General features: G+C 36.7%; 3 protein-coding genes across 7 annotated transcripts; all 3 read right to left on the bottom strand.

Annotated features, from left to right (window-relative positions):
• Window positions 1-8,737: 8,737 nt before the first annotated feature.
• LOC117316644 (contactin-associated protein-like 2) lies at window positions 8,738-23,026 on the bottom strand. Its single transcript, XM_033871328.1, has 5 exons — window positions 22,945-23,026; window positions 22,483-22,649; window positions 12,717-12,863; window positions 12,185-12,344; window positions 8,738-9,187 (listed from the first exon to the last, which is right to left on the bottom strand). The coding sequence occupies exons 1-5, from the start codon at window positions 22,988-22,990 to the stop codon at window positions 8,985-8,987; spliced, it is 723 nt and encodes a 240-aa protein (XP_033727219.1). The 5' UTR covers window positions 22,991-23,026; the 3' UTR covers window positions 8,738-8,984.
• Window positions 23,027-26,652: 3,626 nt separating this feature from the next.
• On the bottom strand, window positions 26,653-36,854 carry LOC117316643. Of its 5 annotated transcripts, none has more exons than XR_004529962.1 (7): window positions 36,372-36,854; window positions 34,608-34,663; window positions 33,317-33,364; window positions 32,358-32,410; window positions 31,646-31,768; window positions 31,504-31,543; window positions 26,653-27,271 (listed from the first exon to the last, which is right to left on the bottom strand). XR_004529962.1 is itself a non-coding variant. In XM_033871327.1 (6 exons), the coding sequence occupies exons 1-6, from the start codon at window positions 34,750-34,752 to the stop codon at window positions 27,261-27,263; spliced, it is 339 nt and encodes a 112-aa protein (XP_033727218.1). In that variant the 5' UTR covers window positions 34,753-35,382; the 3' UTR covers window positions 26,653-27,260. The 5 variants fall into 5 exon arrangements, 2 of the variants coding, with proteins under 2 accessions (XP_033727218.1, XP_033727217.1); XR_004529960.1 differs by having other exon boundaries at window positions 31,727-31,768; XR_004529961.1 differs by lacking the exon at window positions 34,608-34,663 and having other exon boundaries at window positions 31,727-31,768.
• Window positions 36,855-39,830: 2,976 nt separating this feature from the next.
• On the bottom strand, window positions 39,831-55,647 carry LOC117316642 (contactin-associated protein-like 2). Its single transcript, XM_033871325.1, has 5 exons — window positions 55,547-55,647; window positions 55,100-55,266; window positions 44,330-44,476; window positions 43,798-43,957; window positions 39,831-40,389 (listed from the first exon to the last, which is right to left on the bottom strand). The coding sequence occupies exons 1-5, from the start codon at window positions 55,590-55,592 to the stop codon at window positions 40,133-40,135; spliced, it is 777 nt and encodes a 258-aa protein (XP_033727216.1). The 5' UTR covers window positions 55,593-55,647; the 3' UTR covers window positions 39,831-40,132.
• Between the last annotated feature and the right edge of the window lie 16,442 nt (window positions 55,648-72,089).

Genomic DNA, 72,089 nt, shown 5'->3' with positions numbered 1-72,089 from the left:
TCATAATTATGATCAAGACTTGCATTTAAAGAATCTGTCTCGTCAACAGTCTCATAAAACTCTTCATTGTGTAAATTAGGGAAACTTACAGTCCCAGATTCATCCATTTTGTAAATGGTTCACAGTTTCACAGGTAAAAAAACTTTTACAACAAAAATTGGTGTAAATATAACAAACAAATAAAATAATATTAGCACCAGGCGTCAGTTTACATTTGTTTATAATTACAAAGAAAATGCTTCCATCGCTGCCACCAATTGCTGCATTTTACGGGGTCTAGGAACTAGCCCTGAGGTGCTGCAGACAATAATGAGTTCGTAATCTCTAGATGTCACTGGGAGGAGGAAAGTAAACAATGAACGAAGTAAACAAAGTTTCCTCGTCCCAGGTCAATCCGAATTCATAAAGAAATAACAAACGATTTATATAAGATAATCGTGTTATGTTTATTATATATTAAAGTAATATTTATATGTATTTACAGATTACATAAATAATATGGTCGGGGCCACTGGTCGGCCTAAATATTGGGGACCGTAAGTTGGGGACTTGGGGCTTTCCCCAAGAATGTTTGGGAAAATCCTCCTAATACGTCACTCCCATTCGGGGCATCTGATTGGGGAACTATTCGGGGCAACCCCTAGCAGACGGAGTAAAATATTACTTCAAATGGTTTATAAAAATAAATCTAGTAATAATTATCAATAAATGTAACGTGCCTGGTGCCGTTTAACAATTTAAAACATTTAACAAAAAGATGGAGCTTCCAAAGGGGTAAAACATTACCTTGCTATCTGGCGAAACAATAATGCTGCCGCACAGATGACTGGAGTGGAGGAAGACTCCCCGATGCGACTGCTGAGACAACAGACATGCACATCGGAGGTCTAGCGTAAAACCGACCGACCAATGACACGACGCGATAGATACAATCAACCAATGATATCCTACGTATGTAATTCCATAGCTTAACACAGCGGCAGATAACAAAGATGTCAGCGCCCAGAAGAGGACGCATTAAATCACTTCTGACAGCATTAGAGGATACTTAGACGTAAATATGACCGAGCGATTGTTGTTATAACAAGGTTTAGATACTATCCTAGATATAATACATAGGAACAGCGTAAATACTTAATAAATAATTAGTAAAACAACAATTTAGATAGCGAGCTATCAGCTGATCTAACAGTAGGCTAACAATACACATATTTTCGTAACAATATTAATAAAATAAACGTGTAAAAATACTGAATAAGATCAAATCTTGATCATGGTTCTATTGCATACGGATCAGCCGGGAGATGTAATTTACAAATACTTCATTAAATTCATCATTAAGGACTTGGTCTGGCGTTAAGTACATTTCGCAGACCACCAGCTGCAAGCTTTTGTACTGAAGCAAACGAACCGCCGCTCTTTCAACGAAGGACACGGTTTGAGGGATATCTAGCTTAAATCGAACACGGAAAATCTAGCTTTTCAGATAGGTTTTCAACCCAAATATAGTAATAAATTAATTCCTCCTTTTGTTGATTTAGCAATTAATTAATTCCACTACCGAAACTGTTTCAATTTGGTTATACATGAAATCGATGACAACAATACGAAAGCAATAATCTGTTAAGTCTCATTGTGAATACTCTATAGTATTAAAAAGCTGTTTTTTTAGGTCACCTGAGACAAAGTCTCAAGTGACCTATTCTAATTGCCTTTTGTCCGTCGTCGTGCGTCGTGCGTCCGTAAACAATTTACATTTTCGACTTCTTCTCCAAAACCCCTAAACCAAATTCAATGAAATTTGGCAGGAAGCTTTTATGGCTAAAGGTCAACCAAAATTGTGAATTATATGGTCCCCACCCCCAAGGGGCCTGAGGGGCGGGGCTAAAAAGGGTCAAATTTACTAAAACTTCAAAAATCTTCTTCTCTACTTTCAGATATGGTGGAATCAAACACTCTTCATAGATGGAAGGGTCTTAAGGTACTTTACCAATATTGTGAATTTCATGACCCAGGGGTCTCACGTTTGCCCCTGGGGAGGGAGTAAACTTCACTATAGTTTATATAGGGAAATCACATTTTTGACTATAATTTGTTGGATTTCTATTGGAATTCATTCTACTTGGTTAACATTATCAGCATGGGAAAACAGATTGATGGTATACATATGTTGGCCTTGACTGACCCCCATGGGCTGATGGGCGGGGCTAAAAAGAGTCAAATTGACTAAAACTTCAAAGATCTTCTTCTCTTCTCTCAGATATGGTGGAATCAAACACTCTTCATATAGTGGAAGGGTCTTAAGGTGCTTTACCAAAATTGTGAATTTCGTGACCCAGGGGTTTCACATTTGCCCCTGGGGAGGGGGTAAACTTTACTATAGTTTATATAGGGAAATCACATTTTTGACTATAATTTGTAGGATTTCTATTGGAATTCATTCTAACTTGGTTAACATTATCAGCATGGGATGACAGATTGATGGTATACATATGTTGGCCCTGACTGACCCCCAGGGGCTGATGGGCGGGGCTAAAAAGGGTCAAATTGACTAAAGATTCAAAAATCTTATTCTCTACTCTCAGATATGGTGGAATCAAACACTCTTCATAGACTGAAGGGTCTTAAGGTGCTTTACCAAAATTGTGAATTTCATGACCCAGGGGTCTCACGTTTGCCCCTGAGGAGGGGGTAAACTTTACTATAGTTTATATAGGGAAATCACATATTTGACTATTGTTTGTTTGATTTCTATTGGAATTCATTCTAACTTGGTTAACATTATCAGCTTGTGATTGCAGTTTGATGGTATACACATGTTGGCACTGACTGACCCCCATGGGCTGATGGGTGGAGCTAAAAAGGGTCAAATTGACTAAAACTTCAAAAATCTTATTCTCTACTCTCAGATATGGTGGAATCAAACACTCTTCATAGATGGAAGAGTCTTGAGGTGCTTTGCCAAAATTGTGAATTTCCTGACCCTGGGGTCTCACGTTTGCCCTGGGGAGGGGGTAAACTTTACTATAGTTTATACAGGGAAATCTCATTTTTGACTATTATTTATTTGATTTCTATTGGAATTCATTCTAATTTGGTTAGCATTTTCAGCTTGGGATCGTGGATGGCAGTTTAATGGTATGCACATGTTGGCCCTGACTGACCCCCAGGGGCTGATGGGCGGGGCTAAAAGGGTCAAATTGACTGAAATTTAAAAATCTTCTTTTCAAAACCCAATTAAGATATAATCAAATACTCTTCATAGGTGGAAGGGTCTTATGGTGCTTTACTAATGTTATGAATTTCATGACCCTGGGGTCACAAGTTTGCCCCTGGGGAGTGGGTAAATTTCACTATAGTTTAAACTGTATAGGGAAATCACATTTTTGACAATTATTTGTTTGATTTCTATTGGAATTCATTCTAACTTTGTTAACATTATCAGCATTGGATGACAGCTTAATGGTATACACCTGTTGGCCCTGACTGACCCCTAGGGGCTGATGGGTGGGCTCAAAAGGGTCAATTAGATTAACTAAAATACTTCAAATCTCAGGTGACCGTTAAGGCCCATGGGCCTCTTGTTATTAAACATTCAACGATAACTCACCTAATCCTATTATGGATCTCCAGTCAAGCCGATATTGCTGCATAGAAATGAGAAAATGGTTAAGGTATCGGTGGTGGTTGCTTATATGCCTCCTGAAAATTGAGATGGCAAAATCTAAATAATCTAGTGACCAAGCATGAAGCCTCTGCCATTAACAATCCAACCTTTATCAATTAACTTTCACCTTGCACGCTGTTGACTTTCTGGGTGTCATAGGGGGAATGGCCGTGGGGTTAAAATGTCATGACACTTTATCACTAGTCCTCTCCCTCTTGTTCCTGGGTTCGGAAATCCACGTGGGGCAGTTGTAAATAACAGTAAACTGGGAAACCTCCAGCACCATTTCCATATCAATGAACGTAATGATTGCATTTAACTCTTCATCTGTACTGGGCACAGCCCATACTTGGTGTTCATATTGTTAACATATTAGGTCTTTGCGTTACAGTGAAATGCAAATGTCTTCACTGCAGATTTGAAATATCTAATTTCATCCAATCTAATTAAAATCTAGATGTTTATTCACACTACGTTCATGTAACGTAGTGAGAATAACCATCTAAATTTTAATCAGTTTGGGGCTCAGTTGAGCGTTCGCCCCTGTGAGGAAGGCTTTGGGTTATGTCCCCTGGCCGAGACATACCCATCTTTTTGGTAGTGGGACGACTGGTTTGCCCGTTGTCGGTATAATGTGAGCTGGTGGGGTGCCTTCGGAAGTATAATTCACTGAGATAGCACTATACAATCCAAAAGTTCCAGACTATCAACAGGAGACTTAACACGAACGTACCGCTGCCTCTCAAAACACATATATGCATGCATATCGCACCACGGGAGGACGTCTTTAAATGGCCTTAGCTGTTGATAGGGCGTTAAACAAATCGTACCAAACCAAATGAGCTACCTGGTAAACAGACTGAGGTTGTCGTGGAAACTGATATGGCATATAACAACAGGCTCCAAGCTTGGTTTGAGGCATCCTCAACCTCCTTTTCCCTCTAGTGGAACAGGAGACACGACAAACTGACCCTAGCAATGGAGACGGCAATACGTTGTTGTGCCTGAACCCAAGTTGTGACCACTCTGGCTCACATTGTTCAATGACACATGGAGTTGACCAGTATGTGTCCTCCAGTGAACGATGACTCGCCTTAAGATCCTGCAGTGTTCGAACTGCCGATATTGTCGGTATAAGATCTATCATGACTGATGGCAGCATTCAGTATCCCAAACTGGTGAAAGAGTATTGTCATGAAACTGAAACAATTCAACCTTGCATTCTTCACCTGTTAAGAGTCACGTAAAACAAAAACAAAGCATCGTATTTTTAATAAAGGATGTTGTGAAGCTTGCCTCCTGCGTGTGCTGTCGCCTTAAACTTGAACTTGCACGCATTAAACACGAGCCTGTGCTAGTAACGAGTGTATAGCCTGGTCCCGGAAAGCCATAAAAATATGCCATACACAACAACTGCCATGCAAACTCTGTCGTCTATGTAAGTTATTTTCCTATATTAACATTTACACTGCAGCCCCACTATAAAACTTTACCAAGCTCACTTGGAAGTTATGAGTCCATAACTTCCAAATCTTTATTATGACGTCATTATTATAGTGACGTCATAATTGTCACGTCGGCGATAACGAAAGATGGCTGTTTAAAAGGCTGTTCCGTCTTTGACGATAATAATTTGTTCATTCATTATCAGTGTAAAATTCCTGGATATAGTCTTTCAAATTCGTTGTCAAATGTAAATATAAGCATTGAACTGCTTTCATTAGGAAGTTATGGGCTGATGAATGCCAACTGGACAAAGGCACATTCATCATGAAGCGCTAGCGCGCTTCATTAAATTTGCCTTTTTCCAAGTTCCGGCCTATCACAAGGAGACTTAACACAAACATACCGCAGCCTCCCAAAAGACACATACACACTCAACACATGCATGCATGTCGCACGCACGGGAGACCGTCCTTAAATGACCTTAGCTGTTAATAGGACGTTAAACAAAATAAACCACACTTCCAAATGAAAGCAGTTCAATGCTTAACTGTACAATACTGGTTTGGTTTGGTTTATTTTGTTTAACGTCCTATTAACAGCTAATGTCATTATACAAGACACTTACCTAATGGTTAACATTTGGACTTCAGCAGAGAGAATGAGCACAAAATCTAAACAGTAATTTAACACCAACCTGTCATTTGCCACACTGAACAAAATAACAAACCTATAAAACAGAAAATTCCCACCTCCGTGTTTTTACCTATGCACCAAAGATCACCCAGTGGGAGAGAAATTTTAATGGACTGTGCAATTCAGCCGTTTTGTTGGGTACAGTAGGAACAGGCCAATCAGCACTAATCTTGAGTAAGACAATTGGCATTAAGCATCATCGACAAGATCCCTCCCGTAAAGAAGTTGCTGAAAGGGACCATACCAATATGTAACACATGGCCAGAAAACGCACCACCCAGTAAAAATACAGAAGACATTTTGGGAAAATGCGAACACAATATACACACCTGAGCAATGCAGAACACACAGCGTTTGTGTCAACTTACCAACCAAAGATCCCTCCCGTAAAGAAGTTGCTGAAAGGGACCATACCAATATGTAACACATGGCCAGAAAACGCACCACCCAGTAAAAATACAGAAGACATTTTGGGAAAATGCGAACACAATATACACACCTGAGCAATGCAGAACACACAGCGTTTGTGTCAACTTACCAACCATTAAACATGAACACTACAGTGAACATGAACACTTGTACTCACCGATATTGAAAGAAACATTTAGCAAATCCATGATGGCCTCAGCATACATTATCTGGATAACAGTACATCATATCACTGTTTACTCTGCATGGCTCCTATGACAAGTACTGGACTTTAACAAACATTTTTTATTGTGGCAAAAATAAGGCTTGGCGATCGACAGTGACACGCCGCCTGTGATTCTAAAAAGTCAGACGTATGACACCGTAGCCGTCTTTGTTTACTGTACCCACCCAGTTATCACAGCGATCATCGGAAACTGTACGCTCTTACAATTTTTGTTTAAACATATCTGCTTCTCAGTAGCAGTTAATACTGAAAAAATCAGAGGCATGTGGATTTATAAATGACCCATTACCAACAGGAAATAAAAAACAATAACAATTGCAGTAAAATGACACAAATGCATTGAGCACTACAAGAACACACTTGTAAATTGCATAACAACCTACAGTGCATGCCGAATATAACGAGAATTTACATCAGGAGTTGGCTTGGTTTGGTTTGGTTTATTTTGTTTAACGGGAGTTGGCTCTCTTTTATCAAACACATTTGTTAATTTACAATAAATACCTATATATGGTCCACAACTTGAACTATTAGAAAATGATACCAAGGCCAACAGAACGAGTACTGAGAATAATTTTAATAAAATGTCGAGTTTCACCAAGGTCTGAATAACAGAATAAGGTAGCAGTTTTCAGTAAACAGTACACAGTTCTGAAAAATAAGGCACGTGTTTATTATATATAAGCCTAATTTGCTAACCTTAAATATTACCTATACAAAAATATATATATTTGTAATATCCACTACATTAGCATCTGAAAAAAAGTTCTGAAATGTAGGTAAAATTATAATTTTTTGCATGACATTGGCTGTTGATACGACGCTAGACAAATGAAACCAAATATTCTTTTTTGCGGTTTTTCAGAAAACCATGATAACCACTATAAAAGACCTAAAGAAAATTGCAAAATATAACGATGTTTGCCCCAAAATTTCCTACGCATTTTTTTGTCTGAAATCTATTTTAAATTAGATATCTATCCCCAAGGGAAGCTTAATCTTTCTATACGCCCGTCAACGACGGGTCGTATTATGGTATACCCTGCGCTGTACGTACGTTCATGGTGTTATTTGGCAATTTAACAAACAAACAAATATTAATTACTAAATTGACTTGTAATATACGAATATACATTTTTGGGAGAGGAAGGGGTTCCCCATTTTTTCTCAAAAATTCAACTATGTGTTCAAAGCTACAAAATCATGCCCGAGTATTTAATGGCTGTAGTAAGTTTCATTAAAATAAATATAGTTTATAACAAAAAACAGGAAGAGAGAGAGAGCATAAAAATATTTTTTAAGAGATTATACAAAGTGACCATACTATCATTACATTTAAGTACATAAAAAATACACTCAGTGCCACACACATGCACATTGCACACATAGGAGGCCATAAATCAATGAAAATATATTTTGTACTGATGTTCCAGAACAAATTTATTTGAAATCCAAGTTTGTTAAAAAAAAATCTAAATTAATATGAGACAATATAATACTATATGTGTTGATATTTTTACAACAAATTAAATCCTGAATGATTTTCGTCAAAAACAGTGAAATCTCTCAGAAAACAAAACTACAGTTATGATGGGAAACGGATACTGTCGGATATAACCAGATCGTACTAGGTTACGTAGAAACATGTGAAATTACAGATAAATAATGCGAACGATTTGTTAAATAACATCGAATGGGTGGAGATTGCTACTAAGGTAGCACACTACAGTATGACAGCCTGGCCATGGGCGATTTTTTTTGTTAAGCAAATAACTCCTGTATTATGATATGCATAAAAAATGAAAAAAAATAAATGTACAATATAATTGGTATATTCAGTATGAAGTTGTACATACAGGCTTCACATTTGTTAAAACAAAAGTTAATGAATTGGTTCGAGATTTTATATTTCCGGATTTTCCGAAAGTGTGTTTACACAGGAAATTTAGTTTTGGCTACAGTGAAAAATGGAAGCCCACCGAAAGGGTAAGATAGCAGGAAAACTTAATTTACAACATATGTCAAAACAAGATTAATTCTGTCTTTGGGATAGAGATATTTAATTTCAAATAGGTTTCAGAAAAAAAAATGTGTAGAGAGTTGTGTCATCTTTTGTCAAATATCATAATATTTTGCAATTTATGAGCATTTTTAAGCTGTTACCAAGGTAATCAAAGCTCTAAAAATCACAGAAAATAAAAGTTTACTTATCCTTCAGAGCTGTATTAAAATTGCAAATGTTCAGATTACAAATATGTATACTTTATTAGAGGTAACATGTAGAGTGAACTGGCAATGTTTACATATCTAAAACATGTGCCATATTTTTTCAGAATTGGGCATTTTTAATGTACACTGCTACCTAAATAATGATGCATGTCAACAAAATAACAGCCAAATTGATGTTCTCATCGTGTGTGAAATGATACCCAAACAGAGTTGCCTCATAAGGGTATGGACATTGAACTAATTATAAAGTGGTGGCATTGTTGTTTTGCACGAAGTACCAAACTCCGTCCAGATTCACAATTTAGACCATACATCGGAAGTCGAAGTAAGTAATCTACAGCGAGCAGACCCGATTTCAAACAGAAATCGGTTACATTCTTTTTGTTTGAAACACTTCAAGCCACATAAACCTTGGTTCGATGCGTCTGTGTCCTCAATAATTGGAAAGACGTTTCCTGTAGATCCCAGCTTCGCTTCCCATCGTTGGCAATTTCTGTCTGAAAACAAATTGTATTTAACGTCACTAGATTGGTTTGGTTTGTTTAATGTCCTATCCACAGGCCATTCGAGCAATTTAGGACGTCATCCCATGTATACGAGATGCATGCGCGTAGTTTGTGCTGTTTCCAACATTCTCAAATAGACATAGATAAACGATGTTATTATGGGTAATCCCATTATTCGCACTCATCACACGCAGGCATATCGCAAACACGGGAGTCCGTCCTTAAAGAAAACAAAAAACCAAACCAAACAATTAAGGATGCGACACAAAATCTTAAATTAATTTGTCAATATATATCAGATTGTTTTCTCCATGGTATGACGGTTCTATAAATAATACAAAACTAGTATAAATAGTACCATTTCCGCTTAATAGGTATTCGGTGGAAATAAACGAGAAACGTCGTCGTCAATATCGCCCGCCCCGCCAAAGAAATGGAAACTACCAATGTATGAATTTGCTTGTTTGCATTAAATGCGGTATATAGGTTTTTCATCATTTGTTAAACATGGCAACAGGAAAAACATGAGAAATGCGAAAAACACCTTATCCCGAAATTCACCGCAATGCGTGTACTAGATAACGTTTTCAGCTTCAAGATAACGCCCCGATATACTCTGCTGAAGCCCATGCTATCTGCATCACCCTCGAACACATTTAAACTACCAATGTAACAAAAGCAATTTTGTCTCGATTCGAAAAATACTCGGGTTCCTGGACATACCGGAATACTTGGCAATGAATAAGCAGATTCCGCAGCACAAGCAGCATTATCACTTCATTAAACTGATTTTAAACTCCATTTTTACCGATTTTAAACCGTCTGTAAATACATTGTTATCATTACAGTGGCAAAATAAATGAAATCAAAATGTAGACAACAAGTACTAATTGTAATGGGAAACCTTTAAAGATGTCCCCCCAAACGCCCCGCAGTCGTACAATTATGTTCGGCATCCCTCAATATCCCTTTATACCAAATTTCATTGAAATCGAACAACATCTAAATTTCGACCAATCAGAACCCTCCGTATGGTTGATATGGCGACGAACCCCATTCAGTTGATTTTGCAGTCCCCTTATACCCCTACATATCAAATTTCATCAAAATCGGACAATATCTAAATTTAGACCAATCAGATGTCAGGAAATGGCGGCAATTTTGTTAAAAAGTGAAAGTGAGGTTACGAGAGTGACCGGTGTCCCATGATGTACCTACATACCAAATTTCATCAAAATTAGACAATGTGCGGGTCCCAGTAAGTGAAATAGAGGTGGGGGCCCAATAGGGGAAATTGAGGCAATTCCTTTTAATCGCTACTTGCCATAAAGCAATCAATGGATTTGAACACAATTTGATCAGACACATCCTTGGGGAAAGGGGAACATATTTTGCATTAATGGTGACTCTGACCCACAAGGGGCCAAAGAGGCGGGGCCCAATAGGGAAAATAAAGACAATGCCTTTAAACCGCTACTTGTCATAAAGTTATGAATGGATTTGAATCAAATTTGTTTAGACACATCCTTGGCGGAAGGGGAACAGATTTTGCATTAATGATGACTCTGACCCCCAATGCAAGGGGCCAAAGAAGCGGGGCCCAATAGAGGTAATAGAGGTAATGCCTTTAAACTGCTTCTTGTCATAAAGTTATGAATGGATTTGAACACAATTTGATCAGAAACATCCTCGGATGAAGGGGAACATATTTTGCATAAATGGTGACCCTGACCCCCAAGGCGTCAAAGGGGCTGGGCCCAGTAAGTGAAATAGAGGTTATACCTTTAAATCGCTAATAGTCATTAAGTTATGAATGGATCTGAACCCAATTTGGTCAGAAACATCCGTGGGGGGAGGAAACAGATTTTGCATTAATGATGATTCTGGACACCAAAGGGGCCAAAGGGATTGGGCCAAATAGGGAAAATAGAGGTAATTCCTTTAAATCGCTACTTTTCATAAAGTTATGCCCATTTGGTCAGAAACATCCTTGGGGGGAAGGGGAACAGATTTTGCATAAATTGTTAATCTTACCCCAAGGGGACAAAGGGGTGGGTGGGGTCCAGTAGGGGAAATTAAGGTAATTTCTTTAAATCGCTACTAGTCAAAGAGTTGTGAATGCATTTACATGTTGTAAAAACAATCCTTGAGGTCTCTCAGACCCTTAGAGTCTGGACTTCGTTATTTCTTTAAAGCAGTTGGGAACCCCACACTATAACCATATATAGCATTGTTTTAGATTGACAAATAAAGCGAATTTAATATGAACATTATTTTGACATTTGGTCAAATCAAACCAGGTGAGCGATACATGGGTCTCTTGTTTAAATTATCTATTAAACAGATGTTTTCAAAGATACAAAAACATGAAGCATATTTTCTTAATTACAGATACTTCGCGGAAACAGATAGCGTGTTGTTTTATTTTAATCATCGAAATTAATCTCAGTCAACCAAGATAGCTAGAGGTTGCTGTGCTTGGTACAGCACCTAAAAATATCGAAGCGTAACTCCAAAATCAGTTAAAATAATCTCTGGCTAGTTGGTTAATAGTTCAACACCTAAGTTGTACATTGTACATTTTAAGGGTACCCAGCCAACTCTATATATTTTTGTTCTTACTTTACTATTTTCTGAATGAATTAAGTTACTTGAAACTAGCACGCTTATCATAGGGATTAGTTGTACGCTGTCCTTGTTGGTTACGTAAGATCGACATGAGAGGATGATGTTTCAGGGTCTGCAGTGGCTTTGATTTCAAGTTGTACATGATATATCGTATTGACATGGTTATTAAAGTGTTTTTACTTAAAGATAACATATCACCTATATATACATGTATATATATAAGTGATAGTGAAGGACTTTGCTAGGGTTCTATTACACATATGTATTAATACTACTTTGAAAATGTTTTTAACAAAAATTCATTATTCAAAAAAAAAAAAAAAAAGTTAATATGCCGATATTATTTGTCTTAGTACGCACTTGATGTATATGACACTGGACATCCCTGTACCTCCAGTCTCATTGACCTCTTGTGATCTCCATATCCGGAGACCAAAATAACCCGGATGTACTTGGCGACGACTTTTCCCTCTATTTCGTTGGTAACGATTGTGTTTCTGTCGGAATTCCCTGGAAACATCTTGTTAAAGAGAAAAAGAAAATAGGAAGTGTTGACAATGTCCATACAATTATGTACAAAAGCGTGTTATAGCTCAAATTAAACTGCATTATACAGCTATTCCGTCTAGGATTCGTCAGTTATGCCAAGTTATGTCAGGATGGTTTGGTTTGTTTAAGTTTTGTTTAGCATCAACAGCTTTGGTCATTTGGGACGAATTGTGTGTGCGAGACGCATGCATGTAATGTACTTGTCGTCCTTCTCCCAAAATGCGCAAGCTATTTTCTTGGGTTGATTTGATGATTAAAATGGAATGTTAGATATTTCAAACAGGAACATTAACATTAATTGAAATCTTCCAAAATATTGCCAGTCACTGTTAATTATTCTTACCTGTACATCGCCAGTAGAGCTTAATATATAACTCCATGTGATCCCGTCCATACTGGTGTTAACACTGTATAGAGTCACCCATTGATCATAACCGTCTCGTCCACGTGTCTGTATTGTCTTCAGTTCCGAGTCCGTCTGAAACTCCACCTGTAAATGATTTAAAACAAGGAACACACATACCATTTAATCTTTTGTTCATTATTTTTATAATAGTCATTCAAAAATTTCACATGGCCGACATTTGAGGCACACACGAGGCGTGTGTGGAGAACAGGTTATAGTTGTGTGACCTGTGGCACTTATATTTGTGTGGAGTTTCTCGATGCAAGCGAATATACAGCTCATATACGACTAATCGCGATAAACAGCTCATGGTAATTCCTCAAGTTACAATATGATAAAAGATGTAAGCCGAAAACTGTCCTTTATGTAGATTATTGGTCTGAGACATATTTTACATATGCAGTTTGAGGCTTAAATCTTCTTAAAACACAACACAGGCCGTCCTTAAATGACCTGAGCTGTTAATAGGACGTTAAAAAAAATAAACCAAACCAAACCAAACTGCAGGTAGGGCGTAAGAATTGTACCTGCTGCCCCCATTGCAAGATCGTAAGAGGCGACTAAATTTGGGATCTTATCTTTTCTCTTCTTTCTGAACAACTTTCTTCTTCCTAATGTCTCCCTTGCCACTGCCTCACATTTGGCCTTTAGTTGAGCGTTCGCCGCTGTGAGGAAGACTTTGGGTTCTGTCCCCTAGCCGATACATTTTGTTTAACGTCCTATTAACAGCTAAGATCATTTAAGGACGGCCTCCCGTGCGTGCGACATGCATGCGTGTGGTGAGTGCGTATATGTGTTTTTGGAGGATGCGGTATGCTCGTGTTCAGTCTCCTTGTGATAGGCCGGAACTTTTACCGATTTATAGTGCTACCTCACTAAAGAATACTGCCGAAGACACCCAGCAGGACACCCCACTCGGTCACATTATACTGACAACGGGCTAACCAGTCGTCCCACCTCAAGTACGCTGAGCGCTAAGCAGGAGTAGCAACTACCATCTTTAAAGACTGTGGTATGTCTCGGCCAGGGGACAGAACCCAAAGACTTTCTCACAGGGGCGAACGCTCAACTAAAGGCCAAAAGTGAGAAGAAAGTTGTTAAGAAAGAAGAGAAAAGATAAGATCCCAAGTTTAGTCGCCTCTTACGATCATGCAATGGGGGCAGCAGGTACAATTCTTACGCCCTACCTGCAGGGCAGACAAGGGTAAAACATGGGAGTGGAATCACAAATGTAAGGAGGCATTTGACAAGGTCAAGCGACTAGTAACTTCACAGGAAGTACTCACTCACTATGATCCTAAGAAACCACTTAGGTTGGCCTGCGACGCCTCACCCGTAGGACTTGGTGCTGTGTTATCACATGAAACTGAAAATGGAGGGGAACGTCCTATCGCGTATGCTTCAAGAACTTTTGAGTGCTGCAGAAAAGAATTACTCTCAAATCGACAAGGAAGCTCTTGGCCTAATTTGGGGAGTAAAACATTTTTATAACTATTTTTTCGGTCGTAAATTCACATTGATTACAGACCATAAACCCCTGGTGTCTATATTTTAGTCCAGAGAAGGGAATTCCAGGAACCACGGCAGCTACAATGCAGAGATACGCGTTGTTTTTGTCAGGTTTGACATATGACATTGAGTATAAATCTACTCACAAACACGGTAATGCAGACAGCTTATCAAGATTACCCCTAGATGTTAAACACAGTGACAATGAGGAGGACAAAACTGTGAATGCTATACATATTCACCAGTTAGTGACCCAGTCTCAGGTTAGAAGGGAGACAACTCGTGATCCTGTACTTGCTATTGTACTACAGACAGTGATGAGTGGTTGGCAAGAGGAGTTGTCTGATGATACTTTGAAACCATATTTTGTGAGGAAAAAATGAGATCACAGAACATCAAGGATGCCTTCTGTGGGGAATGAGGGTTGATCATACCACCAAAATTACAAGCTCATATGTTAAATGAGATACACAATGGTCATATTGGAGTTGTACGGATGAAAGCAGTAGCTAGAAGCTATGCTTGGTGGCCAAACATAGACTGTGACATTGAACAGATGTGCAAGTCATGCACAGGATGCCAGAGTGTAAAGGGAGCACCACATGTGGCTCCACTCCATCCTTGAATTGGCCTACTAAACCCTGGCATCGTATACATATTGATTTCGCGGGTCCATTTCTAGATGCTATGTATCTCATCATTGTGGATGCATATTCAAAGTGGCCCGAGTGTGGTGAAGATGAGGACGACGACGTCGGAGAAAACCATCGACATACTCAGAACAGTATTTTCTCGTAACGGAATACCAACCGAGATTGTCAGCGACAATGGACCCTCAATTCACCTCCGAAACTTTCAAGAACTTTGTAAAGGCTAACGGAGTCCGACACATCACATCATCTCCTTACCATCTAAGTACGAATGGGTTGGCGGAACGATTTGTTCAGTCATTTTAAGTCAGCGATGAAGGCAAGCAAGAAAGATCATGGCTCACTTACCAAGAAACTAGCTAATTTCCTATTGGCGTACAGGAACTCTCCACATGCTACTACCAATGAAAGTCCTGTTAAGTTGTTTCTTGAAGACAATTACCTTCAAGGTTAGACCTCATACGTCCAAACGTCCAGGAACGAGTTGCTCATCAACAAGGAAAGATGATGGAAAAACGTAAATCTTCGACGAGGGAATTTGAATTAGGACAGTCTGTGACGATTCGTGATTATTGTCGGGGAGGAACTAACAAGTGGGTATCAGGAAAGATCACACAGAGAACAGGACCAGTATCATATCGTGTGGAAGTATTCCCAGGAAATTTTGGCGAAGACATGTTGATCAGATTAGAGATGCACACGCGCAGATTCCAGTTAACACACCAACAGTTTATCCATCTGTGCCTAGAGTGTCAAAACCTCTAAACAAGTCTCAAGATCCACCTGTGACTCCAGTTACCACATGTGGTGATTCTGATTCTACACCACCCATATCTGAGAGCAGTATACCTGAATCACCACCAGTCACCATTCGCAATTCCAGCCCGGAGCCGAGGTACCCTGTGAGACCCAATCGGACGAGTGCTCCGTCAAAGTACGAAGACTATGTTCAATTTTAGTTGTGGTCATACGTGTGGTAGGGCATAATAATCCCTGTATGAACCACGGAACCCCATCGGTTCCTTATCAAGTTTATTTCCTTTGATATTGTTTTAACCATATCATCAGTAATGATAAGTGTTATATTATCTACATATAGATAGAGACTGTTTCACAATAGACTGCTAATTGTGTATTTTGAAAAGAAATCTAGTCATTAATAACATTTCATTTTATAGTCATGGTATGTCAGAGCTAGACGGAAGGATATGTTATGTATTTGCCATTAAATGTTTATCAATGATAGCTATTCCGGATATCTAGTCCGTATCTGATTTCAGAGAGTGCGTTATTAGTCACGCCGTACATTGTAGCTCTTCATCAGTAAGGTAATAAAGTTCACTTCCAAAGTTTCTCTATCAATGGCGAGTTGGGTTATCTGTCAAGCGAACAACAAACACAACAGTATTATTAATAAGTAAATATGAAATGGTCATATTACGTTCTTCAGCGCTCGATCTACCTGTACCTGGTCTAAAACGCATTTGACTACTTATTCTTGATTTTTACTTTTATATTGTATTATGTATATGTACGTTATATACGTCTAGAACAGCCGTCAGTAATATACACTATACAATTCTTATGTTATACTTCCGGTTAAAAAATAAAATGCCACTCCTCTATATCGGTATACATAAATATGTCCGTGATGACATTATTGGGTTCCGTTTGGATCTTATTCCGGAAAACGAACTGAAAGTGGTTTCTATTTCTATCCTATCTAGACTCGCTTCTGGTACGGCTGTGTAGGCCATTTGTACACGTGTGAGCCGTGAAGATTGTCGTTACCTATGTTCCCCGTACTTTGCATGACGTTTTGGTGTTGTCTTTCTCTTAATCTGTTAATAGGACGTTAAACAAAATAAACCAGACCAAACCAAACTCTTTATCTGCTTGTGTTTTATTTCCTTACGGCCCCTTTGCCGATACACTACATGTATCCAGCACACGCACGCACGTTCCCTCTCTCTCGCACAAATGCATGCATCACAGGTTTATGCCCAATTGAAATTTAGTCTCATTCCGACAGTTAAGGTGTGTTCCTAACATAGTCCATATACAGTACATTTTGAACACCATTATCAAGTACTGAAACGGATTAAATTGAAATGTGATTACTTGAAAAAATGATTTCAGTACTTCTTTAAATGATACGTGCACCGTTAAAGAGAATATAATTAACCAAATCCCACAATGAAAGTGTGATAAAGTAAGATTTCAACAGTACATCTAAGCAATTTTCAACAAAGATATATCAAAGCTTAAATATTAAAAATGTTTATTTTAAAAAACAGTTTTTTTTCGAGTGAAATTGTTTTTCTTTTTTTTTCTGATGTTTCATTTTCACTCTTTAAGATTTGACCAATCAAAACACTGCCTACAAACGACAATTTGGAAAATTAAAAGCTTCTCCGGTATATTTTGCTTTTAAAATGTAGGCCAAATAAACAAAATATCTACCAATGTCTTCAGTAATACCAAATATATTTCACTCGTGTTTCTTATATTTTGATGTTACACTCGTGGAAATGTAAACATATATAAGCGCCACTCGAGAATATATTGGTATTACTGAGCCGGTTAGTTCCTAATTTTGGATGCCTAGGAAGACGCTAGTTTCCTCTATCCCCCATTCTCCTTATTACCATTCCCCCTTCCCCTCCCTCTTCCCACCATGCAGACAGCTTATCAAGATTACCCCTAGATGTTAAACACAGTGACAATGAGGAGGACAAAACTGTGAATGCTATACATATTCACCAGTTAGTGACCCAGTCTCAGGTTAGAAGGGAGACAACTCGTGATCCTGTACTTGCTATTGTACTACAGACAGTGATGAGTGGTTGGCAAGAGGAGTTGTCTGATGATACTTTGAAACCATATTTGTGAGGAAAAATGAGATCACAGAACATCAAGGATGCCTTCTGTGGGGAATGAGGGTGATCATACCACCAAAATTACAAGCTCATATGTTAAATGAGATACACAATGGTCATATTGGAGTTGTACGGATGAAAGCAGTAGCTAGAAGCTATGCTTGGTGGCCAAACATAGACTGTGACATTGAACAGATGTGCAAGTCATGCACAGGATGCCAGAGTGTAAAGGGAGCACCACATGTGGCTCCACTCCATCCTTGGAATTGGCCTACTAAACCCTGGCATCGTATACATATTGATTTCGCGGGTCCATTTCTAGATGCTATGTATCTCATCATTGTGGATGCATATTCAAAGTGGCCCGAGGTGGTGAAGATGAGGACGACGACGTCGGAGAAAACCATCGACATACTCAGAACAGTATTTTCTCGTAACGGAATACCAACCGAGATTGTCAGCGACAATGGACCTCAATTCACCTCCGAAACTTTCAAGAACTTTGTAAAGGCTAACGGAGTCCGACACATCACATCATCTCCTTACCATCTAAGTACGAATGGGTTGGCGGAACGATTTGTTCAGTCATTTAAGTCAGCGATGAAGGCAAGCAAGAAAGATCATGGCTCACTTACCAAGAAACTAGCTAATTTCCTATTGGCGTACAGGAACTCTCCACATGCTACTACCAATGAAAGTCCTGTTAAGTTGTTTCTTGGAAGACAATTACCTTCAAGGTTAGACCTCATACGTCCAAACGTCCAGGAACGAGTTGCTCATCAACAAGGAAAGATGATGGAAAAACGTAAATCTTCGACGAGGGAATTTGAATTAGGACAGTCTGTGACGATTCGTGATTATTGTCGGGGAGGAACTAACAAGTGGGTATCAGGAAAGATCACACAGAGAACAGGACCAGTATCATATCGTGTGGAAGTATTCCCAGGAAATTTTGGCGAAGACATGTTGATCAGATTAGAGATGCACACGCGCAGATTCCAGTTAACACACCAACAGTTTATCCATCTGTGCCTAGAGTGTCAAAACCTCTAAACAAGTCTCAAGATCCACCTGTGACTCCAGTTACCACATGTGGTGATTCTGATTCTACACCACCCATATCTGAGAGCAGTATACCTGAATCACCACCAGTCACCATTCGCAATTCCAGCCCGGAGCCGAGGTACCCTGTGAGACCCAATCGGACGAGTGCTCCGTCAAAGTACGAAGACTATGTTCAATTTTAGTTGTGGTCATACGTGTGGTAGGGCATAATAATCCCTGTATGAACCACGGAACCCCATCGGTTCCTTATCAAGTTTATTTCCTTTGATATTGTTTTAACCATATCATCAGTAATGATAAGTGTTATATTATCTACATATAGATAGAGACTGTTTCACAATAGACTGCTAATTGTGTATTTTGAAAAGAAATCTAGTCATTAATAACATTTCATTTTATAGTCATGGTATGTCAGAGCTAGACGGAAGGATATGTTATGTATTTGCCATTAAATGTTTATCAATGATAGCTATTCCGGATATCTAGTCCGTATCTGATTTCAGAGAGTGCGTTATTAGTCACGCCGTACATTGTAGCTCTTCATCAGTAAGGTAATAAAGTTCACTTCCAAAGTTTCTCTATCAATGGCGAGTTGGGTTATCTGTCAAGCGAACAACAAACACAACAGTATTATTAATAAGTAAATATGAAATGGTCATATTACGTCTTCAGCGCTCGATCTACCTGTACCTGGTCTAAAACGCATTTGACTACTTATTCTTGATTTTTACTTTTATATTGTATTATGTATATGTACGTTATATACGTCTAGAACAGCCGTCAGTAAATATACACTATACAATTCTTATGTTATACTTCCGGTTAAAAAATAAAATGCCACTCCTCTATATCGGTATACATAAATATGTCCGTGATGACATTATTGGGTTCCGTTTGGATCTTATTCCGGAAAACGAACTGAAAGTGGTTTCTATTTCTATCCTATCTAGACTCGCTTCTGGTACGGCTGTGTAGGCCATTTGTACACGTGTGAGCCGTGAAGATTGTCGTTACCTATGTTCCCCGTACTTTGCATGACGTTTTGGTGTTGTCTTTCTCTTAATCTGTTAATAGGACGTTAAACAAAATAAACCAGACCAAACCAAACTCTTTATCTGCTTGTGTTTTATTTCCTTACGGCCCCTTTGCCGATACACTACATGTATCCAGCACACGCACGCACGTTCCCTCTCTCTCGCACAAATGCATGCATCACAGGTTTATGCCCAATTGAAATTTAGTCTCATTCCGACAGTTAAGGTGTGTTCCTAACATAGTCCATATACAGTACATTTTGAACACCATTATCAAGTACTGAAACGGATTAAATTGAAATGTGATTACTTGAAAAAATGATTTCAGTACTTCTTTAAATGATACGTGCACCGTTAAAGAGAATATAATTAACCAAATCCCACAATGAAAGTGTGATAAAGTAAGATTTCAACAGTACATCTAAGCAATTTTCAACAAAGATATATCAAAGCTTAAATATTAAAAATGTTTATTTTAAAAAACAGTTTTTTTTCGAGTGAAATTGTTTTTCTTTTTTTTTCTGATGTTTCATTTTCACTCTTTAAGATTTGACCAATCAAAACACTGCCTACAAACGACAATTTGGAAAATTAAAAGCTTCTCCGGTATATTTTGCTTTTAAAATATAGGCCAAATAAACAAAATATCTACCAATGTCTTCAGTAATACCAAATATATTTCACTCGTGTTTCTTATATTTTGATGTTACACTCGTGGAAATGTAAACATATATAAGCGCCACTCGAGAAATATATTTGGTATTACTGAAGACGCGGTTAGATGTCCTCTATATATTTTGGGATGATACCAAATCTCTTAAGGGAAATGATAGGAAAGAAATTTTGTGCGCAGGAGGTGGGGGGACGTAAACATGTATATTCAGTGTTTTGTGATTCTCTGTAATTTTGGACAGCTTCAAGTCACGTATTGGACGGTTACAGGTGATGCTGTTGCATTCTGCTGGAAAGCTAGTATGTAGATAACAGTGTTAAAACTACAAACATATATATATGTACATATCTTGTGTGCATTTGTCTTTTTTACAGCAATGTGTATTCATTGGAGTAAGTTGAATGTGTCGGCGAAGTAAAAGGATTGTGTAAAGCGAAGTGTGTTAGTGGATTGTGTACAGCGGAGTGTGTAAGTGGATTGTGTACAGCTGAGTGTGTACAGCGGAGTGTGTTATTGGATTGTGTACAGCGGAGTGTGAAAGTGGATTCTGTACAGCGGAGTGTGTAAGTGGATTGTGTACATCGGAGTGTAAATGGAATGCATACAGTGGATTTTATACAGTGGAGTATGTAAGTGGATTGTGTACAGTGGAGTGTGTAAGTGGAGTGTGTACATCGGAGTATAAGTGGATTGTGTACAGCGGAGTGGGTAAGTACAGTAAGTAGCGACAGCATTACTCCACTTTGTTATCTACGTATGTCCTAAGACGTGATATCTTGTGAATGGACATTCATAGTTTGGGGATACTTGTCCTTAGAAAGGTGTTATATTATAGTACATATAGAGACATTTTAATCTATGATGGCCGGAAGATACGAAGGTTGGCGTTACTGATACGTACTGGAGATCATTCCGACCGGAGTCATCAGTAATTGAGGAGCTGTTGAGGTATATGTCTTCAGCCGGATACGGAAATATTTATTGTGTGGGGACAGGTGTACTTCGTTAGTGGATTGATTGAATAACATAAACATTGCTATTATCCAACAATTGGAAAGCCATAGAAAATAACATATTTATAGAATTACAGGTGTATAATATGTATATAAATACTGTGATAAATATAGGGAATGAAAGAGTACGCGCCTTTATGGACTTATTTGTTACTGTATTTAATATAGATAAATATAAATATTGTATTGATCATTTAAGAACGGCATCCACAGGTATGTCATGTGATTGAATGCATTGGAATTTGTTTTCGGGAGCAATTATTCAATGAAATAAATGTAGAGTAATTGAAGGGTACCTGCAAATTTAGAAATCATTTCAAAAGGTTTAAGTATTAATTGAACAAATTGAAATTTTACTGTCTCTCTTCCTTTAAAAAAGAAGGTAGTCCTTCATGTCGGGAGATTTAAATATATTTTTTCAAAATTTTCCTATCTATCAGGAAAAGGGAACAACTATGCATTACAATGTCAATGTTGCTATTTTTACATGAGAGAAAAATCACGTGAACTATGCTTTCACAATTGTAGTACAAATATTCAATGCCTCGTGAAACTACATAGTAAGTTTATTGATTTAAAACGCTAAAACTCAAACTTACTTCAGATAACTAGCAAAAATATTTCGTAGATTCACATTTCACATTAAACAAGTCTATGACTTGTAATCCAATGTAACTGATAGTTTCCCTTGATGAATGGTTAAAATGAACTTTTAACACCTATGATATATACAAGAAAACGAAACCATGTTCCCAGTACAAAATTGATAAACTGACAAAGAATGAAAAAATAGATTTGCAAATTTGTTTGCTTCATCGCCAACGCCCTTAATTGTTTGCCATTTTCGACACTGTCTAATAAACATGGTGTTTGACATTACCTGTAAATATTGCTCGTTGTCAGTATCCTTTGGACACCAGGCATTGCTACTGTTGATTCCTGCAGCATATATGTCACAGGCTCCATAAGTGGATGATGCCGAAAACGCATTGTCAGAAACACCATATGTTCCAGTCACTAGATTTACATCACAAGGACTACATTTTACTGAAATTGTAAATTTCGTTACACATTTGTTTGCCTTTGATTTGGTTTCGGCTTGTTGTAAACGAATTTTAAACAGGTTTTGTCATCTTAAACGTGTTTCTGCGAGACTTTATCCTGCTATAAATTGTTGATATATCTGTACATAATGCGTCTTTGTGTCTAGTTTGGTTTTGTTCATTAAAAAGTGCCAAGGTTAAAAAATAAAAAGCATCGATTGAAATATAATCGTAAAAACAACTACAGGCCGTAGTAATTGTACTTATCGTTATAAGAAAGCAATTTAAATAAAACTCACCACAACGCAACATCAACAGGGCGAGTATTTGTATCACCCTCTCCATTATATGTAGTCCAACACCAGTGTCCAATGCAACTCTTGTTTCTATTGCGATAGTGAATAACGTTGCCCCGGGATACTAGTAAAGGCCAATGTATTCTAATTATTCTGAGTGCTGACCATAGCGAACGCATTACCTAAGTACACAATACGCCAACAATCTGACATAACGATTATTTAAATAACGTTAACGAACTCGACCTCTTTAAATCCGTATATACTATATGTCCTCTCCCTTTTAACATTCTCGTGTCAGTTTTGTCTTTCCATGATGTGCTTACGCCGTACAATTGCTCTTATCGCTATATATACAATTTTGATTATCTAAAAGCTGTCGGTCTGTTCCACAAGCTATGAGTAACTATAGCCTTATTTGTCATTTTAATCTACAGATGTACCAATATGCTTTTACATATTGTGTTTGTTCAACGGCACATCAACACTTAATTCATTGGGACCACAATTTATATGTCGACAGCTATGTTGATTTAAGGGCGGGCTCCCCGGCGTACTGGCACATTCTCTATCAGTTCACCTTCCAAACTCCTCGCTGAATACACTTTTAATTAGTGTATATAAAACCGGCAAAGTCCCTTCTTCGTGGAAAATGGCTACAATCAAACAAATTCCTAAACCAGGAAAAGACACCATTGGTCCTTCTAAATACCACTCCATTGCTCACATAGGCTACATATGTAAACCTTTCCAACTCATGATTAACTGCAGATTTGAGAAGTATTAAAGATCAAACATTATTTCGTTAAAACTGAAAAAGTGGAAATATGGCAATATGGAAAGTCTGGCTGGCAGGGGCATCAGAGGCTATTAACCATATTTTATTTCATTTTTTTTCTCAGAGAACGTTCTTAGTATGCAACGTTTTCTGATGCAAAAAAGCAAGGAATGGGCGTACCGCAAGGACATTTGCTCTCTGTCACTCTTTTGTACTTGATTAAATAATGAAAATTTTACCCCTTCAGTACAGGGTTCTATATGTTTTGATGGTTTTCTTATATGTTTACAGCAATGCCTGAAATAACTCCCAATTTTGGTTAACGAAAACAGTTCCATTTCCGCGTTTTCAAGATACACACTCTTGCTATAGTTTGCTGTGTTCCTGGACATAACAGAGTTTCTGGTAATGAATAAGTAGATCGAGCTGCAAAAACGGCATATTCACCTACTAAATATTTGACCGAATTTGATTTTGTGTAAGGCCAAATGTATACGCATTCGCATTTGGTTGGAATCTTCACTATGTAGCGGAAATTTGGAAACAAATTATGAGAATGACCCCTTAGGTGGCTGAGGGACGGGGCCAAAAGACAGCAATTTGACTATATTTGCATTAACGACTTTTTTTCTAGAACTATGTTCGGGATATCGTTCATATTTCCCACGCTTTGTTTGATTTTAACATGGAGTAAACATTGCACTAAGAGTGAGATGGAGAGACTTTCAGATGGTGTGGTTTTGAAAGGCTCCTAGGGTAGCACACTACAGTAGGACAGCCTGGCCATGGGCGATTTTTTTTGTTAAGTAAATAACTCTCGTATTATGATATGCATAAGAAAAATGAAGAAAAAATAAATGTACACTATAATTGGTATATTCAGTGTGAAGTAGTACATACAGGCTTCACATTTGTTAAAACAAAAATTAATGAATTGGTTCCGGATTTTAAATTTCCGGATTTTCCGAAAGTGTGTTTACACAGGAAATTTAGTTTTGTCTTCATCGAAAAATGAAAGCCCACCGAAAAGGTAAGATAGCAGGAAAACTTAATTTACAACATATGTCAAAACAAGATTAATTCTGTCTATGGGATAGAGATATTTAATTTCAAATAGGTTTCAGAAAAAAAATTGTGTAGAGAATTGTCATTTTGGGTCAAATATCATAATATTTTGCAATTTTTGAACAAGCTGTTACCATGGTATTCACAGCTCTAAAAATCACAGAAAATATAAGTTTACTTTAATTGCAAATGTTGTACAGATTACAAATATAGATACTTTATTGGAGGTAATATGTAGGGTTAACTGGCAATGTTTACATATCTAAAACATGTGCCATATTTTTCAGAATTGGGCATTTTTACTGTACACTGCTACCTTAACAGTTTGCGCAACATGCGTGCAGTCAAACTGACTCATGAGACAGCTTTACGTTACATCTTTTGAAATGCTTATCTAATACAATTTCTGCGTCGCATTTCTTTGATAAAGTACGTACAGTTGCAATGTACAATAAAATATAGTGTGTTGCAACCATTGGATATAAGCGATGTTTAGATTATTTTAATCTTTTGTAGTTTGGCCCTAAATGACTGAAATTGCCAGTGGGCCGTTAAGAACAATCAATTACTATTCACCACCTCATACCTACTGTTTTCGTGTGCTAAGAGTATTTAGTTATTCTTTTTTTTTTTTTTTTTTTGCATTTTATTACTGCGTGCAGTGCATGTGTATGTACTTTAGGAGGCCGAAATAGATTCATGTATCTCGCATATAGGGGAGGCCGTCCGTGAATGACTATGGCTGATAGGACGATAAACGATACAAATTAAACCCAAACGTGAACGACCTTTGTTGTTCATATGATTTTAAAGCAATGCTAACCAAACCAAACTACTTTATCACCTTATTAGGCCGTATTTGACAGCAAAGCAATCGTTTTGACTACAATGCAACATTAACACAAATCCATCAAATTGTACCATGACTCTTAAGTCGTTCCACAGAAAAAAAAAACACTCTTAAAGAAAAAAAATGTTTAAAAAAGATATTGAAATTGAAGAATTAAGCATGGACAATTATATATATATATAATAATATACATTTTTATTTTGAAATCATATTATACAAACACATGTATAACCAATCTAATTAAAATCTAGGTGGTCATTCTCACTACGGTTCATGTAACGTAGTGAGAATGACCATCTAGATTTTAATTATATTGATGTATAACAACACACTAATACAATATTACAAATTAATGTTCGGAATTTTTACTAACTGCATTATCATTCACACATACACAGTTTTAAACTTACTTATTAGATGTGACATCGATCAGGACGTAGTTTTTAGTTGTACAAAACAATGTTCCGAAATTGTCCGGTATTAGTTTTGGTTATCAAATATCAAATATTATATACATGTAATATCATATGAGAATTGTAATACTGCAGCTGGATAGTATTGTGTTCTTCATTCTGTTCATAGATGCTTTTTTTATCTTAATACAATATAACTTAAACATAGCATAACTATAACAAGAAACTTACATTCAATATGCAGATTTTTTAAGCGGAATTATTCAAGTCAAATTAACAGAGGCCGGTATTTACAGCCGGACAAGAAAATAGTAACTTTGAACAGTAAGGGTCGCAAATTTGTAAGTTGTTTTAATTACACGAATACATATATTTGGATACAAAACATATGATTAGGAATGTATTATGATTGTATACAATCTGAATGAAAGATTGGAAGTGAAAGCCCTCATGTGTTTGATGACATTCACTATACTGGGGATTAAATACAGGACCTCTCAACCCTGTAAATCCTTAAATGGGAAATTATTTACATATATATATATATAATATATATTTGACACATATATTGACCTAAGCAGAAAAAAATAATATAATTGAACCAACAAAAAAACAATAATTTCCCTAATTATACAATTATTTTTTGAAAATTAAGAATGAAGAATTAATTACAAAATTCGCATCTGACTCGGGCAACTACTGAAAACATAGATTAAGGTTTCTGGAAAACATCTACATAACTAATATTTGATTATTTGCATGCAATATCATAAAATATACTGTGTTTTATAACAAGTTCGTTTGATGTCAGTTAGTTTTAGACTTTTTTACATTGCGGCTCGAGTTTGATGTGTTTGTTGTGAGCATTTCCTTATAATCTGGTGTTAGTTTACCATTATTACATCTGATTGTCGATGGGCTGTAAAACAATACCTTCCATGCATCCACTTATCCATACATTCATATCTACATTGAGTCTGACAAACTACATCAAATTGAAACACTGTCCTACACTGTTACACCCTCGCATAAATCGATATACATGTATATATAAGGTAAAGGACACTGTAGCTAAAGTATGTGTTACTGGAAATGTTTCCTCGACGTGCCGTCTAGCTTAAAATGCCTTTATTTGGCTATATATGAAATGCAATGTTCTTTACACTATTCAATGTGGTTTCTGTAGCTTGTACGCCATTGTCCCATGCACTCGTCACCAATACTCTGAAAGGAAATAAAACTTGTTGATTGACGTTAACTTTGAATTATACCTATGGAAGGAGGATGGTTTTACAAAAGGCAAGTATTGAATCTTTCCTCGTACCGCTTCTTAATCTGGCTACATTGAAGTCGTTAAATCAATTAGTACTTGAATAGTTGCGATAGCTTTTGGCGTCGTGGAAATGAGAACGAAAAGGACACGTCCATTGTTGAAACCTAACAAACATCATTTGTGTAATTTTATGTACGCATGTTATAATTGTCTTGGTCATTCCAAAGCTTAGTAATAATATTGATTGATTCAAGCGTTTAAGTAACTAGTTAGTTCTTTTCATAAACACTACGTCATGTTAAATCTGTATAATGTGATCGGTTGTGATGTATTGGGCAAAATGCTTCAGTAAGGTAGGACTAAATGTCAACAAACACACACTTAAAAGATACAAATATGAACACATGCACGTTCACCTTGCGCACCTACTGACGAGGTGTCTTGCCCGATGCTGCCCTGCAGGTAGGGCGTAAGAATTGTACCTGCTGCCCCCATTGCATGATCGTAAGAGGTGACTAAATTTGGGATCTTATCTTTTCTCTTCTTCTTAACAACTTCTTCCTAACGTCTCCCTTGACAATGCCTCACTTCTGGCCTTTAGTTGAGCGTTTCGCCCCCGTGAGGAAGGCTTTGGGTTCTGTCCCCTGGCCGAGACATACCAGAGTCTTTAGAAATGGTAGTTGCTGCTCCTGCTTAGCGCTCAGCATACACGGAGTGTGACGACTGGTTCGCCCGTTGTCAGTATAATGTGACCGGGTGGGGTGTACTGCTGGATGTCTTCGGCAGTATGCTTCAGTGAGGTAGCACTATAAATCGGCAAAAGTTCCGGCCTATCACAAGGAGACTTAACATGAACATACCGCAGCCTCCCAAAACACACATACGCACTCACCACAAACATGCATATTGCACGCACGGGAGGCCGTCCTTAAATGACCTTAGCTGTTAATAAGACGTTAAACAAAATAAACCAAACCAAAAATCTTGCCCGATGTCTTTGGAAGTGTGCTTCACTGATGTTGACCATCAAGTCGACATCAATTTCGAGCTATAACAAGGAGACAAACACGAACATATCACAGTCTCCAAAAACATACACACTTCACGTATACATCTTGCACACAGCGGAGGCATAGCTTTAGTACGTGAAACAATTCAAATACTGATCCTAGTGATAATGACTGCTTATGTGGCTGTCACTATCATGTGATATAATTGATCATGGATTGGTTTGATTTATTTTTGTTTAACGTCCTATTAACAGCTAGGATCATTTAAGGACGGCCTCCCGTGCGTGCGACATGCATGCGTGTGATGAGTGCGTATGTGTGTTTTGGGAGGCTGTGGTATGTTCGTGTTAAGTCTCCTTTTGTCGATTTATAGTGCTACCTCACTGAAGCATACTGCCGAAGACACCCAGCAGGACACCCCATCCGGTCACATTATCATTATACTGACAACGGGCGAACCAGTCGTCCAAATATGCTGAGCGCTAAGCAGGAGTAGCAACTACCATTTTTTAAAGACTCTGGTATGTCTTGGCCAGGGGGCAGAACTCAAAGCCTTCCTCACAGGGGCGAACGCTCAACTAAAGGCCAAAAGTGAGGCACTGTCAAGGGAGACATTAGGAAGAAAAAAGTTGTTAAGAAAGAAGAGAAAAGATAATATCCAAAAATTTAGTCGCCTCTTACGATCATGCAATGGGGGCAGCTGATACAATTATTACGTCCTACCTGCAGGGCAGAAGCAGAAGACACCTTTTATATTTCTCTATTTTTATTGTGTTAGTCTAGATCTGTTTCCTGTCCAACATACAAACTAAGTATGTGTAAATGTTAGTCGTTAAATGGAGAATCCTTATTCAGTTGAGAAACCTACGAATAAGGGGGGGGGGGGGTGTCATTAAAGAAATCATTACCTTTTTCTACAGTGATATATTGCCAAAATGCCAATCGGCCTTAACGGTCACATGAATTGTGATATATTTTAGCATATTTGACCCCTGGGTTCTTGAATGAAGGTTAAGGTTATTCGTTTGAACAAACATTATAGCCCCATGAAAGCTACATACTTAATATCAGGTCTCTTGGCCTCATGGTTATCAGAAACAAGATTTTAGCATATTTTACCCCTCTGACCTTGAATGAAGATCGATGTCAATCAGTTGAACAATCTTTGTATTCTTTACCCCTGAATGCAACAAACACAATATCAGGTCTCTGGGCCTTTTGGTTATCACGAAAAGGTCGTTTAAAGATTTGAGCATATTTTACCCCTGTGATCTTGAAGGAAGGTCACGGTCATCCATTTAAACAAACTTGAAAGCCTTCTCTTGGCCTTTTGGTTATTAACAAGAAGTCGTTTAAAGATTTTGGCATATTTGACCCCTGTTACCTTGAAGGAAGGCCAAGGTCATACATCTGAACAAACTTGGAAGCCTTTCATCCCAGCATGCTACAGACCTAATATTGGGTCTATTGGCCTTTTGGTTATCAAGGAAAAGTCGTTTAAAGATTTTAGCATATTTGACCTCTAAGATCTTGAAGGAAGGTCAAGGTCATCCTTTTCAACAAACTTGAAAGCCTTCTCTTGGCCTTTTTGTTATAAACAAGAAGTCGTTTAAATTTTTTAGCATATTTGACCCCTGTGACCTTGAATGATCAAGGTCATCTATTTAAACAAACTTGGTAGCCTTCATCCCAGCATGCTACAAACCTAATATTGGGTCTCTAAGCCTTTTGGTTATCGAGAAAAAGTCGTTCAAAGATTTTAGCATATTTGACACCTGTGACCTTGAAGGCAGATAAAGGTTATGTATTTGAACAAACTTCATCCCAGCACGTGGGGCAGTTGCCAGGTACTGACCATAGGCCGGTGGTTTTTCTCTGGGTACTCCGGCTTTCCTCCACCTCCAAAACCTGGCACGTCCTTAAATGACACTGGCTGTTAATAGGACGTTAAATAAAACAAACCAAAAACAAACCAAACATCCCAGCATGCTACAGACCTAGTATTGGGTCTATGGGCCTTTTGATTATCAAGAAGTCTTTTTAACAGATTTTAGCATATTTGGCCCCTTTTACCTTGAATGAAAGTCAAGGTCATCAATTTGAACAACGTTGGTAGTCATTCATACCAGCATGCTACATACCTAATATTTGGGTCTCTGGGCGCTTGGTTATTAAGAAGAAGTTGATTAAATGTCTTAGCATATTTGACCGCTGTGACCTTGAATGAAGGTCAATATCAATCATTTGAACAATCTTTATAGCTCTTTATCTAGATGGCTACAAACCCAATATCAGGTATCTAGGTCTCTTGGTTATCTAGAAGTCGTTTAATATTTTGGCATAGTCAACCCGTTTGATTGAATGAAGGTCAAGGTCATCCATTTGAATAAACTTGGTAGCCCGTTATCCCAGCATGCTACAGACCCAATATCAGGTCTCTGGGCATATTGGTAACTGAGAAGAAGTTGAAAATGTTAAATTGTTTACGACGGACGACACCGGACAAAAGGCGATCGAAATAGATCAACTGAGACTTAGTCTCAGGTGACCTAATAATATTAGATTATGGTTAGGTAGTTATTAGTTCTAAACGGCCAACACCATTAAGGTCATTAGGGCCAAAACGAGAAATCGACGTCAAACAAATGAAGCATATAAATACATATTAGATTGTAAACAGAAAAATACCTTACGGTGAAAATAAAAATGATACATCATTGTCGTTTTTTTTAAACACGTATTATGAAAACTTATATTATGTCGTTTTCCAAATCTAATTAAAATCTAGATGGTCATTCTCACTACGTTACAAGTTCATGTAACGAGATGAGAATGACCATCTACATTTTAATTAGATCCTATTAAATGACCGTGCATATTACCATCAAATACATACGACATAACACATCAATTCGCTTGTGTGTCATATAGTGATTAGGACTGTACCATAGTCGTTTTGTCTCAATCAAGGAAAAGCTAAGATAACCTGCTTTATACAATTTATTATTGATCGTGAAAGTCGAGATACTGACTACATATTTAAGCGAGAGGGGTAGGACATTGCAGTCCGTGGGATATTATTTTTGCCTGACGACACATAAGGTCTTGCAGCAACAAAAAAAGGATCAATATTGGTCGCTGATTACGGAACATATGGCGTCAACTTATGATACCTTCCATATATATCGCCTCTTGGTCCTCTCTGTAGACGACCTGAAATTAAAAGGAACATAATTCGTAGCTATATCAATACAAATGTATGTATGTATTTGCATCATTCGCATTACACCTGCAGTTTGAATTTTACTTCCTTACCTTAATGCTTCCTACCGTCAAGTAGGAATTTTCACCTTATATGATTCTTAACTGCAAATTATTGTTAATGCTTATACCTACATGTCGCGCTACGGGTTCATGCACGATTTCCTCTTCCAAACTCTAGAACGAAAAGGATTGGATAAGAGATTTAGAGTGACCACTGACCAGGTTAGGATAATATATGTATGTATATCTAAAGCAATAGTTGAGTAATGGTTCCCTTATTCTTCGCTTGATCTAAATTGGATCCATACCTTCTTTAAAGCTTAGACTTAAAATAATCAATAGTTTATTACAAAAATGTCATTACAATAGATACAAAGGATTATGCAAAAGACACAGGTGGAACACAGGTGCAATAAGACGATAAACGTTACTCTTCCTCACATTATACACCAGATTATAAATCGAAAATCTCAAAAAGATGCACACGTAGTTTATCACGTTTAAGTTGTCTTCAAGAAGAGTGGAATTATATAGATATATTTTCATGGAACATGCCTTTTGATTGTGTGCTTCGGTCAGTACTTACTCAAAATGTACATTCATTAAAATTTTCAGAGAACGCGGTCTGCTGAGTGTGGTATCTAGATATTTCTCCTATGTTTAGAATCGGCAAAACAATTGATTGAGGAAGGAAACCATACTTCAGCTGTCATAGAAGAGATGTATAAAGTAAGGAAATATACAAAAAAAGAAATGTGCTTACACTTGGATGTAGAGAGTCAACACTTCCAATGTCAATTGTATCCCAAGTTAATTCTATTGAAGAAAACAACAAAATCATTATTTCTACAGAAGAAGAAGTAAATCAAAGAATTTCCTCTAAACCCTATTGAAACCGACCTTTTGCGCACGCCTTTTCCTTCTCCAGGAATGCCAAATATTGACCCAGTTCTTTCATTGTGTCATAAGTGGGATTGTAAAGGATATACCATTTCCCAAATTTTATACATGATTTGTCCCCCTTCATCCAAAGATGTTCTAGGTTCAATAAGGTCAAATCCATTAATTATCTACAATAAACGGATTTTATAACTTTGCTCTACATTGTATTTTTCGTATTGGACCTAGCTTCTGAGGACCCTACTGGGGTGCAAGTTGGGAGGTTGATCCAGATCCACCATTTATACAAAATCGGTTCTCCTTTACCCAACACAAGGATTCTTCAGCCCAGACTTGCTCAAAATCTATTATACAATCAATTATAATACACAGGCAAAACACAAAAATGGGCGACATTTAAGCCGGTGCCGATTTTCCTAGAACGCCATAAAAATGTGAGGTCATAGGAAATGTCAACTTTATTTCTTTGTTATTAATACAAACTATTGAGCAACAAAATAAAATTGACATTAATCCACGTTCGTATGAACAATGCTCACTGCACCACTGAAGATCAATCGATAACTTTTAGGTAACTTTCGTCAAATTCAAATCAGCTGGTCGGTTCTATTTTATTTTCTTTACACTTGTTGCGGTAAATTATTTCTACATAAAGGACTTGATCAATCGATAACTTTTAGGTAACTTTCGTCAAATTCAAATCAGCTGGTCGGTTCTATTTTATTTTCTTTACACTTGTTGCGGTAAATTATTTCTACATAAAGGACTTGAAATCAGTTGAGAGTACTTATCATATTAGGAAAGAACAAGTTCACATATTACCGGACGTATTGTCTGGACTCGGCGATTCAGGTCTCTGCGTACTCCTGCCTACAAGAAATGAATGAAATACGCATTGTTACCCCAATATCGGGACAAATTAGTATTAGTGCGTCATATTTTTTTGGAAATTGATTTTATTGCGTCTGGTCCATACACGAATAATTTAGTTGGACATCGATCTGTAATTGGGTGTAATAATCAAATAATTTTATTTAAACGTCGAACACCCATTGAGCAAAAGACCCATCACCCATGGAGTCGACACAAAACACATTGCACAGACATAATATCAAGCAATATATAGAGTATGATCGAGGAACAAAACTAGCTAAAGTATTTTAGATTATATGAGGAAACATTAACATTTTACAACTACATCAAATGTAAAATAATTATAATCCATTACAAGCTCATACTATTCTTTCTATTGGACAGTATCCTGCTTTGGGCAATACCGACAAAGTAACAATATTCAACATGAGCTAGTTAAGCCGATACTTCATACAGAATATGACATAATATATATATAAGCATAAAGATTAAGCTAATCAGTTTGTTAATGAGACTGCAATATGAGTTTTCGGACTGTGACTTAAAATTCACTAATTGTCTTGATTTTGCTGGGTATTGAATCCAATTTGACAACTCCAGAGTAACACATTTTCCTTTTCATTATTTGTGTATGAGGTTTCGGAATAATAACAGCTTGTCGTGAAATTGACTTTAGACAATATAAACAGCTTGCTTAATCAAGTGCTAGTTTGTTCAATCTATATCCGGGCCATTCCATGCAGTGAATTATATGTTAATAGAAAAAAACGGGATTTGATTTTATATTTATTCTAAAATTGCCTTTGATGGTGGAAGTATTGGTTTGTGTAAGATGATTTTCACTGGCTGTTTTTTTAAATTTGTGTGATTCCCTGTATTTGTGTTTTGTTACAACTTCCCAAAACTATCGAGGCATTGTGAAGAACGGGTGATAAATATGCATGACAAAACATCAATTTGCCTCCTTCGTTCTAAAAGAATTTAAGTTCTAACGGCGTGATATTTGAAGATCCCCTAAATCTTCGAGTATGAACTGAGTTTGAGATGTGATCAGTTAAATTAAATTTAAAATCCCCAAAATTATGTAACGTGCGGGCTTGACTAACTAGCATGCACCATGTTTTTGTTGATTGGATGAAAAGCAAAAGCCAATTTCTGTTGTATACACAGTTCAAAAATAAGCCATGTTCTATGTGGTTGTGTGAACCTGTCTTTTAATTTACGGAATGCATACGGTTACCTTGTAGGCATATCTTCAAAAGCACAAGAGACAAGAATCCAAGACCCACTAAACATCTGAAAATTGCGCATAAAAAAGTAAACATGAACCAGCTAAACGTATCTAGATGATGTAAAAAAAATACTACAAAATATGTGTAAACCATTACAAGTATATTCTAACAACAAATTTAGCATGTATTTATGCTAACGTAAATATTTTGAGTTTTTGCGTATGTTTTGGTGACCGCGTGGCACAGAAGTAACACATTTGCCGGACACCTAATTTGCAGAGGTTTTGATTCCCCGATCGGACATAAAGTCGATATAACTTATTTCGCAAATTCTTTAAAATAAATAAAGTTTATAGGTTATGACAAAAATCAATGCCATATGCACCATTGGTTTTGGTGAAATGTTTCAACATATTATTTTAAGATTTATATATATATATTTGTCTGTGTGGTTCTTTGGTATTCATGCCGCTGTAGGAAGTGCTAAAATAGAGGGCCTAAACGGTCATTTCATCTTGATACCCAAGTTATCTTTTAATATAGATACTCAGCGACACCGGCGATAATTGTGCTATACCAGGTGCAGTACGCTGGCTATGGCGACCATCTTGGATTTTCGACCTACCCGAAATAACACTTCGTCAAAACAATGTCAAGATTATTTCAGCAAGTTTGAGCTGAATTTCAGTGGTGGAACTTTCGAAGGTTTAACTGAGATCTTCAAGATGACGACTGCCTTGGATTTCAGACACACCTCAATAATAATCAATATGAATTGAGCGGTGGGGTGTCCAGATGATGTCAGCGGTGGGGTGTCCAGATGATGTCTTTGGCAGTATGCTTAGTTAGGAAACTCTTTAAAGTCGGCACCAGTCCCGCGCTTTCATAAGGAGACAAACACAAGCAAACTGCAGCCTCCCCAAAGCACATTCAGCACCCTAACGCATGTATCTCGCACAAAGGGGAGGCCATCCTTAAATGATTTAAGTTGTTGATAGGACGTTAACCAATACAAAATAAAACCGAAAAATAACAATTTGTTAAGACTATCTCTGATAATTTGATCACATAAGAAGTTTGCAATGTTACGAGTTTACACACAGCTGACGACGACGGACAAAGGGTGATGGCTTTAGATCACCCTGACCCTGTCGGTCAGAATACCAAAAAAAAAAAGAGATTAAAAAATGGTATTCCGAACAAACACATGTCACAAGACTGAAACTCATGCTACGCTGTCTTCTAAAACGCACATACACATTCTCCATAAACATTCATCTTTCACACATGAAAGGTCGTCCTAAAATAAACATAGCTGTTGATAGGACATTAAACAATATCAGACCAACGTATCAAAACACAAAAGCATGCTCCGATAATTAAGGTAGAGTTATAATACAGCATGTCACCTTAATGTAAAACAAAGGTAAGATTGTATCGTATATAGACCATAAGCAATCGTAATGTTATCATATTTTGGCATTATTCATCAACATGTAAACTATGGTAATTTTGAAAAAGGCACGATAAACAGTTCTTTCGGTAACGAAGTCGCTTGTAAAACAATCAGCGCAACGAGGAAACGGATCGATCGCACTGTTAAATTTTGTTTTACATATAACTCTTTGTTAACTTATGGTATTCAAATAATTTACAATCATTTTTGTGAACTTTCTTAGCGATACGAAAAAAAACCTGTCTGAATGTTCATGATCGACCATAGATGTTGCAAAACAATGCTCAGCTTCCCGTGAACGCTTAATCATACTTACACTGGGATCAATGTTCCAACGTTGATTAGTTGTGCTGTGATAAAATAAAAATAACATCTGATTTAACATTTGATGTTGGGATTCATTCTGATAACTCAATAAAAGTTTAGTACTTTATGTTGCTCATTACTTTATATTCATATCAAAGGTATAATGGACAAGATACCAACGGATATGTAAGGGATGATTGCAAATGCTACATGGACGGACAATATACAACCCTTTTTTTATCGAAGATGCTTATTTTGATGATGGTGGGATTTTCAAATCACTTTTCGTCTGGCATCCGTCTTGCGTACGCCACTATTTCTTACGGAGGTTCTCTTGTTATAAATGTTCAATTTTGGGACTGATCTGAAATTATGATGACCAATAGGTGGCCACCTGAGATTTAACGGTTGCAGTAAAATGTGACCGGGTGGGGTGCCTGCTGGGTGTCTTCGGCAGTATGCTTCAGTGAGGTAGCACTATAAATCGACAAAAGTTCCGGCCTATCACAAGGAGACTTAACACGAACATACCGCAGCTTCCCAAAACACAGATACGCACTCACTACACGCATGCATGTCGCACGCACGGGAGACCGTCCTTAAATGACCTTAGCTGTTGATAGGACGTTAAACAAAATAAACCACACTTCCAAATGAAAGCAGTTCAATGCTTAACTGTACAATACTGGTTTGGTTTGGTTTATTTTGTTTAACGTCCTATTAACAGCTAATGTCATAATACAAGACACTTACCTAATGGTCAACATTTGGACTTAAGCAGAGAGGATGCGCTCAAAATCTAAACAGTAATTTAACACCAACCTGTCATTTGCCACACTGAACAAAATAACAAACCTATAAAACAGAAAATCCCACCTCCGTGTTTTTACCTATGCACCAAAGATCACCCAGTGGGAGAGAAATTTTAATGGACTGTGCAATTCAGCCGTTTTGTTGGGTACAGTAGGAACAGGCCAATCAGCACTAATCTTGAGTAAGACAATTGGCATTAAGCATCATCGACAAGATCCTTCCCATAAAGAAGTTGCTGAAAGGGACCATACCAATATGTAACACATGGCCAGAAAACGCACCACCCAGTAAAAATACAGAAGACATTTTGGGAAAATGCGAACACAATATACACACCTGAGCAATGCAGAACACACAGCGTTTGTGTCAACTTACCAACCATTAAACATGAACACTACAGTGAACATGAACACTTGTACTCACCGATATTGAAAGAAACATTTAGCAAATCCATGATGGCCTCTGCATACATTATCTGGATAACAGTACATCATATCACTGTTTACTCTGCATGGCTCCTATGACAAGTGCTGGACTTTTACAAACATTTTTATTGTGGCAAAAATAAGGCTTGGCGATCGACAGTGACACGCCGCCTGTGATTCTAAAAAGTCAGACGTATGACACCGTAGCCGTCTTTGTTTACTGTACCCACCCAGTTATCACAGCGATCATCGGAAACTGTACGCTCTTACAATTTTTGTTTAAACATATCTGCTTCTCAGTAGCAGTTAATACTGAAAAAATCAGAGGCATGTGGATTTATAAATGACCCATTACCAACAGGAAATAAAAAACAATAACAATTGCAGTAAAATGATACAAATGCATTGAGCACTACAAGAACACACTTGTAAATTGCATAACAACCTACAGTGCATGCCGAATATAACGAGAATTTACATCAGGAGTTGGCTTGGTTTGGTTTGGTTTATTTTGTTTAACGGGAGTTGGCTCTCTTTTATCAAACACATTTGTTAATTTACAATAAATACCTATATATGGTCCACAACTTGAACTATTAGAAAATGATACCAAGGCCAACAGAACGAGTACTGAGAATAATTTTAATAAAATGTCGAGTTTCACCAAGGTCTGAATAACAGAATAAGGTAGCAGTTTTCAGTAAACAGTGCACAGTTCTGAAAAATAAGGCACGTGTTTATTATATATAAGCATAATTTGCTAACCTTAAATATTACCTATACAAAAATATATATATTTGTAATATCCACTACATTAGCATCTGAAAAAAAGTTCTGAAATGTAGGTAAAATTATAATTTTTTGCATGACATTGGCTGTTGATACGACGCTAGACAAATGAAACCAAATATTCTTTTTGCGGTTTTTCAGAAAACCATGATAACCACTATAAAAGACTTAAAGGAAATTGCAAAATATAACGATGTTTGCCCCAAAATTTCCTACGCATTTTTTGTCTGAAATCTATTTTAAATTAGATATCTATCCCAAAGGGAAGCTTAATCTTTCTATACGCCCGTCAACGACGGGTCGTATTATGGTATACCCTGCGCTGTACGTACGTTCATGGTGTTATTTGGCAATTTAACAAACAAACAAATATTAATTACTAAATTGACTTGTAATATACGAATATACATTTTTGGGAGAGGAAGGTGTTCCCCATTTTTTCTCAAAAATTCAACTATGTGTTCAAAGCTACAAAATCATGCCCGAGTATTTAATGGCTGTACTAAGTTTCATTAAAATAAATATAGTTTATAACAAAAAACAGGAAGAGAGAGAGCATAAAAATATTTTTTAAGAGATTATACAAAGTGACCATACTATCATTACATTTAAGTACATAAAAAATACACTCAGTGCCACACACATGCACATTGCACACATAGGAGGCCATAAATCAATGAAAATATATTTTGTACTGATGTTCCAGAACAAATTTATTTGAAATCCAAGTTTGTTAAAAAAAAAATCTAAATTAATATGAGACAATATAATACTATATGTGTTGATATTTTTACAACAAATTAAATCCTGAATGATTTTCGTCAAAAACAGTGAAATCTCTCAGAAAACAAAACTACAGTTATGATGGGAAACGGATACTGTCGGATATAACCAGATCGTACTAGGTTACGTAGAAACATGTGAAATTACAGATAAATAATGCGAACGATTTGTTAAATAACATCGAATGGGTGGAGATTGCTACTAAGGTAGCACACTACAGTATGACAGCCTGGCCATGGGGAATTTTTTTTGTTAAGCAAATAACTCCTGTATTATGATATGCATAAAAAATGAAAAAAAAAAAATGTACAATATAATTGGTATATTCAGTATGAAGTTGTACATACAGGCTTCACATTTGTTAAAACAAAAGTTAATGAATTGGTTCGAGATTTTATATTTCCGGATTTTCCGAAAGTGTGTTTACACAGGAAATTTAGTTTTGCCTACAGTGAAAAATGGAAGCCCACCGAAAAGGTAAGATAGCAGGAAAACTTAATTTACAACATATGTCAAAACAAGATTAATTCTGTCTTTGGGATAGAGATATTTAATTTCAAATAGGTTTCAGAAAAAAAAATGTGTAGAGAGTTGTGTCATCTTTTGTCAAATATCATAATATTTTGCAATTTATGAGCATTTTTAAGCTGTTACCAAGGTAATCAAAGCTCTAAAAATCACAGAAAATAAAAGTTTACTTTTCCTTCAGAGCTGTATTAAAATTGCAAATGTTCAGATTACAAATATGTATACTTTATCAGAGGTAACATGTAGAGTGAACTGGCAATGTTTACATATCTAAAACATGTGCCATATTTTTTCAGAATTGGGCATTTTTAATGTACACTGCTACCTAAATAATGATGCATGTCAACAAAATAACAGCCAAATTGATGTTCTCATCGTGTGTGAAATGATACCCAAACAGAGTTGCCTCATAAGGGTATGGACATTGAACTAATTATAAAGTGGTGGCATTGTTGTTTTGCACGAAGTACCAAACTCCGTCCAGATTCACAATTTGGTGCCATACATCGGAAGTCGAAGTAAGTAATCTACAGCGAGCAGACCCGATTTCAAACAGAAATATGTTACATTCTTTTTGTTTGAAACACTTCAAGCCACATAAACCTTGGTTCGATGCGTCTGTGTCCTCAATAATTGGAAAAACGTTTCCTGTAGATCCCAGCTTCGCTTCCCATCGTTGGCAATTTCTGTCTGAAAACAAATTGTATTTAACGTCACTAGATTGGTTTGGTTTGTTTAATGTCCTATCCACAGGCCATTCGAGCAATTTAGGACGTCATCCCATGTATACGAGATGCATGCGCGTAGTTTGTGCTTTGGGGGGGGCTGCTGTATGAGCTGTTTCCAACATTCTCAAATAGACATAGATAAACGATGTTATTATGGGTAATCCCATTATTCGCACTCATCACACGCAGGCATATCGCAAACACGGGAGTCCGTCCTTAAAGAAAACAAAAAACCAAACCAAACAATTTAGGATTCGACACAAAATCTTAAATTAATTTGTCAATATATATCAGATTGTTTTCTCCATGGTATGACGGTTCTATAAATAATACAAAACTAGTATGAATAGTACCATTTCCGCTTAATAGGTATTCGGTGGAAATAAACGAGAAGACGTCGTCGTCAATATCGCCCGCCCCGCCAAAGAAATGGAAACTACCAATGTATGAATTTGCTTGTTTGCATTAAATGCGGTATATAGGTTTTTCATCATTTGTTAAACATGGCAACAGGAAAAAGATGAGAAATGCGAAAAACACCTTATCCCGAAATTCACCGCAATGCGTGTACTAGATAACGTTTTCAGCTTCCAAATAACGCCCCGATATACTCTGCTGAAGCCCATGCTATCTGCATCACCCTCGAACACATTTAAACTACCAATGTAACAAAAGCAATTTTGTCTCGATTCGAAAAATACTCGGGTTCCTGGACATACCGGAATACTTGGCAATGAATAAGCAGATTCCGCAGCACAAGCAGCATTATCACTTCATTAAACTGATTTTAAACTCCATTTTTACCGATTTTAAACCGTCTGTAAATACATTGTTATCATTACAGTGGCAAAATAAATGAAATCAAAATGTAGACAACAAGTACTAATTGTAATGGGAAACCTTTAAAGATGTCCCCCAAACGCCCCGCAGTCGTACAATTATGTTCGGCATCCCTCAATATCCCTTTATACCAAATTTCATTGAAATCGAACAACATCTAACTTTCGACCAATCAGAACCCTCCGTATGGTTGATTCAGTTGATTTTGCAGTCCCCTTATACCCCTACTTATATCATCTATTTGATATGTAATTAGTGAGTTTCCGGACTGATATAGTAGTCCGGTGTTGTTATTAGTTAAGTGTATAGTTTCCGGATTGTTAAGATTTTCCATTCCGGCTTTTAGTACCTCCCAGAATGGATAGTCACGTGATGTTTTGATTTGGATGATCACGTGACTACTACAGAAAATTTTCACTGCCAGGAAAATTGGTTCATCCTAGTATTTTGCTAATACCCACCTCCTCCCCTGCTTTATTGTGCTCCTAAAGTTAGGATTTATGGTGGATGGCATTTCATATTATAGTTTTACTTGTATGTTAACGAAAAATATTTCTTGTATTTAATATGTCTATTGATATGACTGTTTTACTTGTGTGTATAGTGTAAAAGCTTATTTACATGTCCATGGGGCGTTTCAAAATCGGACAATATCTAAATTTAGACCAATCAGATGTCAGGAAATGGCGGCAATTTTGTTAAAAAGTGAAAGTGAGGTTACGAGAGTGACCGGTGTCCCATGATGTACCTACATACCAAATTTCATCAAAATTAGACAATGTGCGGGTCCCAGTAAGTGAAATAGAGGTGGGGGCCCAATAGGGGAAATTGAGGCAATTCCTTTTAATCGCTACTTGCCATAAAGCAATGAATGGATTTGAACACAATTTGATCAGAAACATCCTTGGGGAAAGGGGAACATATTTTGCATTAATGGTGACTCTGACCCACAAGGGGCCAAAGGGGCGGCCCAATAGGGAAAATAAAGACAATGCCTTTAAACCGCTACTTGTCATAAAGTTATGAATGGATTTGAATCAAATTTGTTTAGACACATCCTTGGCGGAAGGGGAACAGATTTTTCATTAATGATGACTCTGACCCCCAATGCAAGGGGCCAAAGAAGCGGGGCCCAATAGGGGTAATAGAGGTAATGCCTTTAAATTGCTTCTTGTCATAAAGTTATGAATGGATTTAAACACAATTTGATCAGAAACATCCTCGGATGAAGGGGAACATATTTTGCATAAATGGTGACCCTGACCCCCAAGGCGTCAAAGGGGCTGGGCCCAGTAAGTGAAATAGAGGTTATACCTTTAAATCGCTAATAGTCATTAAGTTATGAATGGATCTGAACCCAATTTGGTCAGAAACATCCGTGGGGGGAGGAAACAGATTTTGCATTAATGATGATTCTGGACCCCAAAGGGGCCAAAGGGATGGGGCCAAATAGGGGAAATAGAGGTAATTCCTTTAAATCGCTACTTTTCATAAAGTTATGCCCATTTGGGCAGAAACATCCTTGGGGGGAAGGGGAACAGATTTTGCATAAATTGTTAATCTTACCCCAAGGGGACAAAGGGGTGGGTGGGGTCCAGTAGGGGAAATTAAGGTAATTTCTTTAAATCGCTACTAGTCAAAGAGTTGTGAATGCATTTACATGTTGTAAAAACAATCCTTGAGGTCTCTCAGACCCTTAGAGTCTGGACTTCGTTATTTCTTTAAAGCAGTTGGGAACCCCACACTATAACCATATATAGCATTGTTTTAGATTGACAAATAAAGCGAATTTAATATGAACATTATTTTGACATTTGGTCAAATCAAACCAGGTGAGCGATACATGGGTCTCTTGTTTAAATTATCTATTAAACAGATGTTTTCAAAGATACAAAAACATGAAGCATATTTTCTTAATTACAGATACTTCGCGGAAACAGATAGCGTGTTGTTTTGTTTTAATCATCGAAATTAATCTCAGTCAACCAAGATAGCTAGAGGTTGCTGTGCTTGGTACAGCACCTAAAAATATCGAAGCGTAACTCCAAAATCATTTAAAATAATCTCTGGCTAGTTGGTTAATAGTTCAACACCTTAGTTGTACATTGTACATTTTAAGGGTACCCAGCCAACTCTATATATTTTTGTTCTTACTTTACTATTTTCTGTATGAATTAAGTTACTTGAAACCAGCACGCTTATCATAGGGATTAGTTGTACGCTGTCCTTGTTGGTTACGTAAGATCGACATGAGAGGATGATGTTTCAGGGTCTGCAGTGGCTTTGATTTCAAGTTGTACATGATATATCGTATTGACATGGTTATTAAAGTGTTTTTTACTTAAAGATAACATATCACCTATATATACATGTATATATATAAGTGATAGTGAAGGACTTTGCTAGGGTTCTATTACACATAAGTATGTATTAATACTACTTTGAAAATGTTTTTAACAAAAATTCATTATTCAAAAAAAAAAAAAAAAAAAAAAGTTAATATGCCGATATTATTTGTCTTGGTACGCACTTGATGTATATGACACTGGACATCCCTGTACCTCCAGTCTCATTGACCTCTTGTGATCTCCATATCCGGAAACCAAAATAACCCGGATGTACTTGGCGACGACTTTTCCCTCTATTTCGTTGGTAACGATTGTGTTTCTGTCGGAATTCCCTGGAAACATCTTGTTAAAGAGAAAAAGACAATAGGAAGTGTTGACAATGTCCACACAATTATGTACAAAAGCGTGTTATAGCTCAAATTAAACTGCATTATACAGCTATTCCGTCTAGGATTTGTCAGTTATGCCAAGTTATGCCAGGATGGTTTGGTTTGTTTAAGTTTTGTTTAGCATCAACAGCTTTAGTCATTTGGGACGAATTGTGTGTGTGAGACGCATGCATGTAATGTACTTGTCGTCCTTCTCCCAAAATGCGCAAGCTATTTTCTTGGGTTGATTTGATGATTAAAATGGAATGTTAGATATTTCAAACAGGAACATTAACATTAATTGAAATCTTCCAAAATATTGCCAGTCACTGTTAATTATTCTTACCTGTACATCGCCAGTAGAGTTTAATATATAACTCCATGTGATTCCGTCTATACTGGTGTTAACACTGTATAGAGTCACCCATTGATCATAACCGTCTCGTCCACGTGTCTGTATTGTCTTCAGTTCCGAGTCCGTCTGAAACTCCACCTGTAAATGATTTAAAACAAGGAACCCACATACCATTTAATCTTTTGTTCATTATTTTTATAATAGTCATTCAAAAATTTCACATGGCCGACATTTGAGGCAAGAGGATGAAGGTAATTACCTAGACACACACGAGGCGTGTGTGGAAAACAGGTTATAGTTGTGTGACCTGTGGCACTTATATGTGTGTGGAGTTTTTCAATGCAAGCGAATATACAGCTCATATACGACTAATCGCGATAGACAGCTCATGGTAAGTTATTCCTCAAGTTACAATATGATAAAGGATGTAAGCCGAAAACTGTCCTTTATGTAGATTATTGGTCCGAGACATATTTTACATATGCAGTTTGAGGCTTAAATCTTCTTAAAACACATCCCTGTTTTTATTAAATATTTTATCTTGCTCAAAACACATCCCTCTTTGTGTCAATTTTAAAAGTGTCAATGTTGAGAATCTGAAATCAAAACACGGACGCTTTTGATACAATATAGGTTTGGTTTGGTTTGGTTTGGTTTATTTTGTTTAACGTCCTATTAACAGCTAAGGTCATTTAAGGACCAAGCGTACCTGTGGTGTGCGAGTAAATTAACGTTCTGATAAAATTAGTCTGTTTTTTTGAAAGGAGTATGTAAAAAGGTCGCCTACCACCATTACAGTTACCATCTTTCTACACTGCCCTGCAGGTAGGGAAACACACATACGCACTTAACACACGCATGCATGTTGCACGCACGGGAGGCCGTCCTTAAATGACCTTAGCTGTTAATAGGACGTTAAACAAAATAAACCAAACCAAACCGAACTGCAGGTAGGGCGTAAGAATTGTACCTGCTGCCCCCATTGCAAGATCGTAAGAGGCGACTAAATTTGGGATCTTATCTTTTCTCTTCTTTCTGAACAACTTTCTTCTTCCTAATGCCTTTTGGCCTTTAGTTGAGCGTTCGCCGCTGTGAGGAAGACTGGGTTCTGTCCCCTAGCCGAGACATAGAGGTTCCCCAACGAGTGGAGATTTTAGCGAGTGTCTTTTCAAAATTAGAAAATTAACTAACGAGAGTTGGATAAAAATGATAAACAATCGTCACGAGTAGGGGAACTTGTTTATCCCATAACTTCTTTACTTACAAATGTAAGCATGTCAAGTTCAATTCTCCCAACGTAGCAACTAAATTCCGTGAACCAAATCACTACGGGACAAAATATAGGTCGTTATGAACGAAAGCTTATCATCTATTTTAGATGCACGACTCATATCTTCTGTACTATATTTTTAAATGATATTATTTCACAAAACGAAATATAAGTTTGAAAGTCCTTGTATCTGTGTAATTTATTAATAGGTAACTTGTTTAAATAGCTCCGCTCGAAATATTAGAAGACGACACCGTCATCGCGAAGTTGAACGTCACCGCTGAATATTAGACTAATCATTGTCAGATTCAATTATCTGTCCTTTCCTGGATTTCGTAGGTATGCTATTACTGGTTATTGTGATGTTAAATGTTCATTCTGAAATTTATTCATTCAAGACATCGTGCATGTCAATAAATATTTCGGAAACCGAGAGCTGGAGTGTTGAGCAATATAGGCCTAACAGTTATAAAATGGTTATGTAGACCTAGTTTACGTTTGTCAGTGTGTTTACAAGAAATCTCGTCAGTTTAGTGACATGAGACAAATATTCCAAGATGATTTTTAAAGTTTTGTGTTTGGGATAAATATATTCGTAATAAAGGTAAGTGGAATGATAAGAAAACTTGTGTTTATTCGGGTTTTTTTCCTGGTCCGTACCGAATGACACCCAACTAAAAGGGAAGCTGCCTAACAGTTACGTTAGATGGTGCGACCGTTTCATTCAAATGACTACGATTTAGAGACAGCGATTTAACCATTTTGTATTACATTTGTTCATTGTTTTGATAATTCATTCATTGCTATCTGGATCCACTGCATATCTAGAATCAAGGGGGGGGGGGGGGTGTGTCAGTTTTAATTCGCTACTTGTAGGCCTATAATCGATGCAATATCTCGCTTCCGTCGTCTATTTTACCATCAAATTATATTTCGTACGACTCAAACCCCAGATTAATCGACATTTCCATGAGGACACCCGGGGACCCCTCTCACCCAGTTTAATATGCTAATGTTGAGCACCAAAAAATCATCAAAACGTGTCCATGCTGATCTTTTGAAGACAGACGGCAAAAAAAGAGAAGATAAGTGAGAGTAGTAAAAATAGTCCGTGGTCAAAGGCCAGAGGTTAGCCAATCAGATTCGTTGGAGGTCACAAATGACCAATCGGAGGCTTAGAAAGTGGTTACACACCGCGGTGTGTAAACAAAAACAATAACACACTGCTACGAATTTTATCACGTGCCATATCAGTTGTGAAACAAGCGTGGTTATGGGATAAATTTTGTTTAACGTCCTGTTAACAGCTAAGATCATTTAAGGACGGCCTCCCGTGCGTGCGACATGCATGCGTGTGGTGAGTGCGTATATGTGTTTTTGGAGGATGCGGTATGCTCGTGTTCAGTCTCCTTGTGATAGGCCGGAACTTTTACCGATTTATAGTGCTACCTCACTAAAGAATACTGCCGAAGACACCCAGCAGGACACCCCACTCGGTCACATTATACTGACAACGGGCTAACCAGTCGTCCCACCTCAAGTACGCTGAGCGCTAAGCAGGAGTAGCAACTACCATCTTTAAAGACTGTGGTATGTCTCGGCCAGGGGACAGAACCCAAAGACTTTCTCACAGGGGCGAACGCTCAACTAAAGGCCAAAAGTGAGAAGAAAGCTGTTAAGAAAGAAGAGAAACGATAAGATCCCAAATTTAGTCGCCTCTTACGATCAGGGGCAGCAGGTACAATTCTTACGCCCTACCTGCAGGGCAGTTATTACAAAGGAATATATGGACACGATAGTTAAGAAACTGCAAAAAACAAACGTACAGGGAAAATGAGGAATTTGAGAACTCTCTAAAGTGGGGGATAAGTACTGAAAAATTGGTGGACAGAAAATCATATCAACACGAACTCGAACTGCAGGGTCGGAAGAATTCGATCAGGATAGCCGGCCTCGGTGACACGTCAGACAGAAGGAACGACGGAAGAAACAGGAGATTATAAGGACTGGAAGAACACTAAAAGGGTCATGGTTCACGGTGCCTTAGAACGTGACGAGGACAAAGAGACATAGTGAAGCATTTCGGCTGGACTATGTTCAAAATTCCTACAAAACAGACGGGAAAGGGGTTCGTAGTGTTGATGAACGAGAAGAGAAGACTTTTTCATGATATTAAGCTCACGAAGTAGTGTCTTGACAATGACTCTTATGTCAATTACTCTGTGAAATGAACTATATATTATATATATATATATTATATACAGACCCGTGTACGTTCGCAGTTCCGATTTAAGCGTAGCGTTTCCGTAGCACTTCCGTAGCATTACCGTATCACTTCCGTACCATTTCCGTATCACTACCGTAGCATTACCGTACCATTTCCGTAGCACTTCCGTAGCATTACCGTACCATTTCCGTAGCGTTTGCGTCCACTTACCGTAGCATTACCGTAGCATTTGCGTTTACCTATTTTCACTCGCTGACCGTCTCATAACCGTTCGGTAGAAAATTTTGCGGAGTGTATTTTTTATCGAAACGAAATTTAGTTAAATATACTTACCGAACGTCACTAAAGCATAGTAGCGACAGCAAATAATTTAATAAGGAGGTGAGAATTAAATATATATGGTTATACATCTTTCTGTATATTTGTTTAGAAAAAATAACACTCTCACAAAAAACAAGTCAAGTCACATGGTCCATCGATCTTAGTGTGATAAAAAAAATGGCGGATCCTAGTATAGTAGTCGACGCATTACGATGGAAACGAAGATGAAGATCGTGTCAAATAAACAATATTTCCTTTACTGTGCTATAGTCAAACCTTTAAAACAGTTCCATGTAATATGCAATGGTCAGGCTACATGTATAGGGTACAAATGGTCCAGACAGTATCACACAGGTAAACTAGGGTAGTTAGACTTAATTGTCAGCGATGATACAAACAACACAGCATGTTGTACACTGGTCAACTAAAGGTACGGTATTCTGTGGACCAATTGATACTAGGTGTGAAAGGTAGAACAATAAGAGATAATTATGACCTACAGGTAAGGCTATAGACTCCTTCATAAAACTTGGCTTCCAACATTAATGAGAATGTCATCGTGATCTACGGAGTTATTCATTATTTATTTCAGTTTTAAAACCCAAAGGTCTAATCACAAAATTGATAACACATGATAAAATCAGAGACCGTATAAATGTGATATATATTTTTCTCGGTAAAACTACGACAGGAAATTCAAATCTATATCTTCGGATCATATGTGATATATATGTATGTATCTGATAAAGTATAACAAGAGTAAATTAATTACAAAGTAAGAGCAAATACGGTATATAAAGTGCATACACATGTGAAATAGAACTGATGTCCTAAATAGAAATCATCCAGATAATCAAGTTAGTCTTGTTATGAACAGTAAAAAAGAGACTTAATTCTGAAAACAAATCTTCGTCCGACATAAATCTCTCAAGTGAGACGTTAAAAAACTGTCAGGAATATGACAAACATAGTTTTAATCAATTAGGACTCTTTTAAGAACATTACAATTTCTTACAATAATCCAGAATTTACAGGGATAAAGCAGGGTTGAGCTACTCGACCTAGTCAAAAAAAGATGTGGAACTAAAAAGTTAAATTATCCTGTACAAGTTCGATCAAGCAGGCTATGTAAAGATTTGAATAAAAATATATGTATTAATGCCTACATACCAGACTAGGTAAGTTGAATTGTGTACAAAACATGTAATATAGACTATGATCGTTTAATTTTGATTTAAAACACGTAAAAGATGTAAAAGAGAGGGTGAATCATTTGAATCGCGTAGTTTAAGGACTGATATTATACAGATATTTTTTGTATCATCACACTAACATCATCGTCAAAGTTGGAATAGCAAAAACTTTTCTTCGTGGCAACGTCGCTTTACTTCATTAAGAAACACATCCGCTGCTAGTTTGATAGAATTTTATAATTATTGGTATGCACAAAAAATATTTGCTTTGGTGTCTTTTCTAAAATTGTTATTTTGTAAAAAAAAAAAAAAAAATTTAAAAAAAAAAATTTAAAAATAAATAAATTAATAACACACACACCCTCACACATATACACAGATTTAAATAACAGTCATACAAGACACTTGTTAATACTTCTATCATAAAAAGCATACATTTGTAATTTAAAGATGGTGATGGTTTCATGATATATGTAAACTTAATAAATTTCGATTTTTACTGTGAAGATCTAAGATTTGTTATAAGTAGCCTCTATAAATTCATTTGAATCATTATTGTTTAAGTCATATTCAACTTGACATTTTCATATTTTCTTTCATGAAAGTAAGAACAGGCTACTGCTATAGTTTAAACTCACTCAGGTGTAAAATTTGACATGTTGGCCAGGTAATACAGGTACATTTCTGTATGTTGGCTAAGTGAGAATAAGCCATAATTGGACCCCGGGGGGTTAATTGGGGACAGGTCACCTGGCCAGGTATACCACGTGCCAGACATAAAAGAGCTAGACTGATCGGCATCTTACAGGTAAAGTGTGATAGGATGCATGTCCTCAAGGCTGTGGGGTTGCATATTGCGCCCAGTTGGCCATTGGCAACAGACCTTTCATAGATGTTTCGCTTCAATGTAATGTACATGTGGTCTGAACATGTACATGTCTCAAGATCTGTCGACAGAACATACAATGTATAATATCATATAGATGACTTGTACTGTAAAAAGCCTTTCAAGTTGAGAATAACAATGTAAAAGAAACTTTAGTAAATTAACATTCAATTAAAATTTAAAATTCTGACAAAATATTTACATGAAGTATATGTACACCTGAGTCAGCCATTATTAGGCCTCTGACACAAACTGATGTATTGTAATAGAAGCATGTAAATGATTAAAATGATCGCAAACAGCATCAAAATTAATTTCAAAAGTAGATTCTTCACTCTACACTGTTGAAGTCTTTATATATTGAATCAAAGTATTACCGGGTTATGTCCTTTGTGATAATAAGTTTAAAAAAAACTATTGTGCACTAATTATACGTTTACTTCAGTACCTTAAATCTCGTGCACTCCTCACTTCTCCTAGGGTGCAAAGGTTAACTGATTGTCACTCAACTGTAGTTGTAGTCCATTAATAAATATTTTCAGAGTGTTATCCATTATCACGTAAACATACAGAGTCTGCTCCATTGCAGACGTGTGATATCAGAGACATATATATGTCTGGTGATATACACGTATCTGATTGCACATGTACATTGTATAGTCTTAAGTATATAATTATTAATGTTTTGTTTTTAGTTTTTATCCCTCCCCATGCAGCCAGAATTTCCTCTGATCCGACATCAGACTTTTAAACAAATCGTCAATGCTTACACACCATTAATATTACCAGTGATTGTTATATATAGACTTGCCAGGCATGTACATGTACTTGACTTAATTGTCCCCCTTACTTGTTGCCATGGGTACTAATCCCCCCCTCCCCACCACCATCAACTTCACCTGATGGCCATGGATATACACTTGATTATGAGTCACCGGGCTCAGGTGTGTAAGTCATAACCACACCTGGTCAGTTTCTCCTTTTTACAATTAGCCCTAGGCGGGTCTATTCATAGCCTGGTCAATCTGTGTTCAGAATTCTTGATCTGTTTACCTGTACCTAAATTAACACTTTGATACAAGTTTTACAATTCAATTAGTTTATTACTTAAACCTTAGGGTTTATCAGTACAAATGCGGTGAATAAATGCAGTGAAAATATAGATAAATACATCAAAAAAAAACGATAAAGTTCGGACACACAGAGACAACACATACGCGACCGCAGCGCTAGTGTAGAGCGTGATTTTATTTTAAAATTAAATACTATCGACTTTTGTTGCCGAGAATAATAAATTATGACCTTAATATTTCCGGTTTCTAAAAGTTGTACAAATTCTCGCAAACTGAGGTTTTCTATAGTAGTACAGTTTGATAAAACGTTCTTCCACTTCCCGATACAACATTCACTCCATCAGACACCTTTCACTATCGTTTCTACGAGTTCGCTTCGTCTAGGATCCGCTTTTTATAAGAACCAGATAATTTATTCAGAAACGGTCGATTATTTGTGAGCGTCAATCGTAGCATTTCCGTAGCATTACCGTAGCATTACCGTAGCACTCCCGTAGCATTACCGTACCATTTCCGTAGCATTACCGTACCATTTCCGTACCATTTCCGTAGCATTACCGTACCATTTCCGTAGCACTTCCGTAGCATTACCGTACCATTTCCGTAGCGTTTGCGTTTAAGACGGAACAGCGAACGTACACGGGTCTGTACTATATATATTGTAGAGGTCGATCGTATCCGTTACTTCATGCTTTTTTCGACCAGTGTATATATGTGTTGTGTTCCTTTATTCCATGTGATCATTCATTTCTCGAATGAAAGTGTTACGATATTCCTGGGATGTGTTTTTCTTTTTCTGGGTGTATTAATGAATTTTTAGCATAGGTTAGTCATTCATTAAAAAGTTATATGTATAATGTATTATTAATAAGTAAATATGAAATAGTTATATTACGTCTTCAGCGCTCGATCTACCTGTACCTGGTCTAAAACGTATTTGACTACGTATTCTTGATTTTTACTTTTATATTGTATTATGTATATGTACGTTATATACGTCTAGAACAGCCGTCAGTAAATATACACTATACAATTCTTATGTTATACTTCCGGTTAAATAATAAAATGCCACTCCTCTATATCGGTATACATAAATATGTCCGTGATGAAAGGGGTGGTCATGTTCTAGTATTCTATTCTATATCTATAAAACATCTTTCTATTGGTTTTATTGGGTTCCGTTTGGATCTTATTCCGGAAAACGAACTGAAAGTGGTTTATATTTCTAGCTTATCTAAACTCGCTTCTGGTACGGCTGTGTAGGCCATTTGTACACGTGTGAGCCGTGAAGATTGTCGTTACCTAGGTTCCCCGTACTTCGCATGACGTTTTGGTGTTGTCTTTCGCTTAATCTGTTAATAGGACTTTAAACAAAATAAACCAGACCAAACCAAACTCTTTATCTGCTTGTGTTTTATTTCCTTACGGCCCCTTTGCCGATACACTCATGTATCCAGCACACGCACGCACGTTCCCTCTCTCTCGCACAAATGCATGCATCACAGGTTTATGCCCAATTGAAATTTAGTCTGATTCCGACAGTTAAGATGTGTTCCTAACATAGTCCATATACAGTACATTTTGAACACCATTATCAAGTACTGAAACGGATTAAATTGAAATGTGATTACTTGAAGAAAATGATTTCAGTACTTCTTTAAATGATACGTGCACCGTTAAAGAGAATATAATTAACCAAATCACACAATGAAAGTGTGATAAAGTAAGATTTCAACAGTACATCTAAGCAATTTTCAACAAAGATATATCAAAGCTTAAATATTAAAAATGTTTATTTTAAAAAACAGTTTTTTTCGAGTGAAAATTGTTTTTCTTTTTTTTCTGATGTTTCATTTTCACTCTTTAAGATTTGACCAATCAAAACACTGCCTTCAAACGACAATTTGGAAAATTAAAAGCTTCTCCGGTATATTTTGCTTTTAAAATATAGGCCAAATAAACAAAATATCTACCAATGTCTTCAGTAATACCAAATATATTCCACTCGTGTTTCTTATATTTTGATGTTACACTCGTGGAAATGTAAACATATATAAGCGCCACTCGTGAAATATATTTGGTATTACTGAAGACGCGGTTAGATGTCCTCTATATATTTTGGGATGATACCAAATCTCTTAAGGGAAATGATAGGAAAGAAATTTTGTGCGCAGGAGGTGGGGGGACGTAAACATGTATATTCAGTGTTTTGTGATTCTCTGTACTTTTGGACAGCTTCAAGTCACGTATTGGACGGTTACAGGTGATGCTGTTGCATTCTGCTGGAAAGCTAGTATGTAGATAACAGTGTTAAAACTACAAACATATATATATATATATGTACATATCTTGTGTGCATTTGTCTTTTTTACAGCGATGTGTATTCATTGGAGTAAGTTGAATGTGTCGGCGAAGTAAGTGGATTGTGTAAAGCGAAGTGTGTTAGTGGATTGTGTACAGCTGAGTGTGTACAGCGGAGTGTGTTATTGGATTGTGTACAGTGGATTGTGTACATCGGAGTGTAAGTGGAGTGTGTACAGCGGAGTGTGTAAGTGGAATGCATACAGTGGATTTTATACAGTGGAGTATGTAGGTGGATTGTGTACAGTGGAGTGTGTAAGTGGAGTGTGTACATCGGAGTATAAGTGGATTGTGTACAGCGGAGTGGGTAAGTACAGTAAGTGGCGACAGCATTACTCCACTTTGTTATCTACGTATGTCCTAAGACGTGATATCTTGTGAATGGACGTTCATAGTTTGGGGATACTTGTCCTTAGAAAGGTGTTATATTATAGTACATATAGAGACATTTTAATCTATGATGGCCGGAAGATACGCTGGTTGGCGTTACTGATACGTACTGGAGACCATATTACAACTTGTTCAAAGATCATTCCGACCGGAGACTTCAGTAATTGAGGAGCTGTTGAGCTATATGTCTTCCAACAATTGGAAAGCCATGAAAATAACATATTTATAGAATTACAGGTGTATAATATGTATATAAATACTGTGATAAATATAGGGAATGAAAGAGTATGCGCCTTTATGGACTTATTTGTTACTGTATTTAATATAGATAAATATAAATATTGTATTGATCATTTAAGAACGGCATCCTCAGGTATGCCATGTGATTGAATGCATTGGAATTTGTTTTCGGGAGCAATTATTCAATGAAATAAATGTAGAGTTATTGAAGGGTACCTGCAAATTTAGAAATCATTTCAAAAGGTTTAAGTATTAATTGAACAAATTGAAATTTTACTGTCTCTCTTCCTTTAAAAAAGAAGGTAGTCCTTCATGTCGGGAGATTTAAATATATTTTTTCAAAATTTTCCTACCTATCAGGAAAAGGGAACAACTATGCATTACAATGTCAATGTTGCTATTTTTACATGAGAGAAAAATCACGTGAACTATGCTTTCACAAATGTAGTACAAATATGCAATGCCTCGTGAAACTACATAGTAAGTCTATTGATTTAAAACGCTAAAACTCAAACTTACTTCAGATAACTAGCAAAAATATTTCGTAGATTCACATTTCACATTAAACAAGTCTATGACTTGTAATCCAATGTAACTGATAGTTTCCCTTGATGAATGGTTAAAATGAACTTTTAACACCTATGACATATACAAGAAAACGAAACCATGTTCCCAGTACAAAATTGATAAACTGACAAAGAATGAAAAAATAGATTTGCAAATTTGTTTGCTTCATCGCCAACGCCCTTAATTGTTTGCCATTTTCGACACTGTTTAATAAACATGGTGTTTGACATTACCTGTAAATATTGCTCGTTGTCAGTATCCTGTGGACACCAGGCGTTGCTACTGTTGATTCTTGCAGCATATATGTCACAGGCGCCATAAGTGGATGATGCCGAAAACGCATTGTCAGAAACACCATATGTTCCAGTCACTAGATTTACATCACAAGGACTACATTTTACTGAAATTGTAAATTTCGTTACACATTTGTTTGCCTTTGATTTGGTTTCGGCTTGTTGTAAACGAATTTTAAACAGGTTTTGTCATCTTAAACGTGTTTCTGCGAGACTTTATCCTGCTATAAATTGTTGATATATCTGTACATAATGCGTCTTTGTGACTAGTTTGGTTTTGTTCATTAAAAAGTGCCAAGGTTAAAAAATAAAAAGTATCGATTGAAATATAATCGTAAAAACAACTACAGGTAATCGTTATAAGAAAGCAATTTAAATAAAACTCACCACAACGCAACATCAACAGGGCGAGTATTTGTATCACCCTCTCCATTATATGTAGTCCACCACCAGTGTCCAATGCAGCTCTTGTTTCTATTGCGATAGTGAATAACGTTGCCCCGGGATACTAGTAAAGGCCAATGTATTCTAATTATTCTGTGTGCTGAGTGCTGACCATAGCGAACGCATTACCTAAGTACACAATACGCCAACAATCTGACATAACGATTATTTAAATAACGTTAACGAACTCGACCTCTTTAAATCCGTATATACTATATGTCCTCTTCCTTTTAACATCCTCGTGTCAGTTTTGTCGTTCCATGATGTGCTTACGCCGTACAATTGCTCTTATCGCTATATATACAATTTTGATTATCTAAAAGCTGTCGGTCTGTTCCACAAGCTATGAGTAACTATAGCCTTATTTGTCATTTTAATCTACAGATGTACCAATATGCTTTTACATATTTTGTTTGTTCAACGGCACATCAACACTTAATTCATTAGGACCACAATTTATATGTCGACAGCTATGTTGATTTAAGGGCGGGCTCCCCGGCGTACTGGCACATTCTCTATCAGTTCACCTTCCAAACTCCTCGCTCAATACACTTTTAATTAGTGTATATAAAACCGGCAAAGTCCCTTCTTCGTGGAAAATGGCTACAATCAAACAAATTCCTAAACCAGGAAAAGACACCATTGGTCCTTCTAAATACCACTCCATTGCTCACATAGGCTACATATGTAAACCTTTCCAACTCATGATTAACTGCAGATTTGAGAAGTATTAAAGATCAAACATTATTTCGTTAAAACTGAAAAAGTGGAAATATGGTAATATGGTAAGTCTGGCTGGCAGGGGCATCAGAGGCTATTAACAATATTTTATTTCATTTTTTTTCTCAGAGAACGTTCTTAGTATGCAACGTTTTCTGATGCAAAAAAGCAAGGAATGGGCGTACCACAAGGACGTTTGCTCTCTGTCACTCTTTTGTACTTGATTAAATAATGAAAATTTTACCCCTTCAGTACAGGGTTCTATATGTTTTGATGGTTTTCTTATATGTTTACAGCAATGCCTGAAATAACTCCCAATTTTGGTTAATGAAAACAGTTCCATTTCCGCGTTTTCAAGATACACACTCTTGCTATAGTTTGCTGTGTTCCTGGACATAACAGAGTGTCTGGTAATGAATAAGTAGATCGAGCTGCAAAAACGGCATATTCACCTACTAAATATTTGACCGAATTTGATTTTGTGTAAGGCCAAATGTATACGCATTCGCATTTGGTTGGAATCTTCACTATGTAGCGGGAATTTGGAAACAAATTATGAGAATGACCCCTTAGGTGGCTGAGGGACGGGGCCAAAAGACAGCAATTTGACTATATTTGTATTAACGACTTTTTTTCTAGAACTATGTTCGGGATATCGTTCATATTTCCCACGCTTTGTTTGATTTTAACAGGAGTAAACATTGCACTAAGAGTGAGATGGAGAGACTTTCAGATGGTGTGGTTTTGAAAGGCTCCTAGGGTAGCACACTACAGTAGGACAGCCTGGCCATGGGCGATTTTTTTTTTAAGTAAATAACTCCCGTATTATGATATGCATAAGAAAAATGAAGAAAAAATAAATGTACACTATAATTGGTATATTCAGTGTGAAGTAGTACATACAGGCTTCACATTTGTTAAAACAAAAATTAATGAATTGGTTCCGGATTTTAAATTTCCGGATTTTCCGAAAGTGTGTTTACACAGGAAATTTAGTTTTGTCTTCATCGAAAAATGAAAGCCCACCGAAAAGGTAAGATAGCAGGAAAACTTAATTTACAACATATGTCAAAACAAGATTAATTCTGTCTATGGGATAGAGATATTTAATTTCAAATAGGTTTCAGAAAAAAAAATTGTGTAGAGAATTGTCATTTTGGGTCAAATATCATAATATTTTGCAATTTTTGAACAAGCTGTTACCATGGTATTCACAGCTCTAAAAATCACAGAAAATATAAGTTTACTTTAATTGCAAATGTTGTACAGATTACAAATATAGATACTTTATTGGAGGTAATATGTAGGGTTAACTGGCAATGTTTACATATCTAAAACATGTGCCATATTTTTCAGAATTGGGCATTTTTACTGTGCACTGCTACCTTAACAGTTTGCGCAACATGCGTGCAGTCAAACTGACTCATGAGACAGCTTTACGTTACATCTTTTGAAATGCTTATCTAATACAATTTCTGCGTCGCATTTCTTTGATAAAGTACGTACAGTTGCAATGTACAACAAGAGATCCCAGAGGGATCTTGGCGCCCACCATTGAATGATCTTCATAGGTTCCATGTCAGATTGATCTTTTCTCTACTTTTCCCTTCTTCTAAGTCTTACTAATTTGTGTAAATTCAGAAACAGACCTCTATAGCTAGTACTTTTCAAACAAGGGGAAGCTATATATAAAATTTAAGATTTAGCGATAATGGCTGTCTGTCGACCATGTTGTTTTTGGATTGGTCCCAATATGCAAAACTAGGCACTGAGGGGAACCTACATATGAAATTTGAGAAAGATCCCTTGAGTGCTTTCTGAGAAATAGCGATAACAAACTTCAATTGTCAAAATCCAAGATGGCTGCCTGTCGGCCATGTTGTTTTCTGATTAGTTTCAAAATGCAATATGCATAACTAGGCACCAAGGGGAACCTACATATGAAATTTGAGAAAGATCCCTTCAGTACTTTCTGAGAAATAGCGATAACAAACTTCAATTGTCAATATCCAAGATGGCTACCTGTCAGCCATGTTGTTTTCCGATTTGTCTCAAAATGCAATATGCATAACTAGGCAACAAGGGGAACCTACATATGAAATTTGAGAAAGATCCCTTCAGTACTTTCTGAGAAATAGCGATAACAAACTTCAATTGTCAAAATCCAAGATGGCTGCCTGTCGGCCATGTTGTTTTCCGATTGGTCTCAAAATGCAATATGCATAACTAGGCACCAAGGGGAACCTACATATGAAATTTGAGAAAGATCCCTTCAGTACTTTCTGAGGATTCGCGATAACAAGAATTGTTTACGGACGGACGGAGGGACGGACGGACGGACGGACGGACGACGGACCACGGACGCAGGGCGATTTGAATAGCCCACCATCTGATGATGGTGGGCTAATAAAATATAGTGTGTTGCAACCATTGGATATAAGCGATGTTTAGATTATTTTAATCTTTTGTAGTTTGGCCCTAAATGACTGAAATTGCCAGTGGGCCGTTAAGAATAATCAATTACTATTCACCACCTCATACCTACTGTTTTCGTGTGCTAAGAGTATTTAGTTATTCTTTTTTTTTTTTTTTTTTCATTTTATTAGCCCACCATCATCAGATGGTGGGCTATTCAAATCGCCCTGCGTCCGTGGTCCGTCGTCCGTCCGTCCGTCCCTCCGTCCGTCCGTCCGTAAACAATTCTTGTTATCGCTATTTCTGAGAAAGTGCTGATGGGATCTTTCTCAAATTTCACATGTATGTTCCCCTTGGTGCCTAGTTGTGCATATTGCATTTTGGGACCGATCGGAAAACAACATGGCCGACAGGCAGCCATCTTGGATTTTGACAATTGAAGTTTGTTATCTCTATTTCTGAGAAAGTATTGAAGGGATCGTTCTCAAATTTCAAATGTAGGTTCCCCTTGGTGCCTAGTTGTGCATATTGCATTTTGGGACCAATCGGAAAACAACATGGCCGACAGGCAGCCATCTTGGATTTTGTCAATTGAAGTTTGTTATCTCTATTTCTGAGAAAGTATTGAAGGGATCTTTCTCAAATTTCATATGTATGTTCCCCTTGGTGCCTAGTTGTGCATATTGCATTTTGGGACCGATCAGAAAACAACATGGCCGACAGGCAGCCATCTTGGATTTTGACAATTGAAGTTTGTTATCTCTATTTCTGAGAAAGTATTGAAGGGATCGTTCTCAAATTTCATATGTAGGTTCCCCTTGGTGCCTAGTTGTGCATATTGCATTTTGGGACTGATCAGAAAACAACATGGCCGACAGGCAGCCATCTTGGATTTTGTCAATTGAAGTTTGTTATCTCTATTTCTGAGAAAGTATTGAAGGGATCTTTCTCAAATTTCATATGTAGGTTCCCCTTGGTGCCTAGTTATGCATATTGCATTTTGGGACCGATCAGAAAACAACATGGCCGACAGGCAGCCATCTTGGATTTTGACAATTGAAGTTTGTTATCTCTATTTCTGAGAAAGTATTGAAGGGATCTTTCTCAAATTTCATATGTAGGTTCCTCTTGGTGCCTAGATATGCATATTGCATTTTGGGACTGATCAGAAAACAACATGGCCGACAGGCAGCCATCTTGGATTTTGACAATTGTAGTTTGTTATCGCTATTTCTGAGGAAGTACTGAAGGGATCTTTCTCAAATTTCATATGTAGGTTCCCTTTGGTGCCTAGTTATGCATATTTCATTTTGGGACCAATCGGAAAACAACATGGCCGACAGGCAGCCATCTTGGATTTTGACAATTGGAGTTTGTTAACGCTATTTCTGAGGAAATACTGAAGGGATCTTTCTCAAATTTCATATGTAGGTTCCCTTTGGTGCCTAGTTATGCATATTGCATTTTGAGACTAATCAGAAAACAACATGGCTGACAGGCAGCCATCTTGGATTCTGACAATTAAAGTTTGTTATCGCTATTTCTGTGAAAGTAATGAAGGGATCTTTCTGAAATTTCATATGCAGGTTCCCCTCAGTGCTTAGTTATGCATATTGCATTTTGAGACCAATCGGAAAACAACATGGCCAACAGGCAGCCATCTTGGATTTTGACAATTGAAATTTGTTATCGCTTTTTCTGTGAAAGAACTAAAGGGATCTTTCTCAAATTTCATATGTAGGTTCCCCTTGGTGCCTAGTTATGCATATTGCATTTTGAGACCAATCGGAAAACAACATGGCCGACAGGCAGCCATCTTGGATTTTGACAATTGAAGCTTGTTATCGCTATTTCTGAGAAAGTACATAAGGTATCTTTCTGTAATTTCATATGCAGGTTCCCCTCAGTGCCTAGTTATGCATATTGCATTTTGAGACTAATCAGAAAACAACATGGCCGACAGGCAGCCATTTCGGATTTTGACAATTGAAGTTATCGCTATTTCTGTGAAAGTACTGAAGGGATCTTTTTCAAATTTCATATGTAGGTTCCCCTCGGTGCCTAGTTTTGCATATTGGGACCAATACGAAAACAACATGGCCGACAGACAGCCATTATAGCTAAATCCTAAATTCTGTATATAGGTTCCCCTTGTTTGAAAAGTACTAGAGGGCTGTTTCTGAATTTACACAGATAAGTAAGACTTAGAGGAAGGGAAAAGTAGGGAAAAGATCGATCTGACATGGAACCTATAAAGATCATTCAATGGTGGGCGCCAAGATCCCTCTGGGATCTCTTGTTACTGCGTGCAGTGCATGTGTATGTACTTTAGGAGGCCGAAATAGAGTCATGTATCTCGCATATAGGGGAGGCCGTCCGTGAATGACTATGGCTGATAGGACGATAAACGATACAAATTAAACCCAAACGTGAACGACCTTTGTTGTTCATATGATTTTAAAGCAATGCTAACCAAACCAAACTACTTTATCACCTTATTAGGCCGTATTTGACAGCAAAGCAATCGTTTTAACTACAATGCAACATTAACACAAATCCATCAAATTGTACCATGACTCTTAAGTCGTTCCACAGAAAAAAAAAACTCTTAAAGAAAAAAACATGTTTAAAAAAGATATTGAAATTGAAGAATTAAGCATGGACAATTATATATATATATATATATATACATTTTTATTTTGAAATCATATTATACAAACACATGTATAACCAATCTAATTAAAATCTAGGTGGTCATTCTCACTACGGTTCATGTAACGTAGTGAGAATGACCATCTAGATTTTAATTAGATTGATGTATAACAACACACTAATACAATATTACAAATTAATGTTCGGAATTTTTACTAACTGCATTATCATTCACACATACACAGTTTTAAACTTACTTATTAGATGTGACATCGATCACGACGTAGTTTTTAGTTGTACAAAACAATGTTCCGAAATTGTCCGGTATTAGTTTTGGTTATCAAATATCAAATATTATATAATATCATATGAGAATTGTAATACTGCAGCTGGATAGTATTGTGTTCTTCATTCTGTTCATAGATGCAATTTTTTTTATCTTAATACAATATAACTTAAAATAGCATAACTATAACAAGAAACTTACATTCAATATGCAGATTTTTTAAGCGGAATTATTCAAGTCAAATTAACAGAGGCCGGTACTAACAGCCGGACAAGAAAATAGTAACTTTGAACAGTAAGGGTCGCAAATTTGTAAGTTGTTTTAATTACAGGAATACAAATATTTGGATACAAAACGTATGATTAGGAATGTATTATGATTGTATACAATCTGAATGAAAGATTGGAAGTGAAAGCCCTCATGTGTTTGAGGACATTCACTATACTGGGGATTAAATACAGGACCTCTCAACCCTTTAAATCCTTAAATGGGAAATTATGTACATATATATATATATATAATATATATTTGACACATATATTGACCTAAGCAGAAAAAAATAATATAATTGAACCAACAAAAAAACAATAATTTCCCTAATTATACAATTATTTTTTGAAAATTAAGAATGAAGAATTAATTACAAAATTCGCATCTGACTCGGGCAACTACTGAAAACATAGATTAAGGTTTCTGGAAAACATCTACATAACTAATATTTGATTATTTGCATGCAATATCATAAAATATACTGTGTTTTATAACAAGTTCGTTTGATGTCAGTAAGTTTTAGACTTTTTTACATTGCGGCTTGAGTTTGATGTGTTTGTTGTGAGCATTTCCTTATAATCTGGTGTTAGTTTACCATTATTACATCTGATTGTCGATGGGCTGTAAAACAATACCTTCCATGCATCCACTTATCCATACATTCATATCTACTACATTGAGTCTGACAAACTACATCAAATTGAAACACTGTCCTACACTGTTACACCCTCGCATAAATCGATATACATGTATATATAAGGTAAAGGGCACTGTAGCTAAAGTATGTGTTACTGGAAATGTTTCCTCGTCGTGCCGTCTAGCTTAAAATGCCTTTATTTGGCTATGTTTGAAAAGCAATGTTCTTTACACTATTCAATGTGGTTTCTGTAGCTTGTACGCCATTGTCCCATGCACTCGTCACCAATACTCTCAAAGGAAATAAAACTTGTTGATTGACGTTAACTTTGAATTATATCTATGGAAGGAGGATGGTTTTACAAAAGGCAAGTATTGAATCTTTCCTCGTACCGCTTCTTAATCTGGCTACTTTGAAGTCGTTAAATCAATTAGTACTTGAATAGTTGCGATAGCTTTTGGCGTCGTGGAAATGAGAACGAAAAGGACACGTCCATTGTTGAAACCTAACAAACATCATTTGTGTAATTTTATGTACGCATGTTATAATTGTCTTGGTCATTCCAAAGCTTAGTAATAATATTGATTGATTCAAGCGTTTAAGTAACTAGTTAGTTCTTTTGATAAACACTACGTCATGTATTGGGCAAAATGCTTCAGTAAGGTAGGACTAAATGTCAACAAACACACACTTAAAAGATACAAATATGAACACATGCACGTTCACCTTGCGCACCTACTGACGAGGTGTCTTGCCCGATGCTGCCCTGCAGGTAGGGCGTAAGAATTGTACCTGCTGCCCCCATTGCATGATCGTAAGAGGCGACTAAATTTGGGATCTTATCTTTTCTCTTCTTTCTTAACAACTTTCTTCTTCCTAACGTCTCCCTTGACAATGCCTCACTTCTGGCCTTTAGTTGAGCGTTTCGCCCCCGTGAGGAAGGCTTTGGGTTCTGTCCCCTGGCCGAGACATACCAGAGTCTTTAAAAATGGTAGTTGCTGCTCCTGCTTAGCGCTCAGCATACACGGAGTGTGACGACTGGTTCGCCCGTTGTCAGTATAATGTGACCGGGTGGGGTGTACTGCTGGATGTCTTCGGCAGTATGCTTCAGTGAGGTAGCACTATAAATCGGCAAAAGTTCCGGCCTATCACAAGGAGACTTAACACGAACATACCGCAGCCTCCCAAAACACACATACGCACTCACCACAAACATGCATATCGCACGCACGGGAGGCCGTCCTTAAATGACCTTAGCTGTTAATAGGACGCTAAACAAAATAAACCAAACCAAAAATCTTGCCCGATGTCTTTGGAAGTGTGCTTCACTGATGTTGACCATCAAGTCGACATCAATTTCGAGCTATAACAAGGAGACAAACACGAACATATCACAGTCTCCAAAAACATACACACTTCACGTATACATCTTGCACACAGCGGAGGCATAGCTTTAGTACGTGAAACAATTCAAATACTGATCCAGTGATAATGACTGCTTAGGTGGCTGTCACTATCATGTGATATAATTGATCATGGCTTGGTTTGATTTATTTTGTTTAACGTCCTATTAACAGCTAGGATCATTTAAGGACGGCCTCCCGTGCGTGCGACATGCATGCGTGTGATGAGTGCGTATGTGTGTTTTGGGAGGCTGTGGTATGTTCGTGTTAAGTCTCCTTTTGCCGATTTATAGTGCTACCTCACTGAAGCATACTGCCGAAGACACCCAGCAGGACACCCCATCCGGTCACATTATCATTATACTGACAACGGGCGAACCAGTCGTCCAAATATGCTGAGCGCTAAGCAGGAGTAGCAACTACCATTTTTTAAAGACTCTGGTATGTCTTGGCCAGGGGGCAGAACTCACAGCCTTCCTCACAGGGGCGAACGCTCAACTAAAGGCCAAAAGTGAGGCACTGTCAAGGGAGACATTAGGAAGAAGAAAGTTGTTAAGAAAGAAGAGAAAAGATAATATCCAAAAATTTAGTCGCCTCTTACGATCATGCAATGGGGGCAGCAGGTACAATTATTACGTTCTACCTGCAGGGCAGAAGCAGAAGACACCTTTTATATTTCTCTATTTTTATTGTGTTAGTCTAGATCTGTTTCCTGTCCAACATACAAACTAAGTATGTGTAAATGTTAGTCGTTAAATGGAGAATCCTTATTCAGTTGAGAAACCTACGAATAAGGAGGGGGGGGGGGGGGGTCATTAAAGAAATCATTACCTTTTTTTACAGTGATATATTGCCAAAATGCCAATCGGCCTTAACGTATATATTTTAGCATATTTGACCCCTGGGTTCTTGAATGAAGGTTAAGGTTATTCGTTTGAACAAACATTATAGCCCCATGAAAGCTACATACTTAATATCAGGTCTCTTGGCCTCATGGTTATCAGAAACAAGATTTTAGCATGTTTTACCCCTCTGACCTTGAATGAAGATCGATGTCAATCAGTTGAACAATCTTTGTATTCTTTACCCCTGAATGCAACAAACACAATATCAGGTCTCTGGGCCTTTTGGTTATCACGAAAAGGTCGTTTAAAGATTTGAGCATATTTTACCCCTGTGATCTTGAAGGAAGGTCACGGTCATCCTTTTCAACAAACTTGAAAGCCTTCTCTGGGCCTTTTGGTTATAAACAAGAAGTCGTTTAAAGATTTTAGCATATTTGACCCCTGTGACCTTGAATGATCAAGGTCATCTATTTAAACAAACTTGGTTGCCTTCATCCCAGCATGCTACAAACCTAATATTGGGTCTCTAAGCCTTTTGGTTATGGAGAAAAAGTCGTTCAAAGATTTTAGCATATTTGACACCTGTGACCTTGAAGGCAGATAAAGGTTATTTATTTGAACAAACTTCATCCCAGCACGTGGGGCAGTTGCCAGGTACTGACCATAGGCCGGTGGTTTTTCTCTGGGTACTCCGGCTTTCCCTACCTCCAAAACCTGGCACGTCCTTAAATGACCCTGGCTGTTAATAGGACGTTAAATAAAACAAACCAAAAACAAACCAAACATCCCAGCATGCTACAGACCTAGTATTGGGTCTATGGGCCTTTTGATTATCAAGAAGTCTTTTTAACAGATTTTAGCATATTTGGCCCCTTTTACCTTGAATGAAAGTCAAGGTCATCAATTTGAACAACGTTGGTAGTCATTCATACCAGCATGCTACATACCTAATATTTGGGTCTCTGGGCGCATGGTTATCAAGAAGAAGTTGATTAAATGTCTTAGCATATTTGACCGCCGTGACCTTGAATGAAGGTCAATATCAATCATTTGAACAATCTTTATAGCTCTTTATCTAGATGGCTACAAACCCAATATCAGGTATCTAGGTCTCTTGGTTATCTAGAAGTCGTTTAATATTTTGGCATAGTCAACCCGTTTGATTGAATGAAGGTCAAGGTCATCCATTTGAATAAACTTGGTAGCCCGTTATCCCAGCATGCTACAGACCCAATATCAGGTCTCTGGGCATATTGGTAACTGAGAAGAAGTTGAAAATGTTAAATTGTTTACGACGGACGACACCGGACAAAAGGCGATCGAAACAGATCAACTGAGACTTAGTCTCAGGTGACCTAATAATATTAGATTTGGAAGGCTGCCAAGGTTGGGGCCTTGAGGTCAGCCTTCAAAATATAAACAATGTCCCCGCACAGGGGGGCTCTCACTCGCCACACAACTGACACATGATACACATCTCATTGTCTCACACTCAAATTACCACATGACAAAAACACAAACTATTCAAATAAATGATAACTAGCAAAAGTTTTTTCTAAAAATATACTTTTTTTTTAATACAATCAACTTTAATTGTTATTGAACATACAATAGCAGCTTATTAAACAGTTATCAAATATTTTACCTAAATTTGATACCTGCTGCCCCCATTGCATGATCGTAAGAGGCGACTAAACTTGGGATCTTATCTTTTCTCTTCTTTCTTAACAACTTTCTTCTTCCTAATGTCTCCCTTGACAATGCCTCACTTTTGGCCTTTAGTTGAGTGTTCGCCCCTGTGAGGAAGGCTTTGGGTTCTGTCCCCTAGCCGAGACATACCAGAGTCTTTAAAAATGGTAGTTGCTACTCCTGCTTAGCGCTCAGCATACACGGAGTGGGACGACTGGTTCGCCCGTTGTCAGTATAATGTGACCGGGTGGGGTGTCCTGCTGGGTGTCTTCGGCAGTATGCTTTAGTGAGGTAGCACTATAAATCGGCAAAAGTTCCGGCCTATCACAAGGAGACTTAACACGAACATACCGCAGCCTCCCAAAACACACATACGCACTCACCACAAACATGCATATCGCACGCACGGGAGGCCGTCCTTAAATGACCTTAGCTGTTAATAGGACGTTAAACAAAATAAACCAAACCAAACCAAACCTAAATTTGAGTAAAATCTATTATAGTAATTAAGGCATACTTACGACATATTTCCATGAAATACAACTTTTGATTCCATTTTTCGAATGAGTTTGTATCAAATTCACTAATTTGACATGAAATTAAAGAATGAGATAGTTTGAGTTTTGTTAGATATGGATTTTTCATAATACTGTTTACTAGAGTTTTGCTAGCAGCAGTATTTTTTGTTAAAATTGCAATAAGAAGAAAAAACAATCTGACATAGCTGATATTAATTTCTTATTTAACTTGATATTGTGTTCGAGACTTTTTGATGTACATTGTGTTTTGGATTTTGATGAAGAACATATAGATCTATTCCTAAAACCTGATATTGATTTGGAAAAAAATGGAGATATATAGAAATATATTTAGAAATTAAAGTTATTATTATTATTTTTTTACATACTACAAATATCCGGCTTGGGTGAGTCCGGTCGGCTCATTGTTTAATTTTGGTAACTGAGAAGAAGTTGAAAATTTTAAATTGTTTACGACGGACGACACCGGACAAAAGGCGATCGAAATAGATCAATTGAGACTTAGTCTCAGGTGACCTAATAATATTAGATTATTGTTAGGTAGTTATTAGTTCTAAACGACCAACACCATTAAGGTCATTAGGGCCAAAACGAGAAATCGACGTCAAACAAATGAAGCATATAAATACATATTAGATTGTAAACGGATAAAAATACCTTACGGTGAAAATAAAAATGATACATCATTGTCGGTTTTTTTTAAACACGTATTATGAAAACTTTTTTTTTTTTATTATATTTTTTTTTTTCACACAAACATTTAATCTCCCAGAACATGCAAAAATTGGAAGGCTGCCAAGGTTGGGGCCTTGAGGTCAGCCTTCAAAATATAAACAATGTCCCCGCACAGGGGGGCTCTCACTCGCCACACAACTGACACATGATACACATCTCATTTTCTCACACACAAATTACCACATGACAAAAACACAAACTATTCAAATAAATGATAACTAGCAAAAGTTTTTTCTAAAAATATACTTTTTTTTTAATACAATCAACTTTAATTGTTATTGAAAATACAATAGCAGCTTATTAAACAGTTATCAAATATTTTACCTAAATTTGAGTAAAATTTATTATAGTAATTAAGGCATACTTACGACATATTTCCATGAAATACAACTTTTGATACCATTTTTCGAATGAGTTTGTATCAAATTCACTAATTTGACATGAAATTAAAGAATGAGATAGTTTGAGTTTTGTTAGATATTGATTTTTCATAATAATGTTTACTAGAGTTTTGCTAGCAGCAGTTTTTTTTTGTTAAAATTGCAATAAGAAGAAAAAACAATCTGACATAGCTGATATTAATTTCTTATTTAACTTGATATTGTGTTCGAGACTTTTTGATGTACATTGTGTTTTGGATTTTGATGAAGAACATATAGATCTATTCCTAAAACCTGATATTGATTTGGAAAAAAATGGAGATATATAGAAATATATTTAGAAATTAAAGTTATTATTTTTATTTTTTTTTTACATACTACAAATATCCGGCTTGGGTGAGTCCGGTCGGCTCATTGTTTATCACCGGCCATGTGTTTCCGCTGCAGTGTGATGGCAATGTGTTTTGCTCGCGATCGTGTTTTCTGCGATTATGGAGTTAAAAGATATGTTTGTCGTATATATGTAGGTAAGTATTGTTATATTTTGCATATGTACAACAATCACACATCTATTCAAAACATATACAACCTAATACCAAATTAGTAACTATAAATTCTAAAAAAAAAAATGAGCGTCACGTGTCGTTCAGCTTGGCCTGCTAGACCACATAAAGTTTTAAAAATAAATATATACATGTATAATTCCAACAATACTTATTTATATGTTATTTAGATGTATGTTTGTAATGTATATATCGGGTGTTGTCTACGATGATTTCTGATGTTAGCGTGTAATTTATTTTTATATTTAATGTTATTTTTTTAATTTGTTATTTATGAAGGTATTTATATTATATTTTAAAAAAAAATAGACATATAAACATACATCATCTACCATATATACAGAACGAAACACAAACATCCTCTTACTACTGGTATCTCATTTCGCTCTTGTTCTACAGACACATCATTATCGTCAAAACATATTATATCAGTAAACAATAGACAATCATACATATACTCTTAGTCTCTTATATGTGTATATTCCTTAAAAACATTTATCTTCACACACACACATATACACCCCCATCCACCCAAACCTAACCCACACACACACAAATATTCAGTTCCCTGGTAGCCCGATCAATCCTGTCAAGGGCTCAGTTTCTGTGTTGGTCATATCAACTCTAGCCACGTCAGCTGAGTCATTGACACGATTAACCACGCTCCACACTGATCAAATCATTACATACGTCTAACATATACACAAAACACAAACAAACAAAACAAAAAATCATATTTGAATATTCACACAATCACATAGAACATGTGACTATCTAGCGTGTAATTTATGTAATTGGGTCATTCACAGCTAGGAAAAAAGTACATGTATTTAAATCTTGGCTATGCATGCTTGTCTGTTGACTGTTGTCAGTTACCTTTTGTTTCAATTTCAGAGATTTTCTTTGAAGATATACTGTAGAGCTGTGTAAAGTGTGATCAATGAATTGGATTATTATTGGTGAATGGTGGAGAAAGACTATTCAGGAAGAGCTTGAAGAACAGTTTTGAAGATGGGAGAAAATGTTTTTTTCCTGTGTTTATTTATATCTTCTGTCATCAGTATGTATTGTTTTAGTATAGCAAGAAGGTTTATATGTTTGGTTCTTGCCTCACTTATGATATATCCTTTGTAAATTGAAAAACCTATAATTGTTAATATCATGTTGATATCATTGTATTTAGGATATTGTATTTTATATCCAATCACAAAATGTTTTAATATTAATGTAATCATGTTTTTATTATATCCCAATGTAGCAAATATCCCATTTATGATTCTATGGAAATTATTTAAATATGGGCATTTTCTGAAGAAGTGTTCATAATCTTCAATAGTGTTATTACATATATTACAATGTGAGTTTGGTTTTATTTTCCATTGATGTAATATTTGTTTTGTTGTCAGGATTTTATTTAGTAATTTCCATCTGAATTCTTTTAATTTGTTGTCTTCCATTTCGTGAAATATACAACTACATGCATAAGATAACTGATTTTCTGTTATATTCAGATAATTTAACCAGTACAAATAAGCAATTGGTTTTTCTGATAAAATCTTAATGAGCTGTTTGTATACCTTTTGGTTTTTGCATTTTGTGATGTCCAACTTTGATTGTTTAAGTATATTTATTGTAATTTTGCTCTGCTTTTTTACAGTTATATTATCTATTTGGATGTTGCTGTCTTTTATTTTCTTAATCCATATATCAGGTATTGACTTTTTTACCTGATTAACTTCACTTATCCAATTAGTTTTTATTTTTAGTTTTGTAAGTATTATTTGTTCACTTATATTGCCATTGTTGTCCAAGATATCTTTCACTGTTAGAATGTCAGATTGTATCCAATTTTTGACACACAGACATTTTCCTTTGAACTTTATAAATCTATTTCCCCAAATTATCTGAGACAGAATGTCTTTATAATCTTTCAGTTTCTGGTTGTTGCAGTTCAATGTAATTAATGTTGATATTATTTCATAATAGAACGGTGATATATCTTTCCCCCCCTTCTAAATATGTCAAATGATCTAAGTTCATTTTACATATAAGCAGGTTGCTTCCAAATTTTTCTAGTTGTAGTTTAGGAATTATTTTCCAAAGTGCATCATTATCAGCGGCTAAATATTTTTTAATCCAGCTTATTCTAATGGTATTTATATGTGATTTTATGACTATCATATTCAATCCACCTTCAATATAGCTTCTAATAATTGTTTTTCTTCTTACTTTTTCTCGCTTTCCATCCCATATGTAGTCAAATATTAGCCTTTCTATTTCCGTAACTATATGAGCTGGAGTATAGATGACAGAATATAGAAAGGTTAATTTTGGTAGGAGGAGTGATTTAGTTATTTGTATTCTCCCAATGATTGACAGTTTTCTTCGTTTCCAGATATTTATTGTCTTTTTGACATTTTGTAATTTTTTCTGCATTTTCTGTATTATGAAAACTTATATTATGTCGTTTTCCAAATCTAATTAAATCTAGATGGTCATTCTCACTACGTTACAAGTTCATGTTACGAGATGAGAATGACCATCTACATTTTAATTAGATCGGTCGTTTTCCTGGTGTAACAGGCCAACGTGGATTCGACTGTATTGGCCTTTGTATCGGTACTAAACGTAGGTATTGCGTTCAATTGTACATATTTTCTCGGGAGGTAGGATTTGATGAGTGTTTCATATCCTATTAAATGACCGTGCATATTACCATCAAATACATACGACATAACACATCAATTCGCTTGTGTGTCATATAGTGATTAGGACTGTACCATAGTCGTTTTGTCTCAATCCAGGAAAAGCTAAGATAACCTGCTTTATACAGTTTATTAGTTGATCGTGAAAGTCGAGATACTGACTACATATTTAAGCGAGAGGAGTAGGACATTGCAGTCCGTGGGATATTATTTTTGCCTGACGACACATAATGTCTTGCAGCAACAAAAAAGGATCAATATCAAAGGTCGCTGATTACGGAACATATGGCGTCAACTTATGATACCTTCCATATATATCGCCTCTTGGTCCTCTCTGTAGACGACCTGAAATTAAAAGGAAAACAATTCGTAGCTATATCAATGCAAATGTATGTATGTATTTGCATCATTCGCATTACACCTTCAACTGCAGTTTGAATTTTACTTCCTTACTTTAATGCTTCCTACCGGCAAGTAGGAATGTTCACCTTATATGATTCTTAACTGCAAATTATTGTTAATGCTTATACCTACCTGTCGCGCTACGGGTACATGCACGATTTCCTCTTCCAAACTCTGGAACGAAAAGGATTGGATAAGAGATTTAGAGTGACCACTGACCAGGTTAGGATAATATATATATGTAT

This window comes from Pecten maximus, chromosome 18 (assembly GCF_902652985.1).
Source record: "Pecten maximus chromosome 18, xPecMax1.1, whole genome shotgun sequence".
Lineage (NCBI taxonomy): Eukaryota > Metazoa > Mollusca > Bivalvia > Pectinida > Pectinidae > Pecten > Pecten maximus.
This window is presented reverse-complemented; position numbering and strand designations above follow the sequence as displayed.

Coding starts and splice junctions, on each gene's coding strand:
- LOC117316644 (XM_033871328.1), bottom strand. CDS start 22,990: ATGGAGAGGGTGATACAAATACTCGCCCTGTTGATGTTGCGTTGTG. Junction 22,650..22,944: donor CCTGTTGATGTTGCGTTGTG/GTGAGTTTTATT, acceptor TTACAATTTCAG/TAAAATGTAGTCCTTGTGAT. Junction 12,864..22,482: donor ACAACGAGCAATATTTACAG/GTAATGTCAAAC, acceptor AATCATTTACAG/GTGGAGTTTCAGACGGACTC.
- LOC117316642 (XM_033871325.1), bottom strand. CDS start 55,592: ATGGAGAGGGTGATACAAATACTCGCCCTGTTGATGTTGCGTTGTG. Junction 55,267..55,546: donor CCTGTTGATGTTGCGTTGTG/GTGAGTTTTATT, acceptor TTACAATTTCAG/TAAAATGTAGTCCTTGTGAT. Junction 43,958..44,329: donor ACTCTACTGGCGATGTACAG/GTAAGAATAATT, acceptor CTCTTTAACAAG/ATGTTTCCAGGGAATTCCGA.
- LOC117316643 (XM_033871326.1), bottom strand. CDS start 34,752: ATGGTTTACACATATTTTGTAGTATTTTTTTTACATCATCTAGATACG. Junction 33,365..34,607: donor TTTGAAGATATGCCTACAAG/GTAACCGTATGC, acceptor CATTTCTTGTAG/GCAGGAGTACGCAGAGACCT. Junction 32,411..33,316: donor GAGTCCAGACAATACGTCCG/GTAATATGTGAA, acceptor TTTCTTCAATAG/AATTAACTTGGGATACAATT.